This window comes from Diadema setosum, chromosome 2 (assembly GCF_964275005.1).
Source record: "Diadema setosum chromosome 2, eeDiaSeto1, whole genome shotgun sequence".
Taxonomy (NCBI): domain Eukaryota; kingdom Metazoa; phylum Echinodermata; class Echinoidea; order Diadematoida; family Diadematidae; genus Diadema; species Diadema setosum.
Window position 1 is genome coordinate 29,383,019 of NC_092686.1, and position 56,582 is coordinate 29,439,600.

At 37.8% G+C, this 56,582-nt stretch overlaps 2 protein-coding genes across 3 annotated transcripts in view; one reads left to right on the forward strand and one right to left on the reverse strand.

The window, feature by feature from the left end:
- LOC140246256 (uncharacterized) overlaps window positions 1–15,297 on the reverse strand; it is a 22,439-nt gene extending 7,142 nt beyond the window's left edge. For both annotated transcript variants that reach the window (XM_072325715.1, XM_072325714.1), the window contains exons 1-16: window positions 14,774–15,297; window positions 13,873–13,968; window positions 13,465–13,663; window positions 12,070–12,174; window positions 11,216–11,406; window positions 10,506–10,671; window positions 9,973–10,043; window positions 7,741–7,869; window positions 7,411–7,525; window positions 6,798–6,992; window positions 6,188–6,380; window positions 5,791–5,939; window positions 5,167–5,407; window positions 4,635–4,857; window positions 3,994–4,206; window positions 3,389–3,659 (exon numbers count right to left, since the gene is read on the reverse strand). In XM_072325715.1, coding sequence (XP_072181816.1) covers window positions 3,389–3,659; window positions 3,994–4,206; window positions 4,635–4,857; window positions 5,167–5,407; window positions 5,791–5,939; window positions 6,188–6,380; window positions 6,798–6,992; window positions 7,411–7,525; window positions 7,741–7,869; window positions 9,973–10,043; window positions 10,506–10,671; window positions 11,216–11,406; window positions 12,070–12,174; window positions 13,465–13,663; window positions 13,873–13,968; window positions 14,774–15,205 — 2,989 coding nt within the window. In that variant the 5' untranslated portion in view covers window positions 15,206–15,297. The remainder of the gene's footprint in view (window positions 1–3,388; window positions 3,660–3,993; window positions 4,207–4,634; window positions 4,858–5,166; window positions 5,408–5,790; window positions 5,940–6,187; window positions 6,381–6,797; window positions 6,993–7,410; window positions 7,526–7,740; window positions 7,870–9,972; window positions 10,044–10,505; window positions 10,672–11,215; window positions 11,407–12,069; window positions 12,175–13,464; window positions 13,664–13,872; window positions 13,969–14,773) is intronic.
- An 8,860-nt stretch (window positions 15,298–24,157) lies between these two features.
- LOC140241551 (dol-P-Man:Man(7)GlcNAc(2)-PP-Dol alpha-1,6-mannosyltransferase-like) lies at window positions 24,158–48,005 on the forward strand. Its single transcript, XM_072321290.1, has 10 exons — window positions 24,158–24,278; window positions 30,040–30,177; window positions 30,852–30,984; window positions 32,040–32,213; window positions 39,851–40,045; window positions 40,975–41,078; window positions 42,196–42,422; window positions 45,567–45,736; window positions 46,339–46,414; window positions 47,263–48,005. The coding sequence occupies exons 1-10, from the start codon at window positions 24,165–24,167 to the stop codon at window positions 47,522–47,524; spliced, it is 1,593 nt and encodes a 530-aa protein (XP_072177391.1). The 5' UTR covers window positions 24,158–24,164; the 3' UTR covers window positions 47,525–48,005.
- Window positions 48,006–56,582: the final 8,577 nt, after the last annotated feature.

Below are 56,582 nucleotides of genomic sequence, written 5' to 3' on the forward strand. Positions count from 1 at the left end.
AATTCTGTCCAGTTTTGATCATGGAATTTCAAGATAGCAATAAGCAAGGACAGCATAATTCCAATGAGATTATTCTTAAGTCAGGTTATAAAAAAAAAAAAATGCAAAGATTTGTTCTTGTAGGATTGAAAAGGCTCTTGAAGAAGGATAATTGATCAAACACTCCCTCCTTTCAATTTATTTCAAAATAAGATCATTTCTGTTCATGTATTGATTTGTTCCTTTTTGATAAGTTCCATTTTGGTGTTGTTTTTAATCTATACATGTAACTTGGCCAACTGGATGCTACTGCAGAACACTTCATCAGCTACCAACCCTCATTCAGCAAATCCTTTCCTCAAACAGACTTCAAGAGAAAGATGACTATGATTCCAAACGGAGAGCCCCCCGACAGGCAATAAGCAAGCATGCAGGTAACCAGCACGCCGTGTGTCTGAATAGCCGAAAATGTGCAAAGCATGGAAGATGTGGCTGACATTTCATTTCAGTCACAAGTGAAAAAAAATTAAAAAAACAATAAAAATACTACAGTGTGCAATTGCATGGGTGTGATATGTAGCATAGGTGTAGCTTGATGTGTTGTAGGTGCTTGTGACAAACGGTTGTGATACTGTGACTATCAGAATAAAGATGAGGATCGATAAGCTCATACGGGCTGAAAACTTTCAAACTTTTGGGACTCTCCCACCCCCTTAATACCCCAATTTGTAATCCCCATAGCAACGAAGTCCACACAACTAGGAGGTCAAATTTGTGAAACTGTATACTTGTCTGTGTGCTGATAAAGATAAATGAAAGATAATTGTGACTTTTTGATCAAACAGCACACAAAGACACACAAAGCAACTTTTGGTTACCTGCACAGTACTAACAGAGCCTGTTTGTGATTACATAATCACAGCCAAGATGGCGGAAATGAAGCAAGAATATTAAAAATAATAATAATGATTATTACAGAATCAATTCAACACAAACATGCTACTCAAGTATATCTTATTGAGATCAGCATGATCTACAATCAGAAGGTAATTTGACAATGTTAACAAACCTCACTCGCCATTTGGAGTACTTTTCCAAGTTTAACTGACAAACAGGACCTTTTTGCCTAACAGCAACACTAAAGGAGAGCATGAGGTTCTACATCAAAATGTCAGAATTCTGCAGCAAACATTCACAGATGTGTCTTGACATAAAAGCACAGTTTAAACTTCATCTTTCATTTCATTAGTACTTTCTGGTTTGCGTATAAAAGGCATTGCACGAATATTTCAACTCGAGGCTATATATGTATATGTTGTACACTTTACAATTCACATGTTTACTGTTTACTTCTTTAAACAGTAAATCCAGAAGTCCCATCCCTACCTGTTAGAACAGAACAGCTGCATATATCCAGGCAAGGAATTTCTACTTTTGCTAAATACATGAAATCGATGCAAAAAAACAACAACAGATGGAATGACTGCACATCTGCACGTGATTCCGTAACGAAAGTGACAAAAAGATAAGAGTTCCTTTGACAAGATATCAAGCCGTACCTGCTTGGCACATTCTTTAGTCTGAATATTGATGACTTAAGTGTATCTTTACCCCCATTTAAAAAAGAATAACAATAATAAAAAAAAAAAATAAAAAAATAAAATCACATGATATTTCATGTTACGGTCTTTCAACATATCCAATATCTCATAAATGAGCAATCTTTTTATCCAATGGAGGCATACAGTAAGGATTGCAACAACCGCATATTTCTTCACATCACAAGAATGTGGATGAAAGTGGATGAAAGCCAAACCAGAATTAGGTGCAGTCAGTAACAAAATAGCTCCATGCACGCAGTTGCAGCATGACATAAATGATAGTATGGGATTTTCTTCTTTTCGTTTCCTTATTTTTTTTGTGAAGGGCAAGAGGACACAAGAGCCATTATCATGTTGACTTGGCTTTTCTTTTTTTGTGTTCCTTTTTATTCATTCTCGTGTTTGGTAACCAGGGGAAATATACTCTTTAGCCTTGTATTTAATACAAAAAGATTTATGGACACGAAACATGACACCTACCACTGGTAGCAAATCACACTGAGATATAAGAGTACTCTGAGCAGATTGGCTCAAACAATATAACAATGTCCATTCAAATTTGTCTGGAGCCAGACTTGTATTTCTGCTCTGGTCATATACACCAGACAGACTACACTAACTACAGGCTTATCAAAAGCTGAGGATATATAAAGATGCTACTTGATAGTGCATCTACAAAGATCGTTATTGCACATTTTCAATTTTCTAAGTGCTGTATTGCTGCGCATTGTCAACAAGAAGGGACACAAGGTTTGAAGTATTCAAAGCGCTTTACAGAAGCATTCCTATAAGATCCAAGTGATCTAAGCCTCATTCACAAATACCAATATCAAAATGTTTGCTAGTCACTGCAATCAAACATAATGTAATAATTTTATGTCATATATTTTGATGTTTCTCGTGATTAATGAGATGAGTCTTTTGTTCAGACAAGCTATTAAATGACCACGTTAGACTGAATAAAAACAAATTAAGGGGACAAAAAGACAAAATATCATCAAGAAATGCAAAGCTTAAACCTTTCAGATCATCAGAGATAATTCCTGTCATTACAGACTTTTGAAAAGCTGTTCAGCCCTGAACCTACTGCCAGTGCACCAGTGCAAATGTGAACAACCAGACCAGAGGTCACCCCTGAGTAAATGTCTTGCAGCAAACTGACAATGAATGGCTGGCACTAATGCAGCATGGTCTAGCTGCCATAACATTGGAAGGCTCTATTTTTCCCTAGATTGAGCTGCTACACCACGAGTCCATGGAATCGGTTAAGGATCCCCCAAGAGAGGACAATTGTTCATGAATCCCTCTTTGGTGATGCAGCTTAAGTCTGGCCTTCAGGGCACCAGCCTTCACTTTCTTCACGAGGGCGCCCTCATCTTCATACATCTTGTGCTTGGGGGCAGTTGCGGAGTCCTCAATTGGATTGGGGACACGCCCACGGCGGGGGAATTCCCTCTTGGGGAAGCTGCGGTGAATGGGCGGGCCTTTAACCACCTTGAAGTGGTGCATGGTGTCACAGTTCTCACAGTTTGTGGGCTCTTCGCATTCTGCAGTCTTCTCTTCGGCACCATCTCCAGCACCACCTGCTGACCTAACCATGACCTGCGCTGGCTTCAGCTCCTCACGCCCCTCCCCAGTGGGCTTATACTGGAGGCTCGGCAGGCGGATGTGCTTGGTGATTGTTCCCTCCGATTTCGTCTTCTTCCGCCTGCCCTTGCCCCCCTTCATCTTGTTGGAGTGAAAGGCTTTAGTGCTGCCGGGGCTAAGGTTAATAGTACTAGTATCAAACACACGCAACCCATCAATACCTGCTAGTTTCTTCTTCATGTCGTCCATGCTCGTCGCCTTGGGTGTCACTCCCGCCTTCAGGCCCAGCTTCTCAATGGCCGCCATCTTGTCTGCCTTCCCCGGCGTCTTGCTGCGCTTCTGCATCCGGACTTCCGCCTTCTTGTCGTTCTCGTGGCGGGGACTGAGGACGTTGGACGTGCTCTTCTGCCGGTTGAGGCCAACGGGCTTCTGCAGACTGGAGCCGTCCACACACAGCGCTGCTCCAACGTAAGGAGGCACAGTGACATTTGGCTGTGAAGCACAAAAAAAAAAGACATTAAACAGGTTACAAGAGGTCACTTTTCACATTCTTCACGGCAACACACACAATTTCATCGAAAATGCTGCTAAGAAACACGTATAGATTGCATTTGAAAATGTAATGTTCTCTACAATAATTGCAGCAATGACAAACCATGAAGTTGCTCACTTGTAAAACATAATTGTGGATAAGACAGAAATCGTGGCCATCAAGATTTGTTGTGATTTTTGTTTAGTTTGTTTGTTTGTTAAAAGTATTTGGGTTTTGAATTGTAGCCAACTTAAGTACTGGTGCAACAGAGACTTGAGATGCAGCCGTACATACCCCTTTGTAGAGTATGCTGAATCTGCCGGTGTCGCAGTTCTTGTCGTGCTTGCGATCCAGGACAACCTTCATGGTGTCCTCGATGACATTGGCACAGAGTTGCTCGGTAACTGGGGAGGTGGCCCCCATGGCTGGGCTGGCGTTGATCTCCAGCATCCAGGGAATGAAGTCGTCTGTCAGCATGAAGTCAGCACCATACAACTCGAAGGAATTCTGCAGTAATAAAATGAGCACACAACCAGGCACAAGCATTACTATTCACTGAATTTTTCTGTTTTTGCCAAAACCAAACTTTGAATCTCTATCTATTTGAACTAAGACAAATACATTTTTTTCTGTAAAAGTGAAAATTTTCACGCGACTAATTTTTCGCGCTCGGCCCAGTAAGAAAAGTTTCATGTGTTTTTAATTCCACTGAATCAAGACATCAACTACTAGAAGATATGGTAAGCAAAATATTCACATGCTTTTATTTCCGCGCTAGTTTCTGGTTGTGCGAAATGCATGAAAATGTCAACATCACGAAAATTTTCACATTGACAGTAATGTGCCTAGACAATTGGGATTTATTTGTTCTGATCAATTGTTTCATAAAAAAAAACTAGATATATCGCTACGGCGACTGATATGGTTCTCAATACCTTTCTAGCTTCCATGACGTCCTGCGCACACAGCATGCTAGAGAGAATCGCCTTCTTCATGCCTGGAACGATGACATCTTCATACAGGCCCTCAAAGCCCCTGTCGTCGAGGTACTTGCGGAACGTGGAGCTGTCCCACATGTTGTCTTCTGGAAGGTTCTTGTCTCTCTTGGGGGAATTCTCGTAGAACTTTTGGATAGACTGGTTAGACAGGTGTATCGAACTAAAGAAGAAGAAGAAAAAGGACAGCAATGCATGGAAAAATATGAAAGACTAATTCATTAACATGACAATATCTTGGCTATGATGGAAATGTAAGGGGTAGACTAAATTGGTGAAGCACTGGTTTATCCTGGGGTTGACTGAATAAAATTCAGTTACAAACACACATGAAAAAGTCTATAGTTTCTCTATGCTGAAAATTATGAAATTCATCAGTTATTTCAAGGCACAAATTATAAGTATGTGAGAGTCTTGCCACCATATCAGGTGTACTCCCATCTTCATCGACAACGAAAATGCCTCCACTCACGAGTCAAAGCTGTCCAGCGAGAAGGGCTGGGTGCAGAACCGGAGGTAGCAGGCATCGTACCACCAGATGGTGAGCGGGTTCCAGTCGGTGACGAGGAACCACTGGCGTATGTCAAACTTGGTCTGGTAGATCAGCAGGGGCCGCTCGATGTACTTCTGGACGACCCACTTGCCTTCCTTTTTCACTAGTGGGTTCCCAATCAACTTCAGGATCTCGGCAAGTTTGTTCATGCACATGATACCTGGGTGTCAGGAGCAAGTGGGTATCCATAATTAATTTGAGAATTTCTACAACAGAAGAGTGTCATACTCTACTGTAAAGGGCTATACTTTTTGGTTAGTAAAAAATGCACATCAAAAGTCTATCATAGACACAAGATTATACATGAATATCAGTGTCCACTTTCTGGTTTTATTTTGGTAATTCCTAGTAACAGCAATGATAAACCAGTAAAGGATCAAATACAGAAATTAGAAAGATGACATCATATTGAATTTTAAAAGAAAATCATTGTTGATAAAGGCAACAATGATTTAATTAGATAATGCCTTCGGCACCACTACGTGGAGGAGGCATAAAAAAAAAATGTAATGCAGGAAATTGAAGGTAGAAAGTCTGCCTTACCTCTTCCTCTAGACTTGGCACCAGGCTTCACAATCCAGATGTTCTTGAAGCCTCCCATGTCAATCTGGGGACTAATTGCTCGCAGTCTGTTCAGGAGACTATCACAGTATGCGTAGTGAGTGGTAGTATCGTTGATCTTCCCTCCTTCACTGTTTTTGGAGAGAGCAGATATTAGAAACTAATTTAGACTTACAGTACTCAGATAATAAACCCTCCCATCCATAAAAGTAATTTTTGCAAAAACAAGAAACATCTGACATGACAAGGTCGTGAGAACAATTATCATATTGTTCCACACACACATACAATACACACAAGTACAGCTACACGACATGCAACCAGATTGCTGGAATGTCAATTCATCTGTTTTCACTGCAAATCAGACACAACGGCTTACCTGGTAAGACTGTAGTACTCTTGAATGAATTTGTCCCACTCGGCTTCTGTGAGCAAAGTTTTGGCTGATGGAGGTTCGTCTATGTCCTCGTGTTCCTTGCTCGTCAGGAAGTCCTCCACGATTTTGATCGCGACGTCGACAAAGGGTGTCCCAAGAACGACCGGGGGCTTCTTCTTGCCTCGCGGAGATTTTGCTACACACAGGATGAAAATAAACTCAAAATTACTCTCAGAAACAGGTGTATTCACATCCACTGAAACTTATTTTGGACTTACCCTGCAAACAAACCACAGCACACGAAAACATTATATACACCAAGATTTATAATGACATCAGTTTTACTGTCGTGATATTGACAAAATGCTATACACATTTTTGGTACCCAAATCTTGTAATCTGGCTGCAGATTAAAAATTTCCTTCTTACATGGGTTGCACATGATTCATATAATGACTAAAACACCAGAAAGTTTCATTGACTTTTGTTAAGTAGGCAATATCACCACTCAAAAGGTTTTACATGAGGAGGTACGAGCAGAACCTTTCGGTCGTGAAGACCAAAAAAAAAAAAAAAATGATCAGTTTTCAAAATACAATAAGACAATTCTCACCATTATTGCCATTTGCCTCATTGGCCTCCTTTTCTTGCTCCTTTTCCTTGTCCTTCTCCTCTTCCTCCTTCTCCTCTTCCTCCTTCTTCGTCTTGTCTTCTTCCGGTACATCCGACAGGTCAATGTCTAGATCGCCGTCCTGCTTTAGAACAATCCACTTCAGCACGCCTATCGCCGCCGACAACCTGTAGTCATCTGTGATGAGATGAAGGAAGTTGGACAATTCAGACTTATATTTGTGCACTCAGCAGAAACATTCTACAAAATGCTATTTGCAGATTGCCCTAATGATCTTCGATTACTTTTTCCATAGGCCTAGAGCTTGGTTATTCATACTATTAAACAGGGATAACCTGTGCAGAAACACACACTCACACGTACACACATACACACACAAACAAATTATTTTGTTGGTTCACTTGGTGCATGTACGTACACAGTATGTTAAATACAATTCCAAAAAGTTATTAATCATTTTAAAAGCATACTTTCTCCTTTTGGATAAAGAAAAGGCATAAAGTATAAGAATTTATTAGTTGGTAGCTCTGATTACATCAGCAGTTTTACATGTTAACGCTGCTATAAGAGTTGCCCTTCCAAAATTTCTACTCACCGACAAATGCATCCTTCTCTTCATCCACACAGATGCGGTAGCAGCGGGGAAAGAACACATCTGCATCCAGCTCATTGAACCAGTGGAGATTCTTCAAGTTGGTGCACAGCCCAACCTTTGCAGATTGAAGAAAACAGAGGCAATAGAGCTACCATTAGGGACATTTACCATTTACCATTAGGGACACAAGAAAATATGACAGTAACACAGGAGGAGAAGCAGTAATATCTGTGACAGATATCTTCAAACATATCAATATTCTCACACAGTTGCATATAACTAAGTCACAAGATTTTTCTTTTCTCTCTTATGAGTCACTCGTGTAATTACCTTGGTGGTGAATGTCCCATTCTTGCAGAAATGGTTGACGATGGTCTCCTTCCTCAAAAATCTGTAGTCCACAGATCCTTTCTTGACCGTCCAAATGAACGTTGGTGTGGAATTCCTGACAATTCTCGACTGAAAAAAAAAGAGTGAAAGAATGTAAGAAATGAAGCATGACCATACCGTGACAGGACATATTTCAGAAAAATTGTGTTTTTGACTTTGTTTATTTCATTCTATGACATTGTCATGCAACATGCACCTGAACATGGCAAGTAAACAAAGAAAGTGCTTTCCACCTTGTATTTCACATTAGCTGCTACAAAGACCCCATTAACAGTGCGAGGCTCGGCCGTGGCCGAGCCCGCCTTCATTTCAGTGTAAACACGCAAAAGGCAAAATGCGGGGCCAAAATTGGCCGCGCATTTGGCCACGCTCTGGAGGTGGTCTCGGCCACGGCCGAACCGCAGCCGAGCCCGGCCTTTTCTCAGTGTAAACGCAAACTGGGCCAAATGCGCGGCCAATTTTAGTCTGGCTTCCAAACCCTCTGCCCGTACTATTTCGCTATTCAGGATATCAACCCCCTCAACGTCGAAAACTAGTATAGCTTAAGGTGGTTTTGTCCTGCAAAGGATTTTTCCTTCGGCAAAAGCCTTTGCCCGAACGGCGACTTCGTCGCCACAGAATCCAGTTGGCAAAGGGTCTGAAAACCAGACTATACCAAATTGCGTTTGTTTACAAGCAGAGCGCCACTACAACAAAATATTGAAAGGTTTGAATTAAAAGCGCGGCCGAGCCCTGCAGTGTTAAACGGACAAAATTGCGGGGCTCGACCCCGCAATTGAGGCTGGGCTCGGCCGTGGCTCAGCCACGGCTTGGCCCAGCCCCGCACAGTAAACGGGGTCTAACAAATCATCATGGAATAGGGCAGGGTCTTGACTTAAACCACACCAAAGTGGTAACCATGACAACGTATGCCACGTATAATCCCAAGAATCCCTTGACGAAGCAGATGCATCAAATTAAAGTCAGGAAATTCTATGTATTCTTTGCTAACTAAACATTTGATTTGGTCTGATATCTTTAAAAAACATGGTATTTGATTGGACACTTCAATGTGAAGGTGCAATGTGGTATATTTGGCCATGGGGATTATTATCTCCAACTATCAAAACAAAATTACATGAAAAGACTTTCAATCCCATAAAGAAAAGGGGAAAAATGAGAGAGAAGTGTAAAATAAAAACCAAGCTTTAAAAAAAACAAAAACAAATAGAGAGAGAAAGAAAATCATTCGGACACCTGTCTTGAGCATGATTTGTAAGTCAATTTCACATGCTCAATGCCAAATTTCCAGCTTGCCTCACCCAACCAATCAATACTTTAATAATATCTTGACCTCACACAGGAATGACTTGCATTCAACCCCATTCAGGTACGTGTGTTATTGACTGTGGTGTACATCGAAGTGGCCTTGCTTTCCTCTCCTTCAAGCGTGTGTTTTGCTTTGTTTGGGTTTTGTGTTTTGTATGTTTCTCCCCCCCCCCCCCCCCCCCCCGCCCTCTGTGGCCTGTTGAGGAATGCTTTGAGAATGATATCTCAGGGCCTGCTCATGGCATTCCTTACATTTTTCAGTTCCTGAACACATGTATACACTCCTCAAATAGCATTCCTTTGCCTTGCAATTAAAGAAAGTTTCAGAACTGCGGGCGTGAAGCACAGTGAAATTAAATGCGGGGGTTGTTTAAGTTGATGTTTACATTTTTGTTTGCAAGATATGTTAGGTACACAAAGAGTTAAACCAAGGATGACAAAGTGTTATATCCCCTTTTCCTCTTTTCAAATAAAACAAACAAACTGGTGAAGAACAAGTTATCAAAAGTTGCTACAGTACCATCTAACATGTTAATCATTGAGCCTTTCGAAACAGCCACCTTTTTCATACAAGTACGACAGCTTCTCCATAATGACTTTCATGTAATTGTCTTCAACATAAACGACCACCCCCTCAAAAAGGAAAAGGAAAAAAAGTAACTTCTATTGTCTCAGAAGATGTTTAACAATATATCACTAAGGATGGAGGTTGAACTCGGAAATCGCAAATATATTTCCTAAAAAAATTAAACCTGATTGACAAGGGGGAAGTGTTACACAGGTGATACCACAATGAAGCAATGCAGTTTAAGGGAGATGTAAAGATAGTTTCATGAATGTCACAACAGGAATTATGTAACTTACCATGATGCCATAGAGGCCATCGGTGTCGTCAAACATTGAGTCGTCATTGTCATCATCACAAGTGTTGTCGTCTGTGGGAAAGAATACGTGGGAAGCCTTGAGTTGCTAAAATACTTGAATACGATGATACATGTGGAATAAATCTAAGTTACTAAGAAGCAGAAGGATGTATAAATCTACTGAAACTAAGGCCATTATGCACCTAAGGTCAAATACTGAGTAGATGGAAATGTACGCTTCATTGACACATACTTTATGGCTGGCTGTAACTGAATTTGTAGATTGTTGCCATGAGCACAAGAGGGGATTAACATACATGAGATGGGAATGCAAACTGTGCAGCACATAAATCGTAAAACTACCTTGGCTCTGAAGGCAACAAAACTTAGACCATTTAACATGAATTGATGGACGTTCCCTATATGACTGACTGCTCTTTTGATTCAGTTACCATTACAAAAGTAAAAAGGTGAAGATACGTGAAGCATGAAGAAGAGAAATTAGAAAATGAAGCTGGAAGGTGAACGGCTTACCATCGATATCATCGTCATCATCTGAGTCCGAGTCATCCTCGCCGTTATTCTTCTTCTTGAACTTGTGCGGATTCATGAGACGGTACTGCTTCTCCACCCACGCCCGCCGTCGCAAGCTTGCCCTGACCACAGGGTACGGTCCCTGGATGGTGAAGATCTTTCTCATCTACGAGGGGCAACAAGGAAAAGCGATGATAGGAACTGTTAATAACATCCCTTAATAAATGATGAACGTTGATTTGCTGTCGAATTATCAGTGGAACTACACAGCCACTGCCATAAACTAAAGGATGACAAACAAGTACTCTTCTAAAATACAGCATTGTTATCAAAGTTCCCTCAACAAAGAAGTGGTATCCAGTTAAATGTACATGGAAATAATGCAAATGTCACTGAATATAATCCTTATGGTCAAGCTGTAATATACATCAAGCTCAACAAGTTAAATGTCCCAATCTCTTGTGCTGACAAAAACGACTTCCCTTGAACTATTTTTCCATACAGCTTGACCACCATTTTAGTATCTCTGTCACAAGTGTAGAAATATTAACAATACCATTATCAAGATAGTTTTCTCAACTAGATCATAAAAGAAAACGCAATTATCAATTCAACAGGAATAACTTTGCATTTCTCAATATGGAAGCAAGCCCTGTTTTTTGTTTTGTTCTTTGTTTTTGTTTTGTTTTGTTTTTTTTCCTTGAATTTACCTTCATAGCTTTTTCTGCTGTGAGTTTAGCCATTCTGAGCCGGTCACCATTGGGATTCCTTGAGGTGGGATTCCGTGCCTTGCTCCTTGGAGAGAGTTCTGGGGAAGCGTTGGTCTTACTCCGGTGATGTTGAGGAGGTGGAGCGATTGGACTGGCACCTTCTGTATCATCCTCTGACTGGCTGGTCCGACCTGTCAATCAATTAACAATCACACCCACTGTGATAGCACTAGCTGCAACCCTCTAGTAGTCATTTCCGTTCACAGAAATTTAGGTGGCCATTTCATTATAAATTGATAGCACTCTTTGTTTTTTTCTATGGTAATGTTCAGTGCTCCATATAAAAAAAAAAAAAAAAAAAATATATATATATCTATATATTTTGTCTTTTCCAATTTGAGCCTGGCATGATGAGGCATAGTCTTTTAGGACATAACACTTCTGCCTTTATCATACAATTTCAGAGAGTGATGCAATCTATGAGCTAACCTGCTGTGGTCATCAAATAAGTGGAATACACACGAAAGCTGGTGCAGGAGTACATATATAGATTATAAATGTCGCTAACCTTGAGTAGGCTGCAATACTGCAACAATAATAATAATGATAATAATAATAATAATAATAATAATAATAATAATAATAATAATAATGATAATGATAATGATAATGATAATAATAATAACAATAATAATAATAATAATAATAATTATAATAAAAATAATGTATATAGGTTCAGAAGAACAAAGAAAACCCAAATGGTTGATTGGGCTATTCAGAGATGGAGTACATAAAGGTATGGAGGAAGTGACGAGGATTGGGGAGCTTAAGAAGGGTTTGTAAAATAAACATACCTTCTGCTGGATAAGTGACTCCACGTTTGTGTGAGGAACCTTTGGCCTTCATCACTGTCTTTTGTCTCCTTAGTGACATGCTGGTAGTGGGCTGTGCGTACATACCTGAAAATGAAAATATCACCAGGTTATCAATTGATTAATCAACACATTACGGATGAAATCTTGTGCCCTCACATACATTGTATGAACACATCTGTACAATAAGATACTTATCAAATCTGCCAGGAACAGAACTAATAAGATTGTCTGGTGTATTTATAATTTACTTGTAAAAAAGGTAACCTTCATTCTACGATATGCATGTACAGTGCATTGTATGCTAATTTAGTGGGTCACTTTTGACATTTGGCATTGTGTCTTGAATTTTCCTGCATTTTCAGTCTGTTGGAATTCAAGTCTAATTTAGACAAACTAAATATACAGAACCATCTGCTTGGCAACTTGACAAAAAAGTAAATATCTTGTATGTGACAACTCAAATACTCAATGACAGAGTAATACCAATATTTGCTTTTTACACCAACCTAATATATTGCCACTTGTGTGCCAAATCATAAAGTGAGAAGAGGTACAGTAGACTCCCGTTATAACGAAGTCCTCAGGACCGGCAGTTTTTTTTCCGTTATATCGGAATTTCGTTATAACCGAACAAATAAACAATATAAATACATAGAGTGGATGACATTGCAGCCCAAATTTTTACTTCGTTATAACCGGAATTTCGTTATGACCGTGTTCGTTATAACGGGAGTGCACTGTACAAAGTCCAGTAGAGCATAGAGCAAGAAAAATACAGCTCATCTAAAAAGCAATGGAGATGCTTGATACAACATTACATCACTTGCTTCTTGGAACTTCTGATGCACATATCCAAACCAACTAGTGAAAGATTCACTTTCCAACAGCACTGGGGAATCATTAAAGAATATAATGAAAGCTGTTCACTCCGGTTCAAAATCTCTATATTTACAAAAACCCCATCACAAGGTATTGTTTTGAATTCCCCAGTCTACCATTTCTGCCATTAGTCATTCAGAACAACCTTTTGAGACAGTTATTTCTATCAAATTTATAATTCAGTTTAACCAGAACTAAAATGAGGCTCTACAATGTTATGTACATTAATTTCAAGTTGTGACGCATGGCAACCCATCACTTCAGTCAAAGCGAAAAGACTACACCCCGTCACCATACTTCACTAATGAGATGCAAACTAAAGATAAACAGGAAATTTTCCAATTTGAAATTAACACACACAAAAAAAAAACATAAAATAAAATCTGAAAAAAAAAAACAAAATCTTGAAAGTTATTCCAGCCACAGGATTACAACTACAAAGTTAATTCATACAGCATAATTAGGACAGAAACATGTATGTTAACTGTGACTTACTGTCTTGCAGTTTGTTGAAACTGACAGATGTCTGCATCTGACCGCTGCCACGCCCGGGTTTGACTGGACTGAGGAGAGTGGGAGTGGAGCCCGCGATGAGTCTCTTTGCAGCTGCATCCCCGTTCACATTCTCCTTGCTGTCAATCAGATTCGGTGTGGAAGATGGAGTACTCCATGCTACCTGAGAGTTTTCTTCGTTCTGCAAGAATGATATAAAACAGACAGGGCTCAATAACTAACGATTCACATTAATTCCTCTACTATATACCCACACAAAAGATGACCTTGTTTGCATACACATGTACATACATGAATAGTGTCATACACTGTCTGATCTCTCTGACACAATATGAGCTGATATTGATTAGGCTAATAGTTGTTGCAGACTACAAGGCATGAGTTACTTACTTCTTTTTCTTTGATGCTTAATCGTCTGGCTTTGGCTATACTTGGTATGACTGGGGAGAGGCGTCCTCTCAAAGGCAGTTTGGTGCTTTGTTCCAGCTGAAAGAGAAATATATAATAAATTGAATAACAATGATATGGGAACAAGTTCTGATGAGGCATAAGTAACATTCATTCCTCAAACTCCCACATGCTAACCTGCAGAAACTACTGTGAGTAAACTCTTTAAAGATATTAAGGGATTACAGTTTACAGAATTAATGATTGATTTTTGTCATGACACCTACAATGTAGTTTAGCCTGGTAAACTTTTAAAAAGGCACTTTATCACTAGAATGAATCATACGTATGTAGATTCCAGGTTCATTCATATATGTCTCTTTCAAATCATTTTCACACAAAACTCAAGTATTGTAATAATATAATAATATTAAACAATAAGGTCTTAATTTTATCCAGGGTAGCCTCTTCAGTGTTGCCACTGCTCTACCAGAAACAATAAGAGAAGGAAATTGTTCTGACTGCCAACAAATGACAGCTTAAAATCTTCAATTACAACATCTTGAAGTCCATCACTCCATGAATCCCATGATGGGCAGGTACATAGCCTAGACTCTTTTTTTTTTTTCTTCTTCTTCTTCTTCTTCTTTTTTTAACCTCGATACACTTGTACACATTGTAAATACTGCAAGTACACTACAAGTTTATACTGCTAAAAAGGGTCAGTCTGTCTTGAGGTTGTAACAGACTCTAACTCCTATTCGAGTAGACCACCTACAGTACTTAACGGTTAATGTTAGTGTTAGATCTACCAAATTGTCACAGCAATGACAATGTAAATTATTCGCATGCATTTTGACTGGATCGGAGTGAGTCTAGACAAAACACAGACATGTGTATTTACCTTTTGTCGCTGTTTCTGCAAATGCAGCTCTTGACGAGCCATAAACGTTGTTCCTAAATTCTCGGCGATCTTCAGGCTTGCTGTGCTCATCTGAGGTTTGAAGGTAAAATCGCCAGGGAGAGATTTATCTTCTGCAGCTGCATGATGATGAGGACTCGTGGCAGTCGTGCTGGAAAGAACAACGCGAGCATGGCCTCTGTGCACAATCCCACTCTTTAGCTGCGTCCGACGTTCATGGGCCAACTTTAAACTTGTGGCATTGAGCTTAGGTGTGAAGGTAAGTTCTTGCTCAAATTTGTTGAACGAAGGGAAACGATGGTTCGGAATCCCAGAACCACTGACGCTACTAGAAACGCCAGGTGTGGGACTAGGATCGTGCCTCGACGCCCCCGGTTGATCAATCCTCGTACTCACCGGTTCAAATTGTAACATTATACACCATTGTTGGCCTTTCAGCGTCTTTCCGAAGTGATAATCAGTCAGGGCAACATTTTTTCCGGTATGTGAAGAGGTGTGTTGATAAAGATTTATGCTACATTTTTACTGATTAACATGCTTTCTCGCCGCTATGCGTAGTTGCCACTCTCGATGTCACACGAGCTCTTGTTGTTGCAGATATGATACGTGCCTTATTTGGTCACCATGGACGCGATTACTATTGATTGGTTGTATGTGGTGCTACTGTGAAGTCAGCGCTGATTGGTCAAGTACATTCCTTCTGTCCATTAAGAACCAATCAAATCTTGTGTCACATAAAAACCCATTGGGGCGTGCAAAACCCCCAACCCTGTTGATATCACAACAACGGAGTTGATACTGCAGCTGGTACGTAGCTACTGACTGGGCTTCAGTAAACTGAAACTTTAATAGACATTCTTTTATACTTGAGCTCTGCATGTGGCATGGTTTCTGGATAGAGAAATAATCGATGAGTAGCGTGAATTTGATCACGCTGCTTGTTGAAAGAAGAAAGCTCAAATAATCCCTCAACAGTTAACAGAGGTCAAATGTTATACCAGGGAGGTGGCACCTCTCTGGTTGTACCTCCCATCGATCAGAAAAGCATAATATATTGTACCAATTTTATACTATAGGCAACAATTAAGAGAATTGTGTTTCGGAAACGCATATAGAAGGCTTCCACTAAACTGGAAAAAGTGCAGGAATATAACTGTAAACAAACCCTACAATCCAAATGTGGTACATAATAATCCACTGGTAAAACGCTTTTGAACATGTAGGTTTATGGAAAATGCGCTACATGAATGTATTATTCCTGTTATTATTATTAGTAGTAGTAGTAGTAGCAGCAGCAGTAGTAGTATTATCATTATTATTATTACTATTATAATTATTACTACTACTACTAAATAAAAACTTCATGAAAATACGATATGTTCTTAATTTTCTGTACCTTCCCCATCTCTGATAAGATCCTCCAGATTATCTTTGTTCACATTCCAGGTTCGGACATCATTCTCTTTAACACTTTATTGCTTACAACAGCAGCATCACAATCCCATGTTCTTTATCATGCAAATTTTTAACAAAATAAAGAGCAGTGAATAGTAAGGCACATATTATTGTGTCCATCAATATTGTTCAGGTCAAGTTTTGGACCTAAAGGAGGATGATGTCACAGCTAGATTATCATTAAAGATAATCTTGATTATTTTTTAAAGAAAAAAGAACACGATATCAAAAAGATGTCAAAAATATGATGAATTACTTCATGAAATATTTAGCTATTTGCTTATGCAGACTAAAAGCCATTAACAGACTAGTCAACGCATTTGGATTGCATGTTTTTTTTTTTATTTGGATTGCACAATCTTTTGAAAGATTTAGAAAATTATGCCGTCAGTTGAGTTATACGTTTTAAACAAATACCTATTATGATACATGGTTATTCATTGATTGTTCTAACAATCTTTTTAAAACTGTTAATATTGTTTTTAATAATTTTTCTTTTTGGTTCCACTAACCCCTTTTATGGTATTTTTAAACACACTTTTTATTATTGGTGTGGTGGTTACAGCAATTACACAGGTTTGTTTGTTTGTTGTTTTTTTTATTCGATTTGATTTGATTTGATTTATTTCTGCTTAATTCCGTTACATCAGATATGATTATGTACATGTCATTTATGACAAACAGTATATCGACACATAGTTTTTAGTACAATTATACAAGACAAATACAAACAGATTATGGAACTTAAACAGAACGGTCTCCAAAATAAGCCGAGGCTTGACGGTATGGAGACTATATATGCTTACCTACTCTGGATAGAATAGGGAATAGAGAAAGAGAGAAATAGGGAAGGGTACAGGGGGAAGAGGGAAAGTTACAGAGTGTATGTGTACCACTCCAACTACTTTACAATAATAGTAATGATGATAAATACAATATGATGATGATATTAAAGTTTACACGTTCAGTTGCCTTTGCCGGAGTAATGACCGAATATACACTATGAAAATAATAATAAATTTTTTTTTTATAATACACTTTGTCTATGCCGAATTCAGTATACATTTTATGTCAGTCTCCATGGTCTATAATATCTTTTTAAGCGTGTATTGTTTTGTGTATATGTGTTATAGTTGTATGTAATTTTTTCAACGAAGTCTATTGTAATCCAGTGTTTTATCATATATATGTACAGAGGGCTCCCCTGGAAAGCAGTTGAGAAACTGAGGGGACTACCCTGTTTAAACATGCATGATAGAATGAATAAATAAATAAATAAACGGACAAATAAATAAATATTTCAATTCTTTATGCAACTTTCTTTGAAGACTTGGGATGTATTAAAACAACTTACTTTAAAATAGCCTGTGTATTCGTTCAGGAAATAATGTAAATTTCTTAACCCAGTGAAACCTAAATCGGGGATCTTTTTTTAATGTTTATGCTTTTATTTTTCACTGTAGTATAGACCTATAATAGGGGCGGATCCAGGAATTCCGCAAAGGGGAGGCAACTTTACAATATTAAAAGGGGCACACGTGCCATCTTTTTTTTTTCTTGTTTTTTTTTTCGTTTGTTTTAACCACAAAAATAAATAAATAAATAAATAGATAGGGGGCGCACCCAGTGCACCCCCTCGGGATCACCCATTATAGGCCTATAGACAATGCTTGGCCTCTATCGAGGATGGACTCGTTTGTGTAGTGGTTGGTGAAAAAAAAAAGTTTTCATGGTAAAGGCAAATAAAAAAAAAAATGGTGGCCAATCTTTTTACTTGGACCACTAAAATCGTCAAACTTCAGTTTTTGACAGCCCGATACTAATATCTGGTGCATGGCTCGAAAAAAAAAAATAATAAAGAAAACACACGAAAATGAAATTATTCATTTCAACATTAAGACATGTCTTTTGTTAGTCATATCAATATCACAGAAACAATAAGTTATGCTGAGTCGAGGGGAAGGTGCATTCCAATGTCTTTTGTTAAACATAGCAGTACTTCAGCAATGATTAACAGATGAAGTCACAACGGGAATATTGGTTTGGAAGGATTTTTTTGTGGGCGTATCCAAATGATCTGAAGAAAAATAGAAGAAAAATTGGTTTAAAATGTATGTTTCTAGATATTCGTTTCACCGCAAAAGTGATGCTGAGGGTATCATAAATCGGTTACAGCTCGTTATTCCGAAGGTTCGTTATTCCGAAGGCTCTTTAATCCGAAGATTCGTCATTCCGAAGGTTCATTGTTCCAAATTTCATTTTCGGATTAACGAATCTTCGGAATAACGAACCTTCGGAATACCGCCACAAATGTTCGGATTAACGAACCCTTTTTCATTTTCGGATTAATGAACCACTAGGTATAGGGAATTTGTGTGTTTCGGATTAACGACCCTTCGGAATAACGAACCTTCGGAATAGCGAACCTTCGGAATAACGAACAGCACCCCATAAAAAATAAATCAACACAAATCAACATGTATCTGTGTTTCAGAGAACCTGTAAGCCAACTCTCCATTCAAACATGACCAAACAGCCTAATATAACAACAGCAAAATCCCCGCCTTTGATTCTTCCAAACTTTCTCGAGTATTATCCAGAGAGATTAAAGCTGTGCTTTTATTCAAAAAAAAAGAAGAAAAAAAAACAGACCCCATTACATCGATATGGTTCAGGAAACATATAGGCCCTATATCTTTTCACAAAAAGAAAGAAAAAATATACAAAAAGTGCCCATCTGAAAATTCCAACTGATGTCATTCAATTACTGCATTCTCAAGAGCAATTTCGCACATTTCGTTTGCTAATTATTCTACCTGATTATATCAAATTTCTCAAAGTACACAATGCTTATGTAATTACCGTCTCCCAATAACTTGTCACATGTTTGATTTTTCCTTTTTTTTTTCTTTTTGTCTTTACTTACACATTGTATAGTCTGTGACTTTTTTTTTTCATTTTTTCTGGCGTTCGTTTGTAATGATTATTTTGTGTGTTTTTTATGTGTATTCTCTTCATTGTATGATTTCTACGTTTTGTTATCATTTCACGGCCTTGCTGAAAAACAGCTTATAGCTGATAGCAAGCTTTTTACCGTGGTTAAATAAATAAACTCAACTCAACTCAACTCCATAGCCTAACATGTATAGGCCAACAGTTGTCAATGACTCTTAATTGGTTTCTGCTTTGTGCATGCCACAACGGGCTATATCTGATTATTAAAACAGCTGTCTGTTAGTTAGTTAGTTAGTTAGTTTGTTTGTTTGTTTATTTGTTTGTTTGTTTGTTTGTTTGTTTGTTTGTTTTTTTTTATGCACTAAAGAATTCCACAGGTGCAACGCATTTCCGCCTTTGATGATCGAGGTTCGAAGCCTCCACCCCCTCCGTCTGATTCCTGGGCAAAGGTTCTTTCTGAGAAAAAGGTTCGTTATTCCAAATTAGGTTCGTTCATCCGAAACGAAACAAGGTTATTTCCGAAGGTTTGTTATTATGCAGGCACCTTCTTTTTCGGATGAATGAACCTTCGATGTTATGATAAGGAACCTTATTTCATTTTCGAATAAATAATAATAATAATAATAATAATAATAATAATAATAATAATAATAATAATAATAATAATAATAATAATAACAATAATAATAATAATAATAATAATAATAATAATAATAATAATAATAATAATAACAATAATAATAATACAGTTTACTTATAATGTTGTTGTTTTTTTGGAACAACAAGCAATCTACAATCGGATGACCTTAAACATCTGGGAGGATCTGGGGCAGATCCGTGTATGCAATGAAAAACAAATAGTAATAATTTAAATACAATGCGAGATTCAACGGGTAACCAATGCAATGAGGACAAAACAGGTGTAATGTGAGTATTTCTCCTGGTAAGGGTAACAATGCGAGCTGCTGAATTTTGCAACTTTTGTAACCGTGAAAGTTGAAATTGTGGTAGCTGAAATAAGAGTGCATTACCAAAGTCAACGATATAAGAGCATGAACTATTTTTTCTGTGGCTGAACGAGTTAAATACTTGCGAATAATGCCCAAATTGCTTAACTGATACCTCACGGATTTACAGACAGCAGAGATCTGAACAGACATGGACATTGTAGAATCAAATAATACTCCAAGATTTCTACACGATTTAGATGGAGCAATAACCACATCATTGTCAAACGTTAAAGAAGGAAGACTGACCTTGTCAAGTAGAACTTTGGAGCCAATAGATAACAACTCTGACTTTTCCTGATTTAACTTCAATGAATGAGAGCTCATCCACCTTTTAACATCATGGATACAAGCCTCAAGTTTCTGAATGATGTCAACGACATTGGTTTGGGTAGGTAGAAATGATGTATATATCTGGATATCATCAGCATAACAATGATAGTTAAAAGAGTGACAATGTAAAATCTCTTTCAAACCAGTCAGATAAATCGAGAAAAGCATTGGGCCCCCGACAGATCCTTGTGGGACACCACAGTCTAATGGAGCAGGATCAGATTTTGCATTATAACACAAACAACCTGAAACCTTTCAGATAAGTATGACTTGAACCACTCAAGAGCTCTACCATCAACACCTAACGACTTCAAAGTATTCACCAGAATCGTATGATTAACAGTATCAAATGCTGATGATAAATTAAGCAGCAACAGAACAGTAATCTTTCCATCATCCATATCTCTCAAAATACAAACTAACGTCTATCATTTTTCGCATCAACTATGTTATACAATAGGCCTTCGGAACAACGGACTTCACCTCCCGAATGAAGAACAGTGAGTGTCGTGGGCCTATTATGTATAAGAAAAGATGGCTTGTAGCCTGCATTGCTATATGGCTGTTTATTATCATTATTATTTATGACAATGATGGAATGACGATGATCAAGATTACGAGTCACCATTATCGCCGATAAAAATTATGATGATACACTGTACTTAATATCTATTGTGATGGTATCAGTACATTAGGGAATTGTTTATAAAAATTGCATAAGTTATTACGTGGGTTATACTTCATGAGCATTTATATAAGATCAAACTTCTGAGATCTTTAGTTTTCAAGACAACACGTGCAGTCCTGTATCTCAATACATATATTTTGGTTCCATTCTGAATTTGCACGTAATTTAACCCTTTAAAACAGAAAGATATATCAACTGTAATTATTTCTATTAGGGCCAAAATCCTTTTTTTTTTCTTCTCAGATTGTTGCCTATTCAATTAATAAAAAAAAAGAATATCCGTATCATGACGGACTCATATCAACTCATGAAAAAATAACGACGATCCCAAATAAAAGCAGATAATAAAACTAATTCCCGCGATTATTATGATCGAGACATAACTATATCTATAATGTCAAGCTGTAACTTGTATGGCGTCGTTTCTACCTTTAACAAAGAAAAAAAAAAGACTTATCTAACATTTTTTTCTCTTTTCTGAAAATAATAGTGATAGTGTGTGTGTGTGTGCGTGTGTGTGCGTGCGTGTGTGTGTGTGTGTGTGTGTGTGTTTTCAATTTGGCGCGAATTGCGTGAACGGTGTAAATTGATGTACAATGTACTGTATACTGTTTTGGGTAACGTGGGCGAAAACACAAACACAAGCAAACACACACACACACACACACACACAGTGACACACACACTCAAAACAGTTATCATTTCAAGAACACATTGTTCAATCGTTGTAGGTCCATGGTTCAATCAACCCTACCACTCACGTGGGTAATACTTATACCAAGTAATCACGAAGTATCATTATGTATGAATGTTGTCTTTGCAGTTTCTATCATTTCTCTTTATTACTTATAATTAGGCCTATAGTCCCATAAATGGATTGACCATTGTATTGATGCCCCATTGAATTGATTGAAGACGATTTTTTTTCCTGCTATAGGCCTATAGGCCCTGTCTTCAGATATGAATCGGGGAGGAGGTGGGGGTAAGGAACGAGACTGTAAGGAACAAGGGAAGGGCTGCAGCTTCTTACCCTCCCTCCCCCCCCCCCATCCCCTAAACACAGCACACACAGACACACAGACACAGACACACAGACACAGACACACACACACACACACACACACACAATTTTTGCTTAAAAATAAAATAAAATAATAATAAAATGGTAATGATAATCATAACTGAAAAAACACAATATCCATGACTTTCCATAAGGTTTCACTCTGAGTGTGAACAGCAGTTTTTTGGTTTTTTTTTTACTTTTTATTGGATGTAAGCCAACAAGTAAACAACATATTTACAATATTCACAAAAGGTACACATAAAGTCAATATCAGAAAGGTCAACATATCACATGCAAAGTATACAAAATATTAATTATACCGAAGTTTCAGCTGTCAATATCTTGTGGGAATTGGGTGTTATTTATAAAATTATCAAATATTACAATATATCATCTCATAAAACGGGGATACAATCTAAAAAAAAAAACATTATGGAGGGTTAAGTTGGATTGTCCATTTATTCAAATGGTTCGGTAATTTGTCTTTCTTTTCTGCAATTTTCTTTTCAATATTTTGTTTCATTTTTGCAAAAACCAGAAATGCCTCAAAAGTTGGATGGCGATCTTGAAATTTGCACACATATATGAAATACTTCAAACATAAAAACAGAAAATTGATACATGTTTTATGTTTTGTTTCCTTATCAATACCAAACATTAGATGAAATGATGAAAAATCCTCATTCATACCGGTTTCTTTTGAAATAAAAAAAAATATCAAATTATGCCAAAGCGGTTTAACTCTATGGCAATTGACAAACACATGATCCAAAGTTTCAGGATGTTCATTGCAAAAAGAGCAATTTGGTGAATTCTTCTTTTTGATATTAAAAAGGAAACTATTGATCCCAATTGTATTATGAAACATTTTAAAGTAACATGCTCGTAGCTGAGTCTCTATTGTACATCTGAAATTGTTGGTATGATAAACAGTCCAATCTACCTCCTTTAAGTCCTCTCCTTCCTCTTGAAATACATTATTCCATTTATTTTCTGCCTTGCATGAATTCATAAAACATGCCAACACACTGTACGAATGACGTGGAACTTTTTTTACCCTCAGTAATTGTGAGACAATTTACACAAATTTCCAATATCCTCATACTGTTATATGGCGCGGCCGGGGAGGGGGGGGGGGGGGGGTGAGGGGGGAGTCAAACCACTGTTAAAAAAAAAAAAAAAAAAAATCAATTCATTAGGGAGTCAAATTTCCTTCGATCTCTGATTGGAATACCATATTCGATAACTAATTCTTCAAAGAGCTTGATCCTAGATCCACAGTGTATAACTGAGAAAGTTCAACTAAACCCTTTTCTAGCCAAATCTGATAATAAAAATACGATTTATGTTTTAAGCTGATACCTTTATTCCACCATAAAAACTCTTGTAAATGATAGTTCTGCAAATTCGTATCAAGAATACCTTGACTGCTTTCTATACAAATACCAAACTTTTATAGTTTCCTGTAACTGACAATTATGTAATTTGTTCACTACACTGTCTGGTGCATTAGTTTTCCATAACACTGATTGATCTGGGGAAAATGATTTCCATGGGCTGTTATATTGGGGGTCTAATAAATGGGTCACTCATACCATTGAACAGCAGTTTTTAGCAAAGAGCATAGAAGCTGAGTGGGACTCAAAGAGCTGTATTAAACGTAAATACAGCTCTGTGGTGGGACTCTGGTTTTACATCGCGGCGCTCTATCATCTTTGCCGATACTGGTACGACCGATGAAAGAGCACCGCCGCGTAGTGGCGACTGAATAATTTGTGAACATTTTTCTGCTTTCGCCAGCTAGCTAGCTAGCAGCTCAGTCGAGCTAACTAGAGGATCCAATAGGTCATCTGTGTCTGATAGACTGTGACAATGAGTAAGAAGAGGGTCCGAATCAGGGAAGCGAGCGGGGAGATAGTGGAGCCCGCGAGAGTCACAGAATCTCGAGAAAGGGAGCAGAGGAGGCAGAGACAGGCTACATATTCTGTAAGTTTTTCAACTCCATTCTGTACAGATTTTCTGACAACAGACAGACACCCCCACCTTCACATCCCCTCAGCAGCTGCCACAGCCAACGCTTAGTCCCATCTATAGTAATCAATGTTTGTTCTAAGGTAGAGTCACGTAGAGTTCAATTCCAAATCCAAGTAGAACCTAGGCCTAGAAATCTAGATCTAGAGGGCCTAAACTTTGAATTTGAAAGGAAAGTTGATTTACAAGTGACTTTCCTGTAATGTAAAAGATATTACTTTTAAGCAGATGTTGAGGAATGATCACAGAAAAAAAAAACACCCTCACACACATAAATTTTAATCATAATTTAGATAAAATTTACTAGAACTAGAAATCTAACGTTACTACATCATAGGGTAACATCCCCAGTATTCGGTCACTTAAGCTTTTTTGCAATATTTTTCAAACTAAATTAATACATACATACATCATATCTACAGCAATGTATGTGAAATATATCAAATTTCTTTAATCTCAACTTTCATTTTGTTACAGATCTCACAGAATTGCACAAAATCCCGAAATATTTCACCTTGAAAATTCCCCAGTATACGGTCACCGGCACCAGTATTCGGTCACGCGATGTGCGCGTTCAAAGTCAGTGCGTGTTCAAGGCAGCTGAAAAATGCGCGCGCGTGCTACCTTGTTGCATCGGGGACGTTGCGGCGACCGTTGGTGACCGAATACTGGGGCCTCGGCACTTGCATTCAACCCTTGTACATTGGGACACTGTCTGTATCGGCACGTACGGAAATTTTTGTTTTTCTTTTGCGTTTTTGAGGATACCATTACACTCCAAGCTTGCGATAAGCGAAAAATCCCGCGAGAGAACGGCGTATTTCTCGATTTTTAGCGCTTTTTCGGCGACCCGTACTCTTAAAACTTGGCCTTATCCGCGCGCGCTTTTGGAAAGTAGCGCCGATTCTGCACTTTTGATGGTAAAATTTGGGATTTTGGATGGATTTTTGGAGGGGGCTAAGGGAGTTTCCTATTGTGAATGAGTGTGGAAGTATGTGAATTAATGTGCTTTGCGTGTGTTGTGACAGTTGAACTTACTGGCTGGTGACTAGTGATAAGTGACCGAATACCGGGGGCTGACCGAATACTGGTGCCCTTACCCTACAGGTAGTTAATAGAGTAAAAGCCCCAATTTTTGGACACTTGCACTTGTTCAACTCAAAAAATGCTCTGTATGTTAAATATATCAACCTACTTTTTCCCAATATTGATGTTGTTAAATAGATCATAAAATTTCACAGAATCCCCAAGGGCCAAATATTATCACCTTGTCAGTTCCCCAAAATTCGGACAGCCTCTCCAAAATTCGGACAGCCTCTCCAAAATTCGGACATGTGCGCAATGTCAATACGCATACTGTACAAGGCCGCTGAAAAATCTGTGTGCGCCATACCTTGTTGGCGCAAGGTTGCATCGGGGATGTTGCGGCGCCCGTTTGGGGACTCTGCACTTGCATTCAGCCCCTGTACATTTATTCGCTGCATTGGCACATACGGAGATTTTGTTTTTCTTTTTGTTTTTGGGATACCATCACACTCTGAGCTTGCGATAAGCGAAAAATCTCGCAACAAAATGGCGTGATTTTTCAATTTTTAGCGCTTTTTTAGCGCTTTTTTAGCGACCCCGATTCTTTACTCGGGACCTAATTTGCGCACGTTTTGGAAAAGTTGTGGCAACTCTGCGTTTTTTATGGCAAAATTTGGGATTTTAGATGGATTTTTGGAGGTGACTCGGGCACTTTCCTGTGGTGAACGAGTGTGCCAGTATGTGAAACGATGTGATATGTGTGTGTTGTGACAGTAGAATTTGCTGGCTTGTGTGATACATGTAAGTGGTACACTATAAGTGTCCAGATTTCGGAGGCCGGCCGAAAATTGGAGTTCTTACACTAACAGTCGAGAGTAGATTTTTTTTTTTATTTTTTTTTTTTTAAAGTCTCGATCGCGGATTCTGATTGAATGATGCCTCAGACTGATTGATATTTCAGTGTTTGACGGCTAATGTAGAAACCACTAGTTGACTGTTGAACTGTTGAAAGGGGATACATTTGTCTCTTGACTGCTTTCACACAGGTAGTTTGCCATCCTGTCTGTTATCTGTTAGCTTTTGACCTGCGAAAAAAAATTGTTTCGGGGCATTTATGAAGGCTCTCAAAGAAATTGTTGGAGGAATGGGTTAAGGCGCCACTACGACAAAATATTGAAAGGTTTGAATCAAAAGCGCGGCCGAGCCCAGCAGTGTAAACGGACAAAATTGCGAGGCTCGGCCGCGCAATTGAGGCAGGACTCGGCCGCGGCCAAGCCGCGGCCGAGCCCGGCCCCGCACTGTAAACGGGGTCAAAGATAATCACTTGCTATTGGGTATGTGATTACTAATGGATATTGCAGCATACCTGTGTACAAAAATTGTTTATTTGTACAGGGGGTGAATTTTTGTGTGCGGCCTTTGACAGAAGTGGGTACTTTCTTTTGCTGTCCAGTGTACCTGAGTAAAACCACCAGTTTTCTGCAATATTTGTTCAACTCAAATAGTACAAAGTTATATCTACAACAATGTATGTTAAATATGCAATCTACTTTTATCTCATTGTTGATTTTGTTAAATACTTCATAAAATTTCACAAAATCCCCCAAAACTATCACCTTGATAATCCACTAGAATCCGTCCATCCTCTCCGGAATCATGACATATGCTATGCGCGGTCAATGTCAATGGCAATGTGCGTACAAGGGCAGGCCAATGAAAAATGTGCCGAGCCCTACCTTGTTGGCGCAAGGTTGCATCGGGGACGTTGCTGAATTTTGGCAAGTCGACACTGGCATTCAACCCCTGCACATTTGTGACCCTGCATCACAAAACCAACAAAAAGTCGCCATACATTGTATGTGGATTTTTAGTTAAGGGCAGATTCTGAAAGAGCAGACTCTAAGCTTTAACATGATGTATAACTCAATTCAAGTAGACTCCCCTAACCTACCTAAATACTGGAAAGAAAGCACACACTCTTGAAAAGTATGAACTGAGAAAAGAGGCTCTGAAGTACAGGGTCTATTCAAGCGCCTAATCTGTACCAAGCCGCATTAGCTGTGCGATGCAAGGGACCAAAACACAGGATGTCAACCACCGGAGCAACAACAATGAAGGAATTATCAGATTAAGCTGAAATTGAGCATGTTCTATTAACACATTCTGGCCACGATTAATGCCAACTTACAAAGCAGTACCTAGCATTATTCTTGCAAAAGTTATTTGACTTGAAAGTGAAGAATGTACAAAGGATTTCAAGAAATGAAAAGGGGCCTCTAATACATACCTGATCATTCTACTCCCCCCCAAGAAAGGGTTGTAGAAAAACTGCTGAAAACACACTTTCCCATTCGTGTTATGATCCCAAACTAACGAATAATGAAGTAAGAAAGAAAGCTCTTTCAGAAAATATGAAAAACTAAAGATTGAATTAGTTGACCCATTTCACCTGTTTTGAGTCCTCACATAAAATCAAGGGGTGCGACTTTTTGTTGTGAGTACTGGTATTTGGGCATTTAAGCAGGATCATGCAGCACAACTTCCCACTGGAAACATGGCCTATTGCTTCATACTACTATTGATGAAAACACTGATTGCTATTTTGTAATACTGTAATACACATGCAGACATGTGTATTTTTTCATAAATATTTTGTGTCTACGGGAGGTGACAAGAGCTGTATAACATACAATTTTGTACTTGTACACAAACACTCTTGACTGCAATCTTTGCATTGGCCATTTCTTTGATTTATTTTTGGTGATGGTTAAACGTGCGTTTCAGTGCATAGTGCGTTTTTGGAAAAGTGTGCTGTTTGTCAACTACACACTTGTATTTCACTTTAAATTACAATGCATGTCATCACACCAGCAAATTATTCCCAACATGGATTTCATATGAAGACCAAGAAAGCAACTTAACGGAAAACCAACTTAGCATTAATAGCAATGTACCGGTAGATTTGGATATCAATGTACAATGGATGATATGTACATGCAGATTTATAAATTGCAATTTTTGCAAGTATTGGTCTCAATTCCATGTGAAGACCAAGAGAGCAACTAATGGAAAACAGAATTAGTGATGTAGATATAATGAGGTGGTATCAATCTGCAATGGAGAACACAGTGTAGATTTTTTTTTTTCAATTTTTGCAAGTATTGGTGTCAGTTTTAATGTAATGCAAATTGTGAAAATGTGTGATGGTGTCACAAATGATTATGTACAATTTTCATAATTTCTCCATTCACGTTGAAAAATTTACCTGGCATCTAAATTTCTTTTTGTTTTGTTTTGTTCAGTATCATGCTTCACATCTCTTTTATTCTTTCCTGGTCATTAAATATTATATAATTCACTAACCCCCAGTATATTAAAGGGAACTAACAAGGATGAAGGGATTAAAAAGAAATTATTTTGACATGGTGTTGTTGATATTACTGATTGAGCATGATCTTATTCACGGAGAGCAATTCAGCAAAAAAGCAAGTCTTTTTAGCAAGTCCACATGTTCTGTTGATTTTGCAAAGAGTTCAAAGTCTTTGTGCAGAGTGGTAATAGGGAGCTTTAGATTTTCGCAACGGGGACGTTCAGAAGGGGAAAAAACCTATTCTGAGCATGCGCAGAATCGTGTATCAAAGTCAATCTATTTATAGCTCGCGTCATCTGAGTTTCACTACACGTTCTGGGCTATTTTTACTTCTGCACAATTCATGACGTACGTTTGTAGAGAGCTATTTCATGCACCGATCATATGGGGGCACCATTTTTATTTTTTATAGGTTGCGTCCTAGCGTAATCTAAAGCTAGTTTTCAGTCTGGCGCAGGGAGAGGGGAGAATGCCCAACCAAAACATCATCTGAAACGTCCACACCCAAAGCTACAATGTAAAGCGCCCAATTATCATTACTTTTTGTGTCACTATAAAATGTGAATGTGGCCCTATGTGAGTGTGTGCCTGTGATGGTGTGGATATGGGGTTATAACTTTGCTCTGTAGGTTTTGTTTGAGATGTTGAAGTGTAAAGCTATACCCTGACCCAGTTGTAAGCAGAACCGCAGCATAGTAGTTTACACCAGAGGAATCTTTATCTCCCAACCCCCATCCTATCTACGTTAAAGGGAAATTCTGGACCAGGAAACCAGAAAGAAAAAAATTAGTTTAAAAAAGAGTGAATCTTTTATAAGCAAAATGTTTAGTGAAAATGTGATCATAATTAAAAAAAAAAAAAAAAATAGTGAAGTTATGAAATTGTGGAGTTTTGCTAATTTTTGCACAACAGTTCTCTGCTCTAAAAGTGTAACCATAATGTTATTCCTGGCTGAATAAATTCTGATACATTAGGATTTGAGGCTGGGTCATATTTGTGTTTGGACAAAAAACAAAAACAAACAAACAAACAAACCCTGAAATGTCAACTTGTCAACAGTCAAGATTTTGTGCACAAACTACTGGTGTATGGCAAGTTGTGAGGTGATGACACCATCAACTCACTCATTTCAATATTCATAAAACTTCACAAATTCATAGATAACTTCATTGATTTTTTATTCTATTTATATCAAAATTTCATTGTTGTGCTTTATGAAATTGTGCACTTTCTCATGAGATGTTTTAAACTTTAAACTAGTGTGGAAATCCCCCTTTAAAACCTGTCAAGGCACCAACAGTGTCCCTCCCTCCCTTGCAGGTGGACCTGCTCCTGTCCCTCCTCCTGTTCCTTACACCCCTGGTCCATCTTCTAGTGTGCCCGTACACCAAGGTGGAGGAGAGTTTCAACCTGCAGGCCATGCACGACATCCTCTACCACCGCACCAACCTTAGCGCGGTGAGTCCAACGCCATCCATCAAACGCTCTTCTCATCCCTGAAACAAGGTTTCATTGGACATTATTCTGTCAATAATGTCAATCTCTTCAGCAAGTTTTCCACAAATAATATACTCTCAGTGAGATTCTCAGGAGATCCTCCAGCTTCAAATTGATATCATTTTTATTTGAAGTTGTCTATTCCTGTGAAGAAAAGTAAGATGTGTAGTCTTTGTAGAAATTTGCGTGACTTCGATGCATTTTACTAAATTTTTGCCCACATTATAATACTTGATATTGAGAAAATAATTTGCTTTTGGGAAGACTAAACTGTGCCATGTTTTTCCATTTGTTCAGTGGTTTCACTTTCAAAATATTTTCCAAAATTTGGCCTTACTGATAAGAACAATGTGTATCAGAGTATGATTTATGTAAAAAAATTGTCTTCTGAGTACGACTCTGATGTTACTTACTTTTTCTCAAAAGATATACAGTATAATTTTCCTCAATTCCCTTCCTTCATGGAAGGAACACTTTTTGGTAATAGTTGAGATACAAATCTGATGAAAAAAAAAAAAAAAAAACTATGAAGGCAGCGTACAGTCATGACTACCATGGGTATTGATTTGTATGCCCATATCTGTCATGACATGAAAGTAGTTTAAATCCAAAACATATTCGTTTCTCACATACAGTACGACCACCTAGAGTTCCCTGGGGTTGTTCCGAGGACGTTTTTAGGACCACTCTTCATCAGTGTTCTGTCCTCCCCCATTGTTGGAGTGTGCAGTCTCTTCGGTGCCTCAAAGTTTGCTGCACAGTACATAGGTATTGTAGATGTTTGCCCAGCTGTATGATTACAATTACTGTACTCTGTACATGGAATACAAGTTTCAGACAGGCTGTACAAACCACCCACGCATTCTACATTTGGGTCAGTGCCGAAGAAACATGGTACATTAGTGTAGCTTTGTTGTTTCCTGTGCTGTACTTTGTACAGGTGTGTTAAACATTCTCAAAAGGATACATTTGTCATCCTTATGACTCTCTTTAATTATGATCCCATTGTTTGTACCAACGTACATAGTATGTCCTGTAAATGCTAAAAGCAAAGATGTATCGTATGAAAGAATGCAGTAGAGTGTCACATTTTGGCATATTTTCTGCTTTTTTTTTGTCTTCTTTTTGTACTTCATATTTGCTTCAACTTAAAAAAATTACCTTGAGCTTTGGCCTCTTTTTAAATTCCGAATTGTAATAAGTGTATTTCCCCTCATTTATTTTGTTTGTAGTTTTCATTGTTCAAACTGTTTTGATTTGTGATTGTATTTTTTTTTTCTGCGTCAAGTGCTGAAAATACTCTCACATTCATCAATCTGAGTGAAACTTACCCAAGACATGTAAAGTTTGATGTGGCTGGAAAAGAAAGTATTTAAAAAAAAATAAAGTGCACCTTTGATACAAACTTTGTCATCATGTGAGCTAAAAAAAAAATTGCAAAATGTTGTCAGAACAATCAAGAGAAAGTGAAAGTTGATCAAAGAAGTTGATCATTTGTTGCTTTTTAATTTTTGTTGTTGAGTACAATGTTCATTGCATGCACCATGAAGGCATGGTGCATCAATGTTTGGACTATGATACTGGGACATCTCTTTGCTCTTTATAACAATGCCCCCTCCCTATTGATTAAAGTGATTTTTAAATGGAGAAAGAGGGCAGAAATTACAGACTATGGAATGACGTCAAAAGTATCAGAACTAGTGTGATCACCTAAGATTGTTATCAACAATACTAAATTGTGTAAAGAATACAAAAACAATTAAAATGAATCAGTTACCTCTGATAACCATGACTTATCGTATGATATTGATGATTTATCGCAGTTCGGGGCATGCTTGCCATTATGGTCATGTCATCGTTTAACTCCTTCCGGGGGAGTGTCTCAAAGCTGTTCGGTCGCGACGTGGCCTGCTACTTGGTCCTGCTCACGTTGTCCCAGAGCCACTTTATGTTCTACGCCTCGAGGCCGCTGCCAAACACATTTGCTCTTGCCATTGGTGAGTTCCTTTAACATTTGCATTCCATTGTGAGGCCTCAGTTGCTAGCCATGTGTCAAATCTGGAACTAGAGAAGCACTCTGAGAGCGCAGACCCCCGCCAAGCAGCTACATTGTACTTTCCATCAATGATCTTGTTCTTCCATAGAGATCAATGATTTCCAATTTTCCACCCATATGTATGCATGCTAAAAATCGCCCGAATTCCCTATATAAAAGCCTTTGATGATGTCATCAATCCTTAACTGTGCGGTGCGCCTCGCAGTAGAGCACGCACTTAAGTGCGTGTATGAAAACCTCAAAGATGCGCAGCTTGATCTCCCAAGTTCATTGACTCTACCTGCCAAAATATCGAAAATCCTTCATAAAATCCATAAAAGAGTCCGAGTCATTACCAAAATTTAATCATCTGTTTCTTGTGTTATTTTCAACCTTCCCTGCAAGTTTCATCAAAATCCGTTCACAACTTTTTGAGTTATTTTGCACAGGGACAAACAAATGGTACGGTTTACAACGAAAACATAACCTCCTCCCTTGGCGGAGTATTCACCTCAAAATACAAACATGCAAACATTAATGAATACGCACACACAGAAGAAAGAAGAAAATCATCGATGGACTATCATTTCATAAATTGCAATCATACCTTGTTAATAGACTCACTGGATTTGCTGTCATGGCATTTGCATGCTAACAGCAATTTTAACATGTTTTTGAAAGGGTATTAATGTTGGTTGAAAGTCCACATCAAGGGTGTGTATTCATGTTGTCTAAATTAGAGTGAGGAAACCTGAACTAAAAACTGCAGGGGTCTATTTGTTTTGTGTTCCACACGTAAAATGGAAGGCCATAGCTTATCAGAGCTAGCTGAATGATAATGGTATAAAGCAAGGGGTGTGCCACAAACTGAAAGCATCTAGAATTACTTAAGCCCAGTTAGCATATTTATGTGTTCTTACCTTTCCACTTTTATCTTGTTCATATCTTTTGTCAAGCACCTAAATGTGAAAGTGATACTACATGTATGTCTAAATGTTTTTTATTACGATTAATTTTTCAAGGGGTCATATATTAAAGGCCAAAACTGTTCTTATGCATCTTCTATCATTAAATGCTTACAACGTACTTTAAATGCTGTTATTTTTGCATACAGATATTATCGAGAAAGAGAAGTTCAAGATCATTTTCGCAAGATGTTGTTTTCTTGAATTGACACATAGGTCATCATAAGGTGGCACTATTACCTTGGTGCATGTGACATTTTTGTGTGTTTAAATGCACAGTCCAACTGTGATTCACAAAATCTGCGAAATTAAATCCTCACGAAAATAAAAGCTTTTACAATAAACAACTTCACTGAAACCTAACTTCTTGATTGATTTATTTCACTCCAAAGAAAAGTGTCTTCGTGAACCTAGTGTAAGTAACCAGATCAAAGTACACTCTACAGTGTACTGTGTTATTTTAATGTGTGGACAGATTGTGAAAGTATCAGGGTACTCACAAGGGAATCAAGAGAGTAGTAAGGACAGAGAAAATAGGACAGTGTCTGTCATTACTTCGGTGACACTACATTTGCTCCTGTGATAATTGCTCCACTCTTAGGGTTAGGGTTGTGATAGGGTTTTAGGTTTAGTTTGACATGAGGATTAGGATAAGGGTTAGGGTTATGTTTGTGGGTAGGCTTTATGTTTGGCCTAGTGTGCAGATATTTCATGGGAGCAATTGTCGCAAGAGCAAATATCATGGAACCCATTACATGTGTACTTCAGTGCCATTATTGTGATTAAAGAGAGAAAGCTAGCTTGAGTCAGAATAACATGATCCCATCATGCACAAGATGTTGGATTACATGGTGACTCACTTGAGGATATCTTGACAGTCTACAGTATCTGTGTTTACACCATCATGCCGAAGGCGGCCATCAATTTAGCATGGCTTTCCGTCCATTGACATGTCGATGATTTCTCTAGTATGTCAGGAATGCCGGGCCAGCAGAACGAACATAGCCCGTGATGTTAAAAGTCACGGTAATGAGTCACTACATACCTGGCCAAATCAAATTTCTGCAGCTATTTCTGATCCGACCAGGAGAAATGTAAATAAAGTGCCAGGTCAAATCGTAATCATGACTGACAGGGTTGGCACTCAATTGATATCGGCCTTCAAGCTTAGGTCATTATGAGTTTATGCATATTGGTGCTAGTTTTCAATGGAGAAGGCGTTTCACTGTACATAGGTGTACTGTGGGGAAAAAACACCAAACCACCTTTAGGTCTTATTGCTAAACTTGTGTAAAGCAATTACTCTTTAATACTCTTTATGCCTCCGCCACGAAGTGGTGCCGGAGGCATTATGTTTTCGGGTTGTCCATCCGTCCACTTTCGTTTACGCGATAACTTGAGTGATATTTACTGGAATTTCACCAAACTCTGTCCAAGTATGAAGTATGATGGGGCAATTACTTGATTAGATTTTGGGTGAAATCGGCTAAAGGTCAAAGGTCAAGGTCAAATCATGAAATTGTATCCGTTTATGCGATAACTCAAGACTGGATAGAGCAAATTTCACCAAACTTTGTTGGAGGATGATGTATAATGGGACATTTACTTCATTAGTTTTTTTCAGTGAAATCGGACAGAGGTCAAAGGTCACAGATCAAGGTCAAATCCTAAAATTTATCTGTTTACGTGATAACTCAAAACTGGATGAAGCAGCTTTCACCAAACTTGGTCCAAGGATGACGTATGATAGGACAATTAGTTGAGTAGATTTTAGTGACATTGGCAAGAGGTCAAAGGTCAAACAGTCAAGGTCAAATGCTACAAATGTTGCAATTTCCCCCATATCTATGCAATGCCCAAATATATTTTCTTGAAACTTGGTGTGGACATGTACTACTGCGTAGAGATTCTCCAGAGAGGGTTTCATGTCATAAGGTCAGAGGTCAAAAGGTCAAAGGTTAGGTGAAAATGTTGCAATATCACTTTTCTTGCAAATGGTTCAATGTATCTTCGTGGAACTTGGTACATACGCATACTGACTGGCAGGGATTATCTAGGGAATTTAGGGGTCATGGGTCAATAGTCAAGGGTCAAAGGTCAAGGTCATCTCCTCAAAATTACTCAGTGCATAAACTTATAAAAAGGTCTGTCAGAATTCAAGTAAAAATTCTCAAGTCCTAGCGTATGTGTACCTGCACTCTTAAAAAATTAAAGCAAACCCAGTTCAAGACATTTCTGACAAACCTGTCATTTCAATATTTTGCCAGTTATGTGAAACTGTCATGGATCACACATTGTGAAGACATTGTACTATACGCCTTTTGGGAGAATCATGCATTATGGCAGAGGCATCAGTCGCCATAGCGACATTTCTAGTTTTCTTTCTTTTTTGGCATTATGGTACCAAAAATATAGAGTCATTTATGATCCATGTACATGCAGTATTGATGGTGATGATGATGTTGACAGTTATGAGATTGATGATAGTAATGGTGATCTGACAATAACAATCCTAACAGTAACTACAACAATAATAGTGACTTGTAAGTCATAATGATCCAGCTGAACTCGATAAAATGCTCCTACAGCATACATGTACATGTAGATTCGAGCTGACCAAATTAATTCTCCATTTGATAAGTTACTTATTAGGTGATCCGAGTATCCTCTCGGATCACCTTCTGTATCTGTACGGATTCTTTGTTGGTTCTTCTTCTTATTTCTGGACAAAAGTTGTGTATCTACTTACTCAAAAAGTTCTCAGAGTATCAATTTCAAACTCATACCATATATGGTATCATGTCCCAAAGACGACAAATCTAATGTATCATTGTGATCAGTCGATCGTGACGTCACTATGACGTCATTATATGAAAACCCATTTTCATTCATATCTCATTAATGGAATGGAAATTTTCAATGAAATTTACGTCACATACATTTCAAGTTATGCGCATTCTACTCATATTCTCAAAATTCATATTTTCTTTTAAAACGCGTGCGTACGAGCGCGTTGAAATATTTGTATGCTCCAATCGAGCTCAGAATTTTTTTGCACACGTTTCAGACCATTTGGAGCATTTTTTGAAAAATTGAAAAAATTGGACGGACGCGTAAACGTGCACACATATATGCACGCACAGCTCATATGCAATAAAAATTTCCCGTTTTTTTTACACTTATCGGATGCCTGAAATATCAAGGAATATTTCTACCAAGTTTCATGTCAATCCGACTCAATATGACGTCATACGGGCCCGTCAAAGTTGAAATTCCGCGCGCGTGTCAATGGCGATATACAGTGGAAATATGCCAAAAAACCGCCAATTTTAAATCCGATTTTACTCGTCAGGATGGACGGTGACCCCCTATTTTCTTTACATATTCTGAAAGCTGATGAGTTGTACATGTCATTTCATGGGTTGACGATACTGAAAAAATGATTAAAAGATATGACATTTCTTAATAAAGTAAAAAAAGTAAATTTTCAAAATGACGTCATCAAATTGCAAGTTCACTCAAGCGTATCTCACTTATCCTTTGCCGATTTTCACCCAAATTTCAGTATGTTGTAGCTTATGAAATGGTCTTTCATAAATATACTAACACAACTTTAATTGGATGATGGCATCACCTTGTAAAAATAGATTGAATGTAACCTTGTCAAATTTGACCAGTTTACGTGTTATCTCTATGGGAGTGCAGTTTTTCTGGAAATGAAAATTGACATGACTATCTTTTTCGAGCACTAGCTCCCTTATGCTTCGGTGAATTTCTCCCAGATTTTAATATGTTGTAGCTGAGACTTTGGGCTATCGTCAATGTGCCCTCTATTTTTTCATTTGATGTCGGGATCACTTCCAAAAACTTGGTTGAAATTAAAGCTTATCTTCGATGTATTGAGATATTCCTTTCTTTTTGCAACTTTCTTTGTAATAACTCAAGAAAAACAAGCTCTATCAGCCCAATATTTTGCACATGTTTAGTTCATGTCACGTATATTATTTCATGAAATAACAACTACTTGATCGGACGCCATCTTGGGTATGTAAATTAGGGTCAAAGGTCATAAATGTTTTATCTTGTATCTTGGTGAATACATGTCGTATCTTTCCCATATTTTGCACACGCAAAGACCATGTTACAAGAATCATTTAACAAAATAACCACTTTTTGCTCAGATGCCATCTTGTCTGTGCAAAGTGGGGTCAAAGGTCATATGTACTTTTTTTCTCTATCTTTGTTATGACGTGTTATCTCTATGGGAGGGAATTTTTCTAGATGTGAAAATTGACATGGTTGTCTTTATCGAGCACTAGCTCACTTATCCTTCGGTGAATTTCTCCCAGATTTTAATATGTTGTAGCTGAGACTTTGGGCTATCGTAATTGCGCAATTTGTTTCTTCATACGACGTCGGCATCATGTCAAAAAACTTGGTTGAAATTAAAGCTTATCTTCGATGTTTTACGATATTTCTTTTTTTTTCTGAAACTTTCTTTGCAATAACTCAAGAAAAACAGCCTTTATCACCCCCATATTTTGCACATGTTTAGTTCATGTCACGTACATTATTTCATAAAATAAGAACTACTTGATCGGACACCATCTTGGGTAGGTAAATGAGGGTCAAAGGTCACAAATTGTTCATCCTGTATCTTGGTGAATACATGTCCTGTCTTTCCCATATTTTGCACACACAAAGGGCATGTTACAATAATCACTTCACTAAATAACCACTTTTTGCTCAGATGCCATCTTGGGTGTGCAAAGTGGGGTCAAAGGTCAAATATACTTCATTCTGTATCTTCGTTAGTGTATACGGAATTCGGTACCAAAGATGGCTAGTCTGACTTCCTTTTCTAAATGAGAATCCAAACATCACACGGCCAATGTCTCCTCGACACAAATGAAACCGGTATGGTCATGCCTATTGGGATCAGGACTCGAATCATTGATTTTAAAAAAATCGGATCACCTAATTTGTCAGTCTTGACAAATTCCAAGTCTAGTTACTTTAGACATTCAAAATGTAATACGATAGGGATGATAAAGTCTCTCTGTTTAAATCAACTTTGAGGAATGATATGAACTTTAAAATACTATATACTGTATTTGTGTAATATGAGTTATTTCTTGCTTATCTGGATACTAAATCACTATTACCTGATTCATACACAAAGTCAGACACAGGAGCTCTGTATGAGTAGTTTGACATACATTTGTAAATGCCCTTTTGAGTCTGTACATGTAGAGAAATCACTAGAGGAGTTTTGTTTGGTCAATGTTCTAACACACAGTCCTTCACCAGTATCTGTATCATTCTTAGTAAGTCACATTCAGAGTTTTCCCAAAACAAGAGGGATAATTCTAATTGCATATTATATCAAAATGAAATGGTTGCTGCTTTAATATCATGCAGGTAGAATGCATGATGTCAAAATGTTTTTCATTGAAATTAAGGTTTGGAAGAGAAATATACATGTAATGTGCCTGCGCAAAGGTTTTCAAAGCAGATTTTGGGACCAGGCAAATTACGGTCAAGATAAAGATATTCGCATTTTGATTCTTTTTAATGAAACTAGGATATAGTAATTATGCAATGTAACACTGCTTTCCATATTAACACCTGTTATTCATAAGGCAACAAAAGGATGTTTGTGAAAGCTAAGCGTGATACTTTACAAACATAAGGGAGGGCACTGGAGTTACACACTGCAAATGTTATGCTTACATGTGGTAGGCACAGTAGTGCAGTCTCTGTAGGGGGGGGGGGAGGGGGGTTGATGCTCTTCGGCAAGTCACGTACAGCATAAAATCAGAGAAGTAATTGTACTGTATACCCAAACCAATTGTGCAAATTATAAAAGCACTAGGACTCCATCAAGATTGTTCCATTAAACTCTTCAGGACAGGAGTAAAAGACATACTATGCATTTGATTTCACAGAATCTAGGTGGAACATGCATGTATGGTGAATACAAGCCTCCTATGTTTACCTGTAAATGCAAATAGATGCACTTTTAGATGTGGTTCCTATGCAAGAAATTTTTGTGCCTTTTGAGCACTCAGACAATGTGGTATGGGCCATTGGAATTGTCCCCTATTATTATTTTACAGTGTAGCATAAATTGTCTTGTCAACTTGAACGTGCTTGATGCAGTTTAATGCGAGACATGCTCTATGTTTCATATCTTTGAAATTGAAACACAGTTCACCAGTAGTGAACTAGACTCAAGGAATTTCTCAGAATGTAGCAAAAGACTATTCTAAGGTCATCCAGGGTAACTGTAACCTGCCGTGTCATTACATTTAAAAAAAAAATATGTCACTGTCAGCAATTTAGAGAACCATAAAGGTGGATGTTGCATTTTTTCATCAAACCAATCATTGCTCCTCAATGTAAAATACTCCTGCATACTCCTTTTGGCTCTTTTTCCCAGCTCAGCATCTGGTTCAGTGCCTGGATGAATAGGGATCACATTTAGAGATAAAGCATGTCACTGTCAGCCTTTTACATCCCAAAAGGTGTACTCCTCCCTGGAAAAAACATTTTTTTCACCCAGCCAACAAATCACTGCTACTCAGATGTAAATGCCGCTCAATACTCTTAATACATGGCCTCTTCCTCCCAGCTTTGCGTGCAATCAGTGCCTGGATGAACAGGGATCATGTCGCCTTCATCCTCTACTCGGCCTTCGTCATCATCGTGTTCCGCTCGGAGCTCTGCATCCTCATGGGTCTCCTGCTGCTGGCCGAGCTCCTGTCCAAGCGGCTGGACCTGGTGCAGGTCATCTTCTGGGGTGCCCTCGGTGGTGTCGTAAGCATAGGTGAAACTGCATAACCTGTGTACTGTTTGAGGAAACTCGTTGAAGAAATGTTGCAACACTGTGCATTTCTTTCACTGTCAAGAAAGACGGAATAGAGTACCAACGTGAGATGTCATGGAAACTGGTTCTAAACAACCTCACCTGGCTCAAGTTTTTATGCCTGCACCTAGTTCCAACCTAAGTTATTGACTATGACATCATCACTGCGGTACTCTGTACATTGTAGTGTATGAAATGTGTGGAAAAAATGCTGAGGTACAAAAGGGATTCGTAAAGGGTGGATTTTATCTTTATCTACATTTTATTCTATCTACATTCCGTCATTATTTACCTTCTTTTTACCTGTTTTTTCAATTATTTTTTTCGTGTAGTTTCATCTTGCAGATTAATATGTTGAAAACTGTCTGGTATGCAGTGTATTTAGCCATTCCGAATAAGACTCAGTTTCAGCTTTGTTTGTAGCACCAGGTAGAGTGTTTCTGTTACAAAGGGCTTCCATCTTGTATGTGACAGAGTGTTAGCTCAAATGACTGGAGAAAAAACAAACAAACAATGAAATAGATAAAGCCCCGTAAAATAAGTCAATTGTGGAAGTGATATGAACACAGAGAAAGAGAGGGGGCACAGGCAATGGGGAGAAAGAGCATGAGTATGTTTTTGTCAGTAAATCTCATATGATGAGGAATACTTGGAAGAGTTTTAATTGCTTTACCAAGTGTCCACGAAGAGCATCTGTGCGTAACTGCCCAGAGAAGAATTTAATTCAGTAGGTTTTTGGCCTTGTGCGGGCCATGTTTTGCTTCAGGTAGTGGACCGGAAGATTATTTGATGCCCAGTTAGGAAGAGAATCTATGTACGGTGGGTACCGTATCATGACAGGATATTCTGATTCATAAAAACATATTCTCTGTGTGCCTTTTCTTTTTCAGTTCTGACCGTGATGGTTGATTCGTTATTCTGGCAGAGACTCCTGTGGCCCGAGGGAGAAGTGTTGTGGTATAATGCTATTTTGAACAAGAGCTCAAATTGGGGAGTATCCTTGTCAAATCAAAGCTAGCTGTCTTGTCTGACCAAAGTTCAAAATGTACAATTGTAATGTAGTAGGGTTTGTTTCCCTGTTTGTATATTGTAGCAGCTCTGTAGTGAGGCTGCGCTTCTGATTTGTGTGCAGAGTGGAACCAAGCAGCTTTTGCAGAGGAAATACTGTCTTGAGTGATATTGGTGACAAATGTGCAATCAATCTGTTGAATAGTTCACTGGAGTCAGTTGAACGCAAGGATATTTGTGAACTTCTAACTGTACGGAAATCATTATGACACAGCATTCCATGACCACTGTTGTGTAGTCTTGATTGTTCCATGTTGTATGGGGTTAAGTGCTGATTATTTGTCATATGATTTAGACGATGACATGGCATTTGCTCCTGCGACAATTGCTCCAGTCTTATTTTCTCCAAGGACTCAGAGGTAGGGTTACATGTAGGGTTGTGATAGCGTTTTGTGTTAAGTTTGATGTGAGGATTAGGATTAGGATTAGGGTTAGGATTAGGGTTAGGGTCATGTTTGTGGGTAGAATTTATGTTTGGCTTAGTGTGCAGGTACAGTGTATTCCATGGGAGCCATTGTCGCAGAAGCAAGTGTCATAAAACTGATATACACAACAATTAAAAAAAAAAAAATTATGATCATGATTTAACTTAATATCATAAGAAGACATAAGCTTCCTCTTACTGGACGAATTTTTGAGAACATAATCAATGTCCTAATGCTATTACTCACCAAGCTCCAGTCACACACGTTTCTCAGAAGAAATTTGTAGTTGCATGAGGTGTGATGTTTTAAACCTGACAAAAGAGAGGCTAACATTTGTTGTCACTGTTGCTTAACAAGTAGAGATTCCTATCAATGGCCTCCAAAGCTAACTTTCAGATGATGGCTGTTTTGCAGCAGTTTGTCTGTTTTTATCTTCATTTCACTTTTCTGTTACCACTGTTATCTCGCTGTCAAACAGAGTGATATTTTTGTGTGGGGCAGAGTTTTTGTTCATTTCACTACTGTATGGCAGGGAAGAATTGTATGATGTATAAAATGCCAGAAGACACTGTTATGTGCATTGGGTCAGGACACACTTCCTTGACTCTTGTTCACCAGACATCCCCATTCCTATGGTACTTCTACTCCGCCATTCCCCGTGCTCTCTGGGCCAGCGTGGCCCTGGTCCCCCTGGGCTGCACAGTGGACAGCCGCCTGCCCTGGTTCCTTCTCCCGCCCCTCGGCTTTGTCTTCATCTACTCCTTCCTGCCCCACAAGGAGCTGCGCTTCATCATCTACGTGTTCCCCATGCTCAACGTTGCTGCTGCTGCTGCCATAGCTTACATGTATGTACATTTTGGACTATTTCAACCTTTTTTGGGGGTATAAGTTCTACAAGAGTGTTAAAGGTAGGGAATCCCATTTACATGCCTTAAATGAAGAGTTGTATAAATACAGTGGTATGTTGAAGAGAGTATCATTTTAGAAACTCCCATAAAGTATTGAAAGTGGAGGGTAACATTTAGTACATTTTTATTGACCATTAGATTTTGAATTGAATTTTTTTCGGGGCTCACCGTAAATTCCAGTACATTACTAGGCTACCTTTGCAGACCCATGCACTGCATGTGTGTCCATCATGTATATTTTGTGAAGAAAGTTCATCAAAACTTACAAACATTTTTATATACATTCTTGCCACACACTCTATATGTTATTACATCAGCTCTTATACTTTTAGATTTGTGTTTATAGATAAAAAAAATACAGAAGACTGCAACAAAAAGGCTTAAGTGTGGCTGACACACAGAACTACTGAGTAGTTGAGTTTTGTGCATTATTCAAATTGTAGATAACTGTTGACTTCCAAATTTCTCAGCAGTGGCCTAAACAAGTGCCCTGAGGTTCATATTTCGTCTGTTGAGAATGAGAAGGGCGTTAAGTTGTCTTGAACACTATGGGTTTTGTGACAACTTAACGCCCTTATCATTCTCAACAGACAATTTAATGTTTTGCTGCATTTTGGGAGGTCTGTAAAAGGTATCCCCTATCTTTAAAGGTCACAGATCAAGAACAAATTGTAAACTGCCACATTTTTGTCTAACTGAAGAATTATGTATGCTAAAATTGCAAACCATGACGGTATACAGTTGTAAGTCCTTAGATATGGTAGGATAGATTGTAGAAATTTAGAAAAAAAAAATGTCAACATTAGGGCCTAGGTCTTACTGTTTATGCAGTTACACTGCTTTGTTCATGTCAATCTTGGTATGGAGATTGTGTGTGAGTAGTCCATGTGAATGATCATAACAGTACTTAGTTCTGTTCGGACATAATCTCATACCAGAACCATTAGGAAGAAAATCTAGACATGCAACGTGGGATACATTGCAAAATAGACTGGTAATGGCAGTGAACACTGTTCAGACATAATCTGATAACAGAACCGTCAGGGAGAAAATCTGGACAGAGTAACTTGGGATATATTTCATGTCACTCGAACTTTTCATAGACCTTTCAGAATAAGTGTCCTTGTAGTATTTGTGATATCTCGACCCCTGTACCTACTGTAGCACTCTTTTGTTGTATTTTGAAAAGGCTCATGCAGTGTCATCTTCTTCAGACAAAACCAATCAGTGTATATATGGTCAATTGCTTTCGTAACAATCATCATCAAGTTTCTGGTACTATTTGACAGTAGAGTGCACTTTTTTATGCCTCTGCCACGAAGTGGTACCGGAGGCATTATGTTTTTGGGTTGTCCGTCCTTCCGTCCGTCCGTAATCAATTTTGTGGACAACGTAACTAAAAAACCATTTGAGATATCCTACTAAAACTTGGCATGTACATGTATGAGTGGGTGAAGTTGTGCCTATCAACTTTTGAGTGCACATGCTCAAGGTCAAATGCTCAAAATTTCACTATTTCCCCCATATGTATACAATGTCTGAAGGTATTTTTTAAACTTAGTGCATACATGAACTACCAACCAAAGATTCTCCTGAGAGAGTTTCGGGTCGTGAGGTCAAAGGTCAAAGGTAAAAAGAATATGTTAAATTTTCACTTTTTTCTCCATGTCTCACAAATGGTTCAAGGTATCTTCTTGGAACTTAGTACATATGCATGTACTGACTGGCAGTAATTATCTAGGGAAATTAGGGGTCAAAGGTCAGGGGGGTTAAAGGTCAAGGTCAACTCCTCAAAATTTCACTATATCTCTCTTATCTATGCAATGCCTTCAGGATTTTTCTGGAAACTTAGTGTATGCATGTATTACCAAATAGAGATTCTCTTGGAAGGGTTTTTTTTTTTTTTGCCAAAAGGTCAAAGGTCAAGTGAAAGTGCTAAATTTCACTTCTTCCTTAAGCTTATAAAAGGGTCAAAAGTCAAGTAAAAATCCTCAAATCCCAAAATACATGTACCTGCACTCTTAGACAATATAGCCATTCATTCAATTAACTCTTTATATGCTACGTTCGCACGTCCGACTCGGTCGACGGCGTGCCAACTTCGCATATTCTGCTCAACACACAAAGCCACTTAAACCGATCGATAAATCGCTGATCCCGCGGTACAATGAAAGCGTTTCTCGCGCTTTTGTCCCTCTCACATACGGCTTGCATTCTATGTGGTGATTGACTATCAAGCGTTGTTCCCAACTAGATTTGTGTGTACATTCTAAGTTTCTGTTACGGTTTTATGTGCAAAAGTCATACCTTTACAGTAATGTTGCAACTGGTCATTCAAAAGAAAAATTGAAAATTGATTTGTCATACAATTTATATCGAAGCAAAGTTTGGCATTCCTCTTTAACTTTGTTCACTATTGTGTCCACCTTAACAGAAATTTGTAGAAGTTATACAAATTGGAAAAACCAAATTCTTTCTCAAAACATGACTACCTTCGTGTCTCAGAATAACGTGGCACACAGGGGGTTTCCACCATGGCACATAAAGAGTTAAACCTAGTTCAAGGGAAGTGAACATTCCACATATTTGTGACAAACCTGTCACTTAAATATTTTGTCAATTATGTGAAAAATGTCATCAAACATTGTCAAGACATTGTACTATGGACCTATTAGGAGAACCATGCATTATGGCGGAGGCATACCAGTCGCCATAGCAACATTTCTAGTTTTTTAGATGGTTTGATCTATGTATTAAGTTATTACACATTTTAATGGACAGCAATTAATGTCATATGATGGCACCCATTCTCATTCACTTCTGAAAAAGCAGTTTGTGCTTTTTAAATGAAGGAAAGATCATTATACACATGGGAGTCAGTTGTCTGTACAGTTGTTATATGGATACCTCAGATGCATATTCAGGTTGTTTGCTAGTGCTATGATGGTAATGTGTAGCCATGCTGGATGGCTCAGATCTTTGTGAGAAATTCTGATTTCATATAATATTATAGAAGCTCCCATTACCTTGTTTCTTTTATGTTGTTGGTTTGTTTGTCTTTTTTTCCCCTGTTTACATCAGACTGCGGAATTTCAAGAAATCTGTGTTCATAAAATTGATGGCGCTGGGCGTCTTGGGTCACTTTGCCGTCAACGTTGTGGCGACGGCATTAATGCTGGGAGTTTCGCACCACAACTATCCAGGCGGAGATATCATGCACAAGATGCACCAATCCATTCCAGCGAATTTAGGTAAAAGGGGAAATGAGTTGTACGTCACAGGAGCATGAATAGGAGAGGTCTGATAGTGTGACGGATTCTTAGTTAATATAAGGATTGAAAGAATTTGGAAGTATTTATATTGTCCCATAGCATACACAAAGTTGTGCTTGAAAATCATGAAACATATTCCTTACTAGGGAGCACTGCAGTTGCCTTGATTAGCCAGCACAAATAAATGCCTGGAAATTGCCATGGGGAAGGGGGGAAAGGCAGATATTTATTTTGTTTGCAGTACATTAGAATAAACCACAGCAGCACATAATAATGGAAGGACATTTCATCTTTAAAAAAAAATAAAATGAAATGAAATAAATTTAAAAAATGAAAAAAAAAATATATTTTTTCTTCTCTCTTCTCTGCAATAAGCATTATTTCAAACATATTAAAAAGCTTGTTTTACAGAACCCCTCCTTTGTGATATGTTATGATGCTCATACTGTTTTTGTACACAGTCACAAATTATAGTGTACAATTTTATTGTCATGTAAGAAGTATTAGGGATGTAGACAAAAATTGATATGTAGGAAATGAGATTATGACTTTGTAGTGTGGTGTATACTTTCCTTCAACAGATATCCATGTACACATTGATGTTGCTACCGCACAAACGGGTGTCTCCAGATTCACACAGGTCAACCCAAACTGGAGGTAGGCATTCAGTTTTCTTTTCTCTTTCAAATACAGCTGTGAATGTTATATTCACTGCATGTTAGATTGTGAAGTTTGACTTGGCATGTGTTATTTGGAAATTCAGCATTTCTTAATTTCTTGGGGTTTTTTAAACTACATAATGAGCAAAGATCGCAATTGAAATTTTGAAATGAAATCCTTCAGTACTGTGCTTTTCCTTACTTTCATTACTGTTGTTTTTTAGAGCAGTCGTTGTAAAGAGTCATAATCAATGGAAATTTAGTGTTAATGGTAACTAATTGATTAATATTGCAATGAACAAGCTAAAGAATGAGTGCTTCTTACATAATCTAGACTGCAGTATTCATTATTATATTTCTTCATGTTGTATTTTGCGTGAGATCTTATTTCTCTTGTAAGCTGTTGTAAAGCTGGCAGGATTGCCATGTGTTGAAGCATCCCCATGTTACAAGTCAATCTTATTTATCCCAGAGTTTTCATAAAGCATACATGTACTTGTGCCTCTCATGATTTATATAATTTCCGTCAATTTCATGGCTGCACCTTACTGCTAAAACTTGTATGCACTATTCTCAAAAGAAATGCAGTGCACTCGGGAAGTCCTTGGGACCGGCAGTTTTCTTTCGTTACATCGAAATTTCGTTATAACCGAACGCATAAACGATAACAATGCATAGAGCGGATAATGTTGCAGGATAAATTTTTACTTTGTTCTAATCAGAATTTCGTTATAACTGTATTCAATATAACAGGAGTGCACTGTAAAAATATACATCAAATATACATTCTTTCTGCTGCTGTATAGCTTTGCAATTGTAACACGGTTCCTCATCTATTGTCTGAAGGTATAATAAAACGGAGGATCTTAAAGAGGGTGGAGCCGAGATGATGCAGTACTCCCATCTGTGCATCGGCGCCCCCAACGAGGACAGTCCAGAACTGTCGTGGTACCGTAGGACTCACAGAATCCTCGCCTTTGCCAAAGGCTACGCAGGCATGCAGAAGCCAACGAACCTGAGGATGCTCCTGACGTCGCCCCCAAAACTCATCGTGGAGCCGCGGATATACCTGCTTGAGAGAAACGGTTGGCGAAGGGAGGATGTATGAGAATGCTGCAGGAGGTTTTCAAAAGGGTGCAGATAATCATGGTTTCTCTATTGCTTGTTTTCACTACCCTTAGCGAAAATGGAATACATGCAAAAGGTAGCAATCACTGGAATTGTGCTTGAACAAAGGCTTTGCTACCTTACTATCTATTTGTATGCCTTGTATCTATGAGTGGTCTTTTTTTTTTTTTGTATGTGGATGTTATAGTGCATCTATCTGTACGTGGCTGTCTGTCTGTATTTATGTGTTCATATTTTCCTGGAACTAGTAAAAGTACTGATCATTGATTTTGCCATTTCGTGAATTCTGTGGAGATGTGCTTGCAAGGAAATAATTTCTTACTACTTGTAGATCAGTCTTTGATATATGCCTCCCTCTTGCTGACAGTATGATCAAATGCAACTCACTTGACATTAATTTTGCACACCTAAGGGTGACTTCAGTAATATACCTGCAAAATGATGTGGATTATAAACAAGTAATGATTCAGCTGATGCCATGTTTACACTGCAACGCATCTTTGAGCTACTCAAGAACACAAGTTGCTAGTGCATTTATACTGCTGACATACATATAATATATCAACAATCTGCTGCACCTTTTTTGTTTTCTTTTTTTTTTTTTTGGGGGGGGGGGAGGGGAGGGGTGAGGGGTTGTTTGATTGTGGAAACCAATTGCCCTCAACATCAATCGTACACACCAGTCAAGTTCTAGTACATGTTAGATTTAAATGTCTGCCGTACCATATACACTGTGTATGTATCTATGGTACTGCACTAATACTGCCTCGTAAAGCACGACCTAAAGCATCAGCTCCCAGGCTGACAAGCAGAAGTCTCTGACATTGCTTTTATTTTGCAGCATGTTTAGATCAAACCTAAAAATAATGCTAAAAAAGAGCACTTGACCAACTTCCACTGATTTGTTTTTGTGGTTGCTGCACATAATTAATGCCTTACAAAATTGTGCTTCAAATGCATCTTCCCATTTGGTTAAAAGAAAGTATTTTGAAATCCTTTTTTTTTTTTTTTTAATATATATATACATATCTAAAGGCATTGGGACCTGGAATTCAAGAGGGTTGAATCAAGAGGCGAACTCACATTGACATTATTTCGACCCAGTTCAACATACTTACATTACAAATAGTGGATGTTGCAAACATGCAGATGCGTAAGTGTGGGACTGTGCAACAGCGCCCTCTTGATTCCTGGGACCGTTTTGCTTTAACCCATTGTATATGTGACCGTGCACCTCAAAACGAACATAAAGTCGCACACACTGATTTTGCGTGAGGACTGAAAATATAAGTGAAATGGGTCAACCTAGCCGAATTTGACTTTTTCATATTTTCTGAAAGAGCGGATCTTCTTTTACATTATGCTAAAATTTGGTATCATAAAACGGGCAGGAAAGTGTGGTTTTTAGCAGTTTATCTCGAACATTTTTGGTAGAATAGTGTGATTAGGTGTGTCTTTAGAATCCCTTTTTCATTTCTGAAAAACCTTGTCCACACTCTTCACTTTCAACTCTAGTAACTTTTGAAAAGATAGTGCTACTGCTTTGAAAGTTAGCAATAATCATGGACAGAATGTGTTAATGAGGCATGTTTAATTTCAGTTTAATCTGATAATCCTTTCATTGTTGTTACTCCGGTGGTTTACTTCCTTGTTTTGTCCAATTCATCGCACAGCCAGCACGGTTTGGTAACGATTAAGCGCTTGAATAGACACTGTACTTCAGAGCCTCTTTTCTCAGTTCACACTTTTCCTGAGTTTGTGCTTTCTTTCCAATATTAAGATAGATTAAGAGAGTCCATTTGATTTGAGTTATGCATCATTTTAAAGCTTAAAGTCTGCTCTTTCAGAATATGGTCTTAACTAAAAATTCTTGTCTGGCGAGTTTTTGTTTGTTTTGAGGTGCAGGGTCACATATAGGAACCAGGTGGTTTCTATTTGAAGTCAATGGTATTTGATATTCTGATTTGAAATGGCTTTACCTTCCAGCTTTTCTTTGTGTTGTACAACTCTTCTGCTCTTTTCTTCCTTTGTGTTTGTCGTGAGTTTTCTACTGCAGTGAAATGTGACGGTGTGTCATGATGTGACATTCAATTCATAATTATACCTTGGAAGTAGGCTTATAGTTATTCCAAACTTATTTGCCCCTCTGCACCAATATGCACAATTCATTTCTTTTCCCACCAAATGTACCACTTGCTGCTGAATTGTTTCAGTGAGGAAGGCTACAGTGAATGACAATTGTAGGAGTGTGTGTGTGTGTGGGGGGGGGGGGGGGGGGGGATCCCCATATGTCATTTGACAAGAAGTTGATGTTGTTAGTGGATAGGACCACAGAGTCTCAATTTGTGAGTTCCTTATTCAAGTCCACTAGCACCAGCGGTGGTATCTTAAGGCTGGGCACCTTATCACAGGTGCTGACTCCTTCGGAGGGGTCATTGGACCTGTGGTGACTTGTTCATAAGAATTAATGTCCTTCCTTGACGACCACATTAAAAATCTCTTACTTTTTTTCTTTTTTTTAAGATAGTATATACCAGACTTGAAGCAATTCACAGGCATTTTGTTGTTGTTGTTTTAAAGGAAGAAAGAAGAGAGAGAGAAAAATGGGGCCCTATACAAATAATTTGCCCCAGACAACACTAACATATACCAAAACATTATAAATCTTAGAGATATAAACAAGAATATTAGATATACAAAGTCTCCGCAAGGGAGCTCATATCGTCTCCACGAGGGAGCATTTATAGAAACAAACTATGTCACAAGATCAGTTCTAGAATGAAGCCTACTCTTTGTTAGGACGTGTTTTAATTGTCAGATTTGTGTGGGGGTTCTAAAATATTACCCACTCATACATTATTTGTTACTTGATTTTTCAAGATGGAAATTTTATTCCCGATCTTCTGCTGTAATTTGGAGTCTAAAAGAGGAGTATTTTGTGTCTTACTTGCAGAATTGTGTGGAACGAACTCGGCATTCAGTGTTGACGTACATGAAAAAGGACTTGAGCACACCCAGGGATCTACATACAGTGTAGGATGAAAATAATATATACTGTACATGCATTGCCTAAAGTGGCAGATTATTTGTAAGGCAATTAACATCAAACATTCATGTTGATTCAGTAAATGCAGAAAGATCAGCACAGTAAAACACCTTGGAATGCACATGAATATGAGGTGTATAACAGAGCTGCCAACTAGTACTGATTTTCAGTAATTTCTACTGAAATTGGACAAGAATACTGAAGGTTACAAGCAAATTACTGATTTTAGAAATCATTGTCTGTGATAAATTCTATAACACTGTTAAGGATTACTGATTTTCACTCAAAAAAGGTGCAAATTACTGATTTTCAGCCATCATAGTACTGAAAGGCTTTTACAAAAGTTGGCAGCTCTGCAACTATGTGTTTGTGTGTGTGTGTGTCTTTTTTTTTTTAATTCTAAATTTTGCATGTATTGAAACATTTATCTTGTATGTGCGTTAGAGTGTTACAAGTTGACAGCACTTCTGTTGTGAAACAAACAAAAAAATGAACAAAAATGAAACCATGTGCAAGCATTTTCTTTTGACATGAATACATTATCAGTGTTACTTAGTATGTTTGCCAGCAATGTGCAATGAATAATAATTGTCTGTTATGCATAACAGTTGATATATACCTTGGCATATTTTGTTGTGTGGCCTTTGTAAGTCAAATTTAAAACTAGAGCATGTAGAGCAAGAGGAGGAAATTCATGAAATTTGAAAGCTTTTGTGTATTTTGGTCATCGCATCTGACCATTCTTATTTCATAGAAAATGGGTTGCAGGATTTTTCATTAATAAAAAAGGTGTATGTGGGAATTAATACTGTATCATTACTGTGTTGTAAACATCACTTCTAGAACTTTTTCTGTTCATGTGTTTGTTTCTCAGTTTTTTTCTCTCTTCAATTTACTACAACGTAATGTAAAATTCTGACGTCTGACTTTTGCTATTTTTATTTCTGGAGCTTCCTATCTGGTTGACAATAAACCATGAAAACGTTCCCATTTTTTCCTCTTCTGTCTATTAACTTTGCTCCAATTTTTGTTATCTGTCATGTCTAGGATGACACACCCCGTCTGCTGATGTCAGAAAAACAAAACACCCCCCCCCCCCCCATTTGTATTTTGTCCAAAATGAATGCTCTGAAAGTTTTGTTTTGTGTCCTGCCATGCTTTCATACATTTTACAAAAATATGTCAAGAAACTATAAATCATTTAAATTGACTGGTGGATGGGGGTGCATCTTTGATCATGCAGTGTCAGTTAAAATACACTTTTTTACTGTCCCTTAATCATTTCTAGAAATGCTGAATGAGACTGCATTCTATTACAGTAATTATAGTTGCAATAGGCAATCATTATTCATAATAGCTTGATTATATTTTTTACCTTTACCCTGAAGGATGTCAGAGGCATTGTTTTCAGGTTGTCTTTCCGTCAGTACTATATGCCACTTGTATGAAAATCCCCTGGGGGATATATAATTATACTGTTTACGCTGAATATTTCGTGACGTTTTTATTTTCGCGAATTTCGCGAGTTAGGTGCTATTTGCGAAATTAAAGACACGCGAAAATATTGACTCTTATCCCGATGTGAATGTGACGTACGCGTGTACACTTCTGCGTTCAGTACAAGACTCCACAATCGCGAATTTAACCACTCGTGAAATCGTCGGGAATTCCCGATTCGCGAAAATTTAGACCGCGAAATATATGGCGTATACAGTAATTTTCCTGAGACAAGGTGTAGAAGCGCTGATTAGAAATTTGACAAATTTCATTGAGGTTGATTTTGAAGGTCACTGAACTGTGGGTAAACATGTCATTTCCCAGCCACAACTAGAGCCCCAGATGTCTAGGTTATAGTCTGGTTGTGAGGATTGATAAAAATGTACATAACCTATGGTTTCTGTGAAATGACCCTGATCAAAAGGTTAAAGGTCAAGGTGAAAGGTAAGTTGCACTGTGATGAAAATGTCATTTTCCCGCCATAACTGCTACTAGGAACATTAATGGTAATGTTATTCAGTACTACACTTTGTCTTAAAGAAGGGTAAAAATGTGATAGAAATGTTAAAATGCATGAATATCAGGGATGATCCAGTTCAAAGGTCACCAAATTTAGCTAACAGGACCATTTTCTGGCAGTTAGTTCTACCACGATAGTCCAATAAAAGTTTTAGTTATGTAATGGATGTACATAATATGATTGAGGACTTCTTCCTTCATACAGACATACACGTAAAGGTCAATCCTCACAGTGATCAAGATTAACAGAGGGCAGTATGCATATGGCAGAATAAAGTGATTGATTGTGAAGGGAGAGGCATCCAGCAACTGCATGCTTCAGTCCCATTGCTCTAGATTTATCGAGTTTTCATGATCATATTTGCATTTTCTTCGGATGAATTTACAATTTCACAAGTCCTTGGTGAGTGAAATTCAAAATGCTTTATGAAAAGTTATGGTACAAACCTTGTGCTAATTATTTTTAGCATTTATGTGTAGGGAATAATGTACCCTGTTATGCTCTTCTATCAAAATATGCAGAATTTTCTGTTTTTTGTTAAGTGCCTTTTTTTGCCAGTAGGATAATCACGTAAAGTCATTCAAGGTAGAAATAAATCATGTCATACTTTAAAATGTGGATGTGAGTCAAGAAAAACGTAAATTTAAAGAATTGTATGTACTTCTGTGCATTAAGCCAATAAAGACATTTGTGTGCAAAAAAAAAACAAAAACAAAGAGAAAAGAAAAATGTTCATTTTGTGTCTTTTGCAGTCATTACATAATCTCCAATTTTGTTTGATGTGGAATTCCAGGATAGCATAAATCATTTGCCATAAAATGTGATCATGCATCTCTGTGTCCTATGTGACCTGACAGAACAGAATGTTACACGTATTAAACTGGCAGACATTGAAAGGTGAGAAAACTACTTTTTTTAGGATCCCTTTGTTTCAAAAACCCATTTTCATCAAATTAACTTTGAATTCCTCTTACAATTGTATGCTCTTTTATACAAATGTATTTCACAAGAGGTTTCTCATTCAAATTTATGAATTCTTCCGTCGAGCTGTTTTCATTGCAACTGATTGAGGGCAATTTGTCAACAACGTTTCCCCATTGTTTCAAGATTCATCATCAACAAATCATTTGAAACCCGAAGCCCCATCTCAACCAAAACTTTACCATCCCTATCGGAAAAGAAGGGGGGGGGGTGTACCACCCCTTTAAAAAAAAGGGGAAAAAAAGGTGAGTAGTGTATGTATCCTTGTCTGGGTATAGATGTTAACTCTTCTTCTTCTGTTTTAAACCAAAAGCAAAGAAAAATGGGGCAGTTGTTAAAATGATTCAAACTTCTACTGTCTTTTAGGCTTCGTCAGTGAACCTACTTCAGAGAGTTGGCCATCAGAATAGAGCTGTGAACCAAATGTTTTTTAGGTCAAGACATGATTTAGCACATGCATACAGCTGATGAAGTACAAATGAATAAGAGATGGTGTATGATGTAATCACAAGGGATAAACAGACAGGAGTTGAACTGAAAGAGTCAGCTTGAGTCAGTACAATCCTCCATTGTATCAGCAATGCCAACTTCCCAAAAGCTAACCCCAAGAACCTGCATCATTAAGACATACCATGATTCTTTTTTTTCCTTTGTACTAACAAAAGAAGAAAGAAAAAAAAAAAGAACTTGCACAAGCTAATACATTGTACACAGAAACTTTAACACGAGAATGCACAAACAAACAAATGCACGCTCAAAACCACAGCACAGGAACAACACCTCATAAACCTCTTATGAACCCACTCTTTGAAAGGGTTCAATATTTGCTACGAAATTCAAGAGCCAATAAGGCGGTGACATATTTCATGATACAAATATTATTCGATGTTGATTTAATATTTACTCTGTTATAAGTCAAAATATTAATAATCATCTGATCTGACGAGTAAAATCAAAGAGTTGGTCCAGGCCAACATAGTAGATAAACAACTGTGAAGATATTTTGGCTCGCGACATGAAAATGGGTACATATATTGTTTGTACCCTATAAAAAATATACATTCCAAATGCAAATCATTGTACTATTTTAACTCTTTTTTTTTTCTGTATCATCATCAGGTTGCTTTACCAGGACAGCATTAAAATAAATGTAATACATAAAAATGGCATTTACCAAATCTCGCACTTGTCTTCTGAAAACAAGATCATATTCATGAGACAAACAAGGAACTTCACAATCATTGAGTAAAGCACAGAATAAAGGAAATGTAATGCAAATTGCAGTCGGCAAATGAAAGAGACAGGGCTGTAAATTGATTTTTACTTCAGATATGGGGGGGGGGGATGGGAGAGACCCTTTTTGCTTTGCCGCATGCTGTCAGAGGCTAAAAGAACACAACAAAACTTAACAAAACCATCTCGGTGTTCATCGGCATGGAAATGATTGGATCATATAGATTCACAGTTATTTCTTTTTTCTTCATAGGCGAATGTTGGGAATCGACTGCAGGTCTTAAAAATTCATCAGACTGAGCATGGCCTGTTCATTTACATGTCAAACACTTGTCCAACTTTTTTTAAGAAATACCTTTTACTTTTTCCAGATTCTCCACAGCCAACTGGAAATTTGCCCGCCTGTCTACTTTTCACTCTTAAGCAAGTGACATGAATCATATCATTCAAGGGTCATCTTATACATATATATGTGTGTGAGTGAGGGGTTGGGGGTGCTCACATAAGCTAGAAATGTTTAGCTTCACAAAGTATTGGATACACTCACAGACTTTTAGTCTGTGGTTTCATCTCATTATGGGCCAACTTTTACGACCAAAATAATTATCAAGAATGTATGTTGTTTGATTTTTACTTCACATTATACATTTCATTACTCCATTTGCATGTAGATAAAAGGAGGCTATGCAATTGAGTGAATGTTACATCGACAATGCAAGATGATACACTGAATCTTCTTCATCTGAAACAATGTCAGATAACTTCAAGTCCACCTCTACGTGAGGACTTCTACCTGGGATGGCTCAAACATATATTCAGTACTGACCGGTTTTTCTTTCAAGGCAGCATTCTGGAACCTCGCAAGAAGTTTTCAATTCATATAGCCCTTCATTCAAACATCATTCACACCTTTTTTCTTTTTTTTTGTATTTCAAAGTGATATTTAGACGGCTATTTTGCACAAAGAAAGACCAACATCAAGTATTACAGTATGATATATATATATATATTAATATATATATATATATATATTATATATATATATATATATATATATATATATATATATATATATATGCAACATGAGACACAAGAAAAATACATCACTGTCTGTTGGTAGCTCATATAAGTTTATCCCTGACACTTGAACAAACAAAAAACCAAACAAACAACAAAACCAAGGTAGACAGCTTTACCATGAACAGTTCTTCTAAAAATGTGACACAAAAGTGTTTTATAAAGCAGCATCACAAAACAAGAGCAGTTTTATCATGTTTGATGCCAGGCCTTTTTTTTTTCCCCACTGAAATCTGCACTTTTGTAATGCTCAAAACAACAATGTCTAACATTCTTGAGATCTTGACTTAAAGTGATAGAAATGACAAATGAGAGGAAGATAGACCTGGGGGAGGCACATGAAACCATTTAAACCTCACATCACTCCGTCTTTAAAAGAAATAAAGAATGCACTATTACAGCATCTGTAACAGCAACATGCTTTTTAACCCTTCACCTCCACGAAATTACCATGTGCAGTTGCAATGGACATTATTCCTGTGTTTTTCACCATGTAGCCCAACACATGGGGAAAAATTTTATGTACAAGATTGGTTGTCCTTTGAAGGATTAAAGATAAAATCTGGATAGAGGGCAAAACCAAGCTTAACTGGAAAACTCTAGCTGAATTTAAAAATCATAAGGTCATCTACCCCAGAGGTTCAATACAAAACATGTGAAAAGCAAAGGATTATTCTTCCTAGA

What these genes read in the sequence shown, in the direction of transcription:
- LOC140241551 (XM_072321290.1), top strand. Translation starts at nt 24,165, where the DNA reads ATGAGTAAGAAGAGGGTCCGAATCAGGGAAGCGAGCGGGGAGATAGTG. An exon ending in ACAAGAGCTCAAATTGGGGA is followed by an intron (nt 41,079 to 42,195) that starts GTATCCTTGTCA and finishes CTTGTTCACCAG; the next exon opens with ACATCCCCATTCCTATGGTA. An exon ending in GCTGCTGCCATAGCTTACAT is followed by an intron (nt 42,423 to 45,566) that starts GTATGTACATTT and finishes TGTTTACATCAG; the next exon opens with ACTGCGGAATTTCAAGAAAT.